General features: G+C 35.2%; 1 protein-coding gene, 2 long non-coding RNA genes and 1 other non-coding gene across 4 annotated transcripts; 1 reads left to right on the top strand and 3 right to left on the bottom strand.

Annotated features, from left to right (window-relative positions):
• Positions 1 to 16021: 16021 nt before the first annotated feature.
• LOC128556484 (uncharacterized) lies at positions 16022 to 30284 on the bottom strand. The gene is made up of 4 exons (XM_053541792.1): positions 30089 to 30284; positions 25762 to 25843; positions 24373 to 24512; positions 16022 to 19361 (listed from the first exon to the last, which is right to left on the bottom strand). The coding sequence occupies exons 1-4, from the start codon at positions 30147 to 30149 to the stop codon at positions 19192 to 19194; spliced, it is 453 nt and encodes a 150-aa protein (XP_053397767.1). The 5' UTR covers positions 30150 to 30284; the 3' UTR covers positions 16022 to 19191.
• A 6308-nt stretch (positions 30285 to 36592) lies between these two features.
• On the bottom strand, positions 36593 to 36665 carry Trnat-ugu (transfer RNA threonine (anticodon UGU)). The gene has a single exon. It is a non-coding gene; the product is annotated as a tRNA-Thr (tRNA).
• A 2391-nt stretch (positions 36666 to 39056) lies between these two features.
• On the top strand, positions 39057 to 40981 carry LOC128556486 (uncharacterized). The gene is made up of 3 exons (XR_008370708.1): positions 39057 to 39150; positions 39768 to 40020; positions 40440 to 40981. It is a non-coding gene; the product is annotated as an uncharacterized LOC128556486 (long non-coding RNA).
• A 127-nt stretch (positions 40982 to 41108) lies between these two features.
• LOC128556487 (uncharacterized) lies at positions 41109 to 42622 on the bottom strand. Its single transcript, XR_008370709.1, has 2 exons — positions 42542 to 42622; positions 41109 to 41981 (listed from the first exon to the last, which is right to left on the bottom strand). It is a non-coding gene; the product is annotated as an uncharacterized LOC128556487 (long non-coding RNA).
• Positions 42623 to 51811: the final 9189 nt, after the last annotated feature.

Below are 51811 nucleotides of genomic sequence, written 5' to 3'. Positions count from 1 at the left end.
GGAAGAGTGGAAGAAATGCAAGAAAGCATAAATTTCGCATTTTCTCCAACATTTCCGCGCGGAGATTTTGCGTAAATGTGGAAAATAAGCAGACTGTGCGGACTTTTCAACTTAGTCTATGTAGAGATGCGGAAAGTACGACTTAGAATTAACAAAAATTCAACGTTTGAGTACAATCATTTGGACTAAAAAAAGTGGAAACTCCACAGGTCGACAAAAACAAAAATTTGCAGGCTCGGTTTGATCGAGCCTGTTCTTGGACGGCTGTGGAAATGCATGCTACCGCCCACACCCTCTAGCTCTGGGTTGAGCAGAACATTTACACATGCTACAATTCTAATTCAATTTTCCTGCTTTTACTTTTAAACCTGACCTGTAAAACAGTTTTTTTACTTTATCTTTGAGATGCACATAATATCTGTATTCCTATTATTTTTAACAGCTGTTCCTGACAACGCGCCTGCTACTTATAACCGGTAGCGATTGATAAGCAGTATAACATAGACATAGACAAGTACAAAAATAATTTATAGACATTCGCAGATGTGTTATGGTTGGGCGAGGTCAAATGAATTTTGAATTGTTTAATAAAATCAGTAACTGCTCCAAAATAATTCCTATAGTATTTCGCGATTTTAAAATAAAGAGCCTATGCTGAAGCGAATGTAGGAAATACAGTGGGTGGGGTATAGTTTAGTCAAAATAATTCGACGTTCAGATTGTTTTTTATTTGTGACTGGAAATCAAAACAAGTATGATTCTTACATGCATTACAAAGATCTATATGCAAACTGTCTCATAAGACCGCAATAACTTGAGTTTTGATCGCAAACGCAGTCCGATTAGAAATTAAGTCAGTTGACAATGAATCTTTCCAGTGGCGCATAATTACGAAAAATAATCTACTTAAATATTGAAAAGACTAGTTAGCGGAAATCATGTAACTGTGTAGTGTGTGTATATATAAGTTTAGACACCGGCTTAAAGAGGTACATGACACAGCGCAACCGATGTGCGCAGGATATGTAGAGGTAAATAAAATCTGAAAAGTAGATCCCTCGGAAGCACCGAGAACAAGGCAAACAGTGAAAATTGCAGACTCGGTTTGATTGAGTCTGTTCATGAGCAGTAATGGAAAATGCAACACTGCCCACGCCCCCTAGCACCGGCTTAAGCAGTATTCAATCTTCAAATATAAATGAATTGAAAGCCGAATGAGGTCATGAATATGCAAATGAAGTATTAAGCAAATATGGACTGCCGTCGTGTGCGTGAACACACTGCACACACACAGGCACTATATCGATGAAACAAGGTATTAAGTCTTTTTTAATCCAGTTTGTGTCTATTGAATCGAATACGCAGATTACGTGGTAGGCGTACCGAGGTATTTCGAAAAAGTACCTCGTTATTTTTTGTACCTCTTTACGTGGGTGTGTAAACATATCTGCTACCTCGGTTTGTGACATGCACCAACCCGTACACACACACACACACACACACACACATACACACGCCCGTACACACACACACACACACACACACACACAAAAGCACATACGCATGCACACACACTTTACATCATGATAAGCATGCTTTTGACATGCTTTTACGAATGGACTATATTCAGAGAGCACGGTGTTCGCTATCATTCAATGTTTTTTTAAGTATTAAGTACTTCTTCCAGTAATGATGAGGCCTCTCATTTCCCCCTCAGCTTCTGTAAAGAAGTGGCGACTCAAAGTTACTGGCTCACACCAACTTAGGAAAAAAATTGCTTCCAAATGAACACGAACATTCAAGTTTACTAAGGCGTGTCGGTGTACTGGATTCAGAGTCACACTGACACAGTTAGGACATATAGTGACTTTTCTAGCCTTTGATGATGGAGCAGGAAGATCCCGAGTGACCCTCCGAGCATTGTTTAAGACATGGGCATATAACTGAATAGAACCACTGACCTGTTGTAAGTCAGCTGGATGGCTTCCTTATATGAAGAATTCTTCACCCAATCGAGTTTTCAAATATACCTTACAATTACAAAACAAAAGGTATAATACGGAATTTGTTCTGCCTGTTCATGTTCGCTTGTGATATACAAACAATATTTTCTATAGAATTTATATGGTTATATAATAAAAAATATTGCAAAATGGAAATAGTAAATCCAACGTTTAAAAGGAGGAAATAAAAACAGTATTTAACAAGAGACGGAAATATGTCTGTAATTAACAATGGAGGACATGCAATAAATATGAATAGCTAAAACAGATGCTATCATTATCCAAATATATCTTACGGTCATTATCGATCCAAATAAACCAAACACTTGAGATTTGAGATATTCATACGTCTATTATAGTTAAATCTGGCTGCGTTGAAGTACATGAGCGAATATTTGCGTTTTACGTTTTGCACTTTATTATTTGCAATATACTTACTAGATTTAGCTCATCCGAACCAAAGTTATTGTGCTGCCCTTGTGGCTGTCGTCTGCCGTCCGTGATTTTACACTTTACTGTTAACACTCTAGAGGTCACGATTTTGTCAATGTAAATGAAACTTCTTCAGAAAAAAAATGCAAATAGGCCAACTTAGTACATGCACAAGGGCACTAGGGCAACACCATTGAGGCCATTCTTTCTACCTGATCAACATAAAATAAATAAAAGAATATTTGTCTTGGTTTAGTTTGAAAGTGAATTATCTCTGGTCAAAAGGTAGGCCACTAAGTCAAATCATAAAGAAAATAATTGTTAACTCTCGAGCGGGCAAACTACATGCTCTATATAAAACTTGGCCAAATTGTTTGTATCTATGAGATTTACATTTAAGACACGCCACAGAATAACTGGTGTATGAAGTTGAGATAATTTTAGTTAAAAAGAACTATTCTGAAAAGATATAGACTGAATAAGTTGCAAATGAGATAAAACACAACTTTTGGGAAGACCTTACTTGTCCGTTAGTATTATAGCTGTAATATACTAGTATTATCAGCGTGATTTTCACGAAGTTCATGTGGGAGGAAAAAGAGATCACTAGGTTGTGTCTTTCACACTTCAAAAGGCCACAGTTTGAATGCGCATATTTATGTCAGCAAGGTCATGTTCGGACTGAGGTATCCGAGGTGAAAAGTTATGTCACTAACTTAAAGTTTAATAATAGAATAACATTTTTACAACTATTAGTGCCATATGTTATAAATGATCGTCTTGAAATATAATGTTTTTCTTCATGAAGAAAAAATAGGTCAAGTTCAGAACTGGGTTATCCGATGTCAAAAAGTTTGTATCTTGTCAAATAAACATTGACAGTTAACACTCTAGAAGCCAATTGTCCACCTTATCTTTTAAAACCTTGTTAGAATGTTTTCATTCTGAAAGCTAATTCGAAGAAGTAAAAATATGCTGACCTTGCCTTTCCTTGCACTTTTCTTCTAGAAAGTGGACCCGCCACACTACCTTTTTTGAAAAAAAAAAGTTGAAAACAACAGTACAACAGGGCAATCACAAAACAATATGTTTCAATTTGCATGCTCAAGTGCGTGCTTTTGTCACCCCGTAACTAATGTGGTTTAGGGTTGTCCTGTAATTCTATATGTGTTTTTTTTAACTTAACGGGTAATTTTTTGCCTTTTCTTAAAGATATTCCCTGTCATTTCAAATTTCCTACTTTTTCTATTAACAAATAGTATTTTTGTTAATAATGACGTGCAAAGAGTGTAACAGATACAACTTGATAATATGTAAATAATAAACCCAACTCAGTCTAAAATCGGTTAGTGTGTTTTAAAGAATTAAAAGGAATGAGAACTTTCTGTCGTTTCTAAAATGTAAGATTTTGTTATTCAATTCTTCCTCCCCCTCCAGCAAAAATAAGACATGGACTAATGCCTTAAACACAAATGTAAGGAATCTTCAGCAAGGGGTGTAAAAAGATTAATATACAATTAAGCTAGATGTGATTCAAAACCCAACAAAAGTCTTGTTGACGGTAATAAATAGTACCTCCTGTATCATTTTGAATACTGCTCACTGTAAATTTGGTTTCTAAATCTGGCGTTTATTTAATATTTATTCAAGAAAATATGATGTTGTGCTTTTCAATTCATGTCTTTTAATCTACTATTGTGTCAATATAGAATTCTCTTCTTTGTTTTTTTATTTTTTGTTGTTTTTTTTTCGAGACTGTTTGTTGTTGTTTTGTGCTACTGAGATTTTCAAGGCTTCCTTTCCTATACATACATTAAGTTGTTATTCGCTTTGCAGAACAATGCGTCATCCTTTGCGCCCAAACTGAACTCTTCCGCATGTCGTATTACCATTTCCGTCCTGGCGTGCAGAAACAAAATAGCGTGCGACCTAACAATTGGCGCCATGCATGCTCGAAGAAACAGTCTGTCATATTTAATCTACATTTTACCATAACATTCATATTAGAATCTAAATAGTTTATAGCAAAACGTTGTTTTAACACTGTTTATACTATCGGGCGGTTATACGTCGTTCGAAATAATTCACTCTTGCACTTTTAACAGGTATATGCAGAAGGGTTTTTTATATGCAAACACAACAATAATCTAACAGAGTATGATCCTTCTGTTCTTCCTTGCATTTTTATTGTTGTATTTCAATTTTGTAGTGAATTTTTAGTACGATTCTTCGTGGGTACGCAATTTATGCATGACGATATATGCATGGCGCATGCGCACTTCAACGGAAATTGTGTATTTGCTATCCGGTTTTAGAGAAACACTTCCTCACAATCATCATCGTAGTTATCCACATTCATTGGCGTTTCATCCTCGCTGGAAGAGCTGAGCTAACGTTCGACGCTTTCTACTGCGGATAAAAAATTATATATGTGCTGCGAGTACCGATTCAGCGCATTATTATATGTTTTGGAACAATAGCCGATGGGCAGTTTTTTGTGTGAATTCTCTGATCAGGCTGGTCGATCTCTCAACACTTTTCCTTGAACTATCCCCATTTATTACCAACATTGTAATGTTTATTTTGCATGTTTCATGCATTTGTGTTATACCTTGTCCTGTATTAGCCCACAAACAAAAATATATCTACTTTCGGTTTAACTCTACAGACAGTACTGTGGTCCTATTTTAAGACTACAAGTATAATCAGATTTTCCGATTTATTCCGACCAAAACACAACACCTTTATTCGATCTATAGCTTCCAAAAAATTTGTAAAATGTTTTTATTCTGGAACTGAATCCCTACTGCAACTGCAAAACATTGAAAAAAAAATGCAATAGCTGAGGAACTCTGTTCTCAGCCGGGTATAGGAAATCGAATCGCAAAATGTATCAACAATTATATTGGTAAGTGAAGTAGCAGTTATCGGATATTCCATATAGTGGGATGTCATCTGCATGATTGTCAATATCAGATGTCTCAGCTCATCCATCTTCAATGAAATTTTACCCTGGAAGTCAAAATATGGACTTTCTTCAATGAACGAGTGCAAAAACATTCACCATAATTTGCAGGTTTTGCATCCAAGGTCAACGCCCGCTACCGTTGTCCTTGGAGGTTTTGTACCCAAGGACAACGTCCACTACCGTTGTCCTCGGGGACGTAATGCAGTACCCGCCCGCTTAGCTCAGTAGGTAGAGCGTCGGTCTACGGATCGCGGGGTCGTGCGTTCGATCCTCGGGCTGGGCGTATGTTCTCCGTGACTATTTGATAAACGACATTGTGTCTGAAATCATTAGTCCTCCACCTCTGATCCATGTGGGGAAGTTGGCTGTTACTTTCGGAGAACAGGTTTGTACTGGTACAGAATCCAGGAACACTGGTTAGGTTAACTGTCCGCCGTTACATGACTGAAATACTGTTAAAAAACGGCGTTAAACCCAAAACAAACAAACAAAAACAAAACGTAATGCAGTATATAATGCGTTTGGTACAGTATATCGGTAAGACTTTGGTTATGCCAGCCTATCTGAAATAGCATTCAAGGATTTAGGGTATATAGCATCTCGCCTAGTATTTCATAAAGTGGCAACAACAGCTGGACAAAACACAAGATCCTTAAATTTCTGAGTTGCACCTACCACCAGGTTTGGAGGTGGACAAGCTTATGGCGGCTTTGAAGCTATGACATTTGCGGATAAATTCAGCAATTAGCCGAAGTCTCTCGCATATGACGGAATTTGTAGTTGGAAAGCTTTTAAATTTCAGCAAACATGCAGAATCTAAGCACTGGACGGCAAAAGAATGCAAAGACAATTTATGCTTGTGTTGGATTGGTAAAGACAGTGAGTTTTATGCCCTACTTCTCGAAACATATTCAGATGTAGAAGGTTCGGACTTAAAACAGTTTTAAAGTCGTTTGGTTATAAAGAGCTTCTAGAAACCGCATCTCTTTTACAAGAAAATGAAAGGTGAATCACTTGATGACTGGCACTGACATTTGCTCCCAAAGCGTTTCGGGATTTTACCGAAACTTTAGTGTATCAGCAAGCTATCCTATGATTTTATCATGGTTGCATAGATAAATATGCAGGGGAAAGTGTTGCAAACATGAAACCAAGTAAGATGGAAGAAGCAACTGACAGTGGTAAATAGGCAGTAAACACACGATTTGCTGTTTCTCAAAAATCTTGGGCGAAACACAAAAAAAAAATCTTTTAGCTAAGAAAACATTTTTGTGAGTTCACTACCTGTAAGCAAAACAGTGATGTCTAAAGTGGAAAGCCTTGAATCGGACATGTCCAACATTGCATCTAGACAGGACCTGATTATGAGTAAATCAGAATTTTTGATGAAGCAAAAGCCTGGAATTAGCACATTAACATCAAAGGTAGAAATTTTTGGATCGGAACTTTCCATTATTAAGGCTTGACAAGACCGGATTATAAGCAAATTAGGACATGTCCAACATTGCATCTAGACAGGACCTGATTATGAGTAAATCAGAATTTTTGATGAAGCAAAGGCCTGGAATTAACACATTAACATCAATGGTAGAAATTTTTGGATCGGAACTTTCCATTATTAAGGCTTGACAAGACCGGATTATAAGCAAATTAGAATGTTTTTATGAAACAGATGACTTTGAAAATCCCATTTTAAAATATTTGGAAGATCAAGGTTCGAAGAGGAGGAGAAGTTGATGATTTTCTCTTCTCAGACTTGGGTGCTGCTGTGTTGTTTGACTGAATACACCTAGACTAATGAATACTAGTCAATACACTAGATACTCCGAGATGAACGAATCTGAGTCTACTCAGAATGACATACAGAAGGTAACAGAAATGACAACAAAATATAGCATAATATAATACAACAGAAAACAGAAGAACAACTTCAAACTGATATTAAATTTATTCCCAACTACTTAAGTTTCGACTTTCAATGCCTTCATCAGATAGAATGGATAGAATGTTTACAATGAATCACGTTGATGACGTCATGCAGAGCGGCGTCAATATGCACAATGTAAAGGATCTATGAAAATACATTATGTTCTCCGTGACTATTTGATAAACGACAACGTGTCTGAAATTACTAGTCTTCCACCTCTGATTCAATTGAGGAAGTTGGCAGATACTTGCGGAGAACAGGTTTGTACTGGTACAGAATCCAGGAACACTGGTTAGGTTAACTGTCTGCCGTTACATGACTGAAATACTGTTGAAAAACGGTGTTGAACCCAAAACAAACAAACATTATTTCCAGAGAAAATGCAGATAGCAATCAGGATATTAAAAGTCTGGAAAACACTTTACATTTATGATGCTTATTACTGTATTTTATATGTCAAAAGAGTTGACTGATTATACATGAAAAAAAGTGTAAAATATGTAAAACAAATAAACTTAAAAAGTCTTAAATTAATTATTAATGTCAATTTATTCTATTGTACAATGTCTCCCAAGTGGACAAAAATACGGACCACTTTTAGGTCAAAGTCAGTCAAGTTCAAACAAAAATACCTGTAAATTCCATATTTTCTCTCTAATGCTCTAATATTACATATATAATGATTATGCTGTACAATGTATTTTGACACAGATGCCATAGATTATATCCTTAGCGTATATTCATTCATCAAATATTAATACTCCCAAAACAAAGTTTTAGAGGGGGTATATTAGAGTCATCATGTCTGTTGGTTGTTCTGTCTGTCGGTTGGTTGATCTGTCTGTCTGGAAGAAAGTGTACAGTATTGAGGAGCGAGCTTCATCCACATTTCTGCAGATATTGGGATGAAATGTAGTCATAATAAGATGTAGATGTGTGCACAACACAATTTGTTTTCGTGTCGGTCAAAGCATTGCAGAGTTGCGTGACCTTGGACTCGGCTGAACAGGATATTAATTATGTCAGTGATAGCGATGCTCTAATTTTAACTGGGGGGCTATTAAAATTTTGAAAAACATCATTGATCACACAAATTGATTCAATGTATTGTCCAAAATGGCAGACATAATTATGTTGTTTCGGTCATTTTTTAATTAATATAAAGTTTTATTTCAAATTACTGAACAACATTATTATACAGATTTAATAGTGCAGACAATCCCCTTATTCATCTTCTTTTTAGAACGTGTTTTCAGTTTAGTGAGAAGGTTCTTGCAGAATCAAAAAACACTATTTGTTCATGTATTAGTTCAGTATTTGTCCATATATTTGTCTAAATACAAAACCAGCAAACTTTCAAATGTGGTTGGGGGTTAAATTACTATTCTCCATATAGCAGACACAGACACTATATAACCTACAATGGAATACTTTTCCCACCGCAGTACCTAAAAACTCCCTTGTAAGGCTATATAAATTCAATCACCAGCTAATCTATGTAGATCATAATCTTCTCTCTCCCACCAGAAATTTGACCCTCTTTATTCCCCAGTCTCGAACCCAGTACCACATGAATTCATTTTTACTGGAGTAGCCTACCCTTCATGGTCAAATCTAGCTAAACCCTCAAGGCTTTCAAGCATGGGCGTAGATAGCACTTAAAATTATAATTGACACTGTTTTACTGACCCGCGCCTCCCAGTTATATTCGTTATCGAATGCTAGATGCTGGATTATAATGTAGATGGTTTCCCTAGGAGGGCAAAGAATGGCAACCACTGCCCGGCCTTTGTGTGCATCGTATGTTGTAAGGCTAAATGAGTCTGAACGCTTGGAGTCAGTGCAACTCTTGACACCAGCAGGTGTGGTGGTTTTAGTTCCATGTGCAATGTTTAGATCGAAATATATAACATATGGAACCAAAATCATTTTTCCTGTTAGGTGCCATATAACCTATAATGTGTTGGTGTGCCTTAAAGACCTAACAATCAAATTATTCTAGTACATGTTATGCTATAAAATATTAATGAATCTAAGTATAAAATATGATTCCCAGACCCTATGGAATTTAAAAAACAACCACTGTTACTAGCTATACAGGACAGTATTTTGTCTGGAAACATCCATCCACGCCCCTATAGGTTACTCATAACCCCATAATTCAGCCATCCCAGGCCCAACGAGGTACTCATCACTGCCAAGCACAGGTATACCAGGCCTTTAAGGGGTTCTCGCCATCTCGGAGTGAAGACATACCAGGTCCTATGAGCTACTCAATTCTTCCAATTACAGCCATTCCATGTCATCAGTGTAATGTACAGGCATTCGAGGCCCTACGGTGTATTCACCACCACCATGGACAGTAGTCAATCCAGACAGACATAAATGGGGACACATCACAATGAGAACAGGCATACTAGATCCTACTGGATACTAACTACCACAGAATACAGCAATCCATTAATGTCATATGCGATACTCTCTACCACTACAGCTATACCAGGCACTAAGGCGTTCTCACCATTTCTGGGTAAAACCATACTAGATCCTATGGGGCATTCATCACATCACCACCGACTACAGCCATCCAAGGCCCTATAGGGTAGACATCACTGCAAAGTACAAACATTCGAGGCTATGTGGGTACTTACTACCACAGAGTACAGCTACCCAATGGCCTATAAGGCACCCTCCACAACACAATACAGCCATCCGAGGCTCTCTGGAATACTCACTATTTCCCTAGTATTCCTAGTCTAATATGGGTAGGTAACACAAGTGTATACAACTGTTGATATGAGAATGTTTAAACCAAACATACACTATTTGGCATATATCATTGCGTGTTCTACTTATGTTTACGAAAGACCCGTGGTGACATTTCAACTTCATTATTTCACGATTTCTGCTTCATAATTTCACGATTTCCACTTCATGAATTCATGAATTCACGATTTCTGCTTCCTGAATCCACGATTTCCACTTCACGAATTCACGATTTCACGAAAAAACTTCACGATTTCCACTTCATGAATTCACGATTTCACGATTTCTGCTTCCTGAATTCACGATTTCCACTTCATGAATTCACGATTTCTGTTTCCTGAATCCACGATTTCCACTTCACGAATTCACGATTTCACGAAAAACTTCACGATTTCCACTTCACGAATTCACGATTTCACGAAAAACTTCACGATTTCCACTTCATGAATTCACGATTTCACGATTTCTGCTTCCTGAATTCACGATTTCCACTTCATGAATTCACGATTTCACGACTTCCACTTCACGAATTCTCGATTTCACAATTTCCACTGCATGAATTCACGATTTCACGATTTCCACTTCACGAATTCACGATTTCACAAAATCGTGAATTTATGAAGTGGAAATTGTGAAATCGTGAATTCATGAAGTGGAAATCGTGAAATCGTGAATTCATGAAGTGGAAATCGTGAATTCATGAAGTGGAAATCGTGAATTCAGGAAGCAGAAATCGTGAATTCATGAAGTGGAAATCGTGAAATCATGAAATCGTGAAGTTTTTTTCGTGAAATCGTGGATTCATGAAGTGGAAATCGTGAATTCAGGAAGCAGAAATCGTGAATTCATGAATTCATGAAGTGGAAATCAGGAAATCAAGAAATTGTGAAGTTTTTTCGTGAAATCGTGAATTCATGAAGTGGAAATCGTGAATTCATGAAGTGGAAATCGTGAATTCAGGAAGTAGAAATCGTGAATTCATGAAGTGGAAATCGTGAAATCAAGAAATCGTGAAATTATGAAATCGTGAAATCAAGAAATCGTGATGTTTTTTCGTGAAATCGTGATGATTTTTCGTGAAATCGTGAATTCATGAAGTGGAAATCGTGAAATCGTGAATTCATGAATTCGAAATCGTGAAATCAGGGAGCAGAAATCGTGAATTCGTGAATTCATGAAGTGGAAATCGTGAAATCATGAAGCAGAAATCGTGAAATAATGAAGTTGAAATGTCACCACGGGTCTTTCGTATATGTTGCCACATACTTATTACTCCACTTTAAGCAGTTGCAAATAAGGACTATTTGCATCAAAAAGTTGATGAAATCACATTTATGCAAAAATGTATCAACCATGTATTAATCAGCTTCCCTTTTAACCTTCTCTGTTTTTCAACTCCATTCACAACACTACAATGGGTGCGATACTACCGATCGAAATACAGAAGTCATATATCATCAGATGTTTGCCAATGGAAACATTATGCTTTCAAATAGGCAGAAGAAATACAACTTTGAATTTTACAGTTGGTTTCAGGTGGGTTTGGTACTGAAAAATGTCAGTAACAAAAAATTAAGGAACTTGTGACTCCGACATTCAGTCTGAATTTGAATGTCTATGTATTGCTATTCATCAAAAGAAATCATCTTCTTTGACAGAGAAATAACACTCATCTATCCAGTTCCTAAACATAAGTGGAAATTCAAATGCTAATGTGTTGTTGTACTATAACCTTGAAATTTGAATCGTCAGCATTGCACGTAAATGCTAAGTAAGAACTTCTAGATTTAAAGATTTGTATAACAATCTTGTTAAACAATTTGATATAAACTTTTTTATATATTCTAACAACATGAAATGGAAACAACAAAATTATGGCTACCTCATTGAAAAATGCGCTGTATCAATTTGTGAAATTATGATGTATTTCAAGCTTTTAATACCCCCAGTCGGCGATATTATTTTATTGAACGAATATACGCTGAGAATATATCCTATGACATATGGGGCAATATACAATGTACAGCATAATTATTATAATACGAACATTTGATACAAAATATGAAATTTAGAGGTATTTTTGTTTGAACTTAATTTACCCTGACCTTAAAGCGGTCAGTATTTTGTCCACTAAGGAGACATTGTATCATGATATATAGTTGACAGTGATATTTGTAATAACATTTACTTAAAAGAGTAGGAAACAATCAGTCATATTTGAATATCAAGAATTATTATGATCAGCGAAGCAGCAATTTACCAATGTCAAACTCATCTCGGCCATCATGCAAGTGCACAAAAACGGCTATTTTCTCTAAGTCATAATATTTTTAATTTAAAAAATAACTTATAATTACAGAATATGTGTTAGCCGACACTTCTATTACTTTCATAACCAGATGGAAATAAAACATCTGCTGTAATAAGAAATGTAGACAAAAAATATATTTTTTAGCTATTTGTTATATTTTGACCTTGAAATGACCTTGATCTTTACCTCAAACCTGTCTGTTTTATACTTCTATTTGATGTACATTATCAAATGAATGACATCCATGGAAATATTTGTCACTACACCCAGAAACAAAAAAAATCACATTTCAACATAAGATGTTAATAGTATTCATAAATCAGTTTGGAAGCATGAGTTATTGCCCCTGTTAAAAATATCTGTACCACTTTCAGATCTGGCAACCACATTTTCAAAGCCTGAATGTCTGTACTATTCAAAAATACCATTGAAAATTTTCTACTAATTCTGTAGTTTGCAGAAGATGTAAAAATTGTATATTAATTTATAGTCGAACAATATGATCAGCGAGCTCTATTACATTTTTCAAACTTGACCAACTTGAACCAAAGTATCATTTAAACTAATAGGTCTCTTGAACGCAACAATAGGCCTGAATTTAGAAAGGTACTGGGCACTCAGTCTGTTAGAAAGTTGTAATATATTCCAGTACTTATTCAAAACCTCCCCAATGTTAGAAAGAGATTGATTGTTTGTACATACAAAAGGAATTATGTTATTAGAACTTTCATCAGTTGTACTGCTAACTAATGCATCACCCATAGACATTGACTCTATTTTATCAAAACACTCACCAATTATTGACATGGGATAAAACGTCTGTAACACTTTGCTTGACTTAGCGGTATACTCCTATCACAAGACATAGGACGAGAAGAAGAAAATTCCGCATACTGGTGGCTATTAGTTTGTATTTCGTATGCTTTGTACAAATATTACCGCCATCATTCTTATATATCTTAACATCCAAGAATGTTACCATTTCCTTAGAAATGCTACTGGTAACATTTATGCTCGGATGATAACTATTTAAATTTTCTATGAAAGACTGAAGCTTATCAAAAGTGTTCTCATAAATCAAGAAAATATCATCAAAAAATCTAAACCATATGAGAGGTTTAGACTGACAAGTTTGTAAAAAATCTGATTCTGCTTGCCCATAAAAATTGAAGTTTTTGATAATTCATTTGGCACCTTTCAAGGCCCATCCCTTCCTAAACCATTCATTCAGAGAGTGTGTGTAATAAAGAACTGTCATGTAAGGTGAAGCAGATCGCTCTGTCGATTGAGCCCTTCACTACTAAATGTATCTGCTTTGTGCAAGACCAGTGTTAAAAGAAGGGTAAAATGCTATAATCCCCGTGAACATGTCGACATATAGGTTACAATGCTCTTACCTTAAGTTAAATCTGAGAATTCTGAGGCTCCTTAACATCAAACCAAAAAGTTGTTTTATCGGTTCTATTTAGTAATGTAAGAGTAATCACGGATTTTTGTCATTTTGGGACGACTAAAGTTTGCAACTCGATACAAATCGAGTGGTGATATTTAAGACTTTGTTCTTTGGTGTCAAATAATAATGGAGACTTAGAAGTCACACAAGGCGCATTATTTCAGGATGTAACCAAATAACAGGATAACTTTAGATACATCTGACAATGAAAAAATTTTTTAACTAAAAAGACTTTTCTTGCAAAAATAGCTCTAGCTCAGGTATGACTTAGCACAATTAGTAATAGGTTGCTTCCAGATAATCCACGTGATATTCATTTCAGTTGCATGCTCGGACTCGAGTGAGTGTGGTGGGTTTTACGGCAAGTCGACACAAAATGGTCGTATATCGATCAACGAGTATTATATGAACATCAATGATTAGCAAGAAGCAGCCTGAACTATCTTCAGACGGAATTATTTTCTTTTAGGATGGGGGATGTGGTGATTGTATGAATACGATAGTTCATGAGTACGCAATACATGCATGACGTATGCGCACTACAACGGAAATTTGTACTTGACATCCAGTTCTGAAAGAATCAGTCTACTTTCATAATCCACATAGTGGTTATCCGAATTCGGCGGCGTTTCACAGTACAGCTGCACTCCTTGGTTGAAGGACTGAGTTAGCTTTCGGCGCTCTCTACCGCGGATAAACACTATACTGTGCATTCATCATGCTCAATTCTGATTAGTGGAGTTAAAAGTTTCTTAAAAGTATTGAATAGAAATACATACTGAAGGCACATAACTTTGTTCATCATTGTTTTGTATATTTATAATTTGTGTCTTTCAGTTCCTCTTGTCAATAAATAATACAGCTAGAAAGGGAGACAAGTTATTTCTTAAATCAAAAACACAATTATATAAAAAAGTAGAAAGATAACTTTATCATTATTCAGGGCAGAGTTATGAAGTCTTTAATTTTTCTTATAGACTAGCATGGTATATCATATTAAATTCGCTTCAGATGATTAACGTAATTCCTTTAGATATCATCAAAAATGTGGCAAAACTGAGATCAACTACAGAGGGAAACAATTTGGTATAAAAAGCTGCCATTGTTATGGTTATCGTTATGTCAATTTCCTTTCCTCTACAAACAGGATTGTGTAAAGTTCCTATGAAATACTATTTTTATCAGAGCCATTTAAGGAAAATAATTATCTTGCCAGTACCTTAAAAGTCAAAAAGTGGAAACGATTTTGTCAATTATGACATGAACTTGTGTTACGATTCTTACAACCTGTTTTACCGCCTCGGTAGTCTAGTGGTAGAATGTCCACTTCGAGTGCGAGATGCCGTGGGTTCGATCCACGGCCGCGTCATACCAAAGACGTAAAAATGGTACTAGTACCTTCCTCGCTTGGCGCTTAGCATTAAGAGGATAGTGCTAGGACTGGTCAGATCGGTGTCAGTATGATGTGACTGGGTGGTTTATCATATCACGAGTCTACGGCGTGATATTCCAGTGAGGCAGCACTATAAAGTTGGGCACTTTGCTCACTTCAAGTAGACACCGTCGTTTATATGACTGAAAAAATGTTGAAAAAGACGTTAAACCCGAACACACACATACAACCTGTTTTAATCTTCGTTGCAATAAGTTCATTGGTTTCAGAGATTTTTTTAAGGAGATCATCAATTTTGCTACATTATTATTGCTACAATGTAAACTAACGAAATAATACTGAAAATATGAATGTTAATCACTTTAAGACAAGAAAATTGACTACTGTCACGACCAGGAAACTTAAAGTTTGAAATACCATGATTTTATATTAATGAATGATCTCCAATTATTTGAAACTGATACAATATCTGACTTTACATTTTAACATTATTTGTATTGGATTGTACTGAGTATTTGTACGATTTATCTTAGTCTGAGGGAGAGGAGAGGAATGACTATTATAAAAGATAAAACACACTGATTGTCCCTTCAGAATAATTTTCGTGCGATTTCTAAAATCTGGAAATAATAAAACAACACATTTATAGGTGTATATATTACCTTATTGAATTATTAGAATTATACGTATTAAATGATTATGTTCACCTTCATGATAGCTCTTCAAGATGTCCTGTCCTTTTAAGTAATTTAGATAAAGAAAAAACCCTGATGCTTTTATATTTAATGTTTCAAACAAAACGCTGCGTTAATAAATAGATTCAAGTATACATGTAGCAGACGCAACTTGACCCCGACCTTTGTATTATAATACATTATGAATAATGAGACACAACCTATTTTTGAAAAGGTGCGTACGTAAAACGATGTACACAAACTCATTCCATATAAATATAACGGCCACCCTAAGCATCCCTTATTTCTACAATGAAATAAACGATACGAATAATCAGCCTAAGGTCAACCATCGCGGTCAAGTTACGACTACTATATAAGATCATATAACAAGTTAAACACAATTTAAAAATACAAGTATCACATTAAGTAAGATACGGTTTGTAATATATATAAAATTTATGCAAACATTTCCTAAAACTAACATGTGGCTTACATTCTCATAGTAATGCATAACATAAATAAAAACCATAAATAAATATTTTTAATAAAAGTGATGATAAAAATTGACAATTTGCTAGTTATTTCAAGTTTGGTTCGACCTGCTTCTTAAATATTCTCTGATTCTGTTGATCTTATAGCAAAGATAATTCATGCAAGTAGTTTGAAAAGCACTTATTTCCAATGGGGTTCTCGACTCGTTCAAATTCATTACGGTACCGATTAAATTATATGTTGTAAAATAAAAAGAAAAACAAAGAAAATCAAACAATGAAAAACTAACACGCGAATGAAGAATAAACAAAATAAACAAAAAAGAAGTACGAAAGAGTGTGTATTTATAGTAAGTACCTCAGTAATAACAACTGGATGTTTTCGCTTTCCTCTAGTGAATACTGTGATGTACCTTCTTTAAAAGAACGTGCTTTTAAAGCAGATGTAAACCTTGATTTACTTCTTATAATTTTTTGGCTGCTTTGTAGAGCATTCCAACCTGAAATTGGCTGATAGAAGAATGTCTTTGACTCAGAGGAAAACATTTTAGGACCTACAATTTTTTTTATTGAATCTTATTTTCGAATGTATCTCAGACACTTTAGTAAAGTTTTGTCTCAAATAGTTTGGACATTTATCGTGAAAAATGCTGAATGCATGATTCAGACGGAGTTGCATCGGTCTTTCACATACTTATTGAGTATTGAGTTTTTCTAAAAAATCATAATTAATACTGGTTCTAGTAGGTAAGTATAAAACCAATCTAGTTATTCAGTTTTGTGAAGCTTGTAGTTTTTAGATATAATAATAAAACTGTCTTCATTATATTTTGATCTAAAATGTAGTGCTAACTCATTAGCCTTTGCCTTGGCTGAAAATGTTGCGTTATTTAGCAAACGTAATTTTGTTCGATGACTGACTGCAGCACAACCTACCTATAAAACGTATTTTGAATCGTCATTATAAATCAGGTATGTTTGGTTTTCAATATAATATTCAAGTCAGTGTAGCAGATTTGGTACATGTCTTTAATAAACTGTGTACGTTTAACATCTACCTATTAAAATAATCAAACATATTATAGAATACCCATCGTCGTCCGGGATATTTACATTACTACACATTTACAAAAGATATAATAGATTGCAATATCCTCATAAAAATTCTAAATGTTCTATTTTGCACACATAATAACTAACAAAAGCCATTGATATTGCTGAATACGGATTTTTTCATCTGCCAAAATAATTTTAATAATTTAAACACTTTGATCCGATGGTAGCAGCAAACGTTTTCAAAATTAACTAAAGGCCAATTAAGAAACCTTTCAATAGATTTTTATTTCATAAAAACAACGTATTGCATTAAAGAACTTGTTTCTGTTGACATACGACACCTCTAACGTGTCACTGGTATTTGTGTATGCATTTTTGTACTTGATAGTGTTACACTTAATGGTCTTTATAAAAGTTGTCTCAATTATTCACAGTGCTTGTTGCCGTACGTGATTGAACATATTGTGTCAATAATGGTTTAAGTGTAGGTATAATTGAAATACCGTATATCAGATAGGAAGCTTTTTCGTAAAAAAACAAAATTTGAAAGTAGTGCTTCTCAGAAACAGCAGTATAGATAAAGCTACATTGATTCCGTATAAAACTGTGGGTGCTAATATTTTTTACATATTAACATACATTATAAAGATTTAAGGATTATTTGGTTGGGCGTGTAGTCATGTTGAAGGTTTCAATGAATGTAATCAATATACGAGGTCTATTAAAATAACGTAGACTTCTGCTGTCAAAAGCCACATATAGTGTATAGTGCAATGTGAAACATATCATTGTCATTCGCAGTCTTTGTGTAGTTTTAGTTGTTGATTCTTGGTCATAAAATATTATAAATTATGGCCTTACTGTTTTTAGACACACCGCACATTTGTTGTCCAGTATTTTTACGGTTGGACGCTATGCTGTCCTATTTGATTGTGAATGACGGGACAGGTGAAGGACTACGTGATGTTCACTGGGACATTGGGATATCAAGGAGTTATAGAATGAGAGATACGCTTAATTAACTAGTTAACCGGTTTAAACTCTCTAGCGTTGTTTTTGATTATGTTTATAAAGTTGCGTTATTTTTAGCGTAGATGAAATTATTACTGTGGTTATTTCAAACAAAATAGAATTAGATAAAACAAGATTTACAGATCAGTTCAAGAAATTTTAAAAACCCTATTAACTACAAGTGTATATAATAAGAGTCATGTGTGCATTACTTACGGAAATACAAGTATTTAATGATTTCAAAAAGTAAAAATATATCAGTTTATATATACTTTCAAAACTGTTTATGAAGAGCAAATTTTATACGATTTATATGTCTAAAGTTTAACTAGGGTGTGTTTCAGGTGCAGCACAAACTAGAGAGCCACTTCTGTATGGCAAAGTAAGGGTAAAAACACGATACTGAGACTTTTCTTATTATTTCAGTAACAGTTTATATGCCGTTGATATTCAACTGTATCTATCTGATAATAAAAAGCTAGATTATATGCGAAGTGCTTAAAAATAATGGTAAAAAGTACATAGTATAAGTTGGCAGTTACTTGCGGAGAACAGGTTTGTACTGGTACAGAATCCAGGAACACTGGTTAGGTTAACTGCCCGCCGTTATATGACTGAAATACTGTTGAAAAACGGCGTTAAACCCAAAACAAACAAACAAACAAACGTTTCACAATTTGCGCACAAACACTTCTTTTTTGCACTAATAATTTGGCAGCGGCGGTGGATATGCTGGGTTGTTTGTTTCTGCTTTGTTACTGCCATCATATTGCTGTTGACCGTATGGTTGATGTCCATACATAGGTTGCCCATACATCGGTTGACCGTATCCCGGTTGATCTTGTGGCTGTCCAGTTGCGATCATCGCAACACCTAAGTTTATAGAATAACATTACAAAGAAACTTGACTTTTTCAGGTGTGGTAATTTCAGAAGCAGTTTGAACAACGTCCGTTCACTCATGCCATTATATAGTACCAAGAATTATTTTCAATGACATACCTAAAGTTTAAATTTTAATCTCGTTCTTGTTTTTACGTAACATTTTAAAACTAAATCCTGTCAGACGAACGAGATAGTAAAATATAATCGGAATTTTTTTAAAGAAATTAAAATATAAACCCGATTTCCCCTCTGTGCTTCCTTACACTTTATCTAATTATTTAAATATACTAGTATGGCTAAAACTATGTGATGAATGGGGGCATACAGCATCACTTTTTTGACATAATGACGTAATACATGTCGAGTTTATTAATAGAAAAGATGGCATGTCAATTTTATGAACAGAAAAGATGACAAGTCGTGTTTATGAATAGATAAGATGAAATGTCGGGTTTATGAATAGAAAAGATAACATGCCGGGTTTATGAATAAAAATCAGAACATGTATAAGGTAGTCATAATACAATATTCATTGTCTACTCTGTTTCGTTTCATAAGAAGAGAAAACACTCTTGTACCAGTTTCAACCTATTTCTGTGGAGAATAAATACTTTTAACTCAGTTTCCAAAGAGGAGGAATGTTATGTTTACTCATTTTCTAGGGAGAAGAAACGAATCCCTGATTCACTCATTTAACCTCATCCCAGGGAGGAGGAACCTCTAATCTACTCGTTTTTACTAATGTTCTAGGGAGGAATCCCTAATTTAGTCATTTTACATTTTACCTCCTCCCATTGAGGAGGAACCTCTATTTTACTCATTTTAACTTATTTGCAAAAGAAGCAAAAGAAGAGGAATCCCTGATTCACTCATTTTAACTAGTTTTGACCACATTGGTCATTATTTCAGAGGACCGTATGTATAATTGTGTGAAGCCGCTATACAAACAAATACACGCGCTTAAAAATTCTAAACAAGGCTGTCATTCAATACTGTTAAACCGCAAATTTGGTTTTATTTAGGAATTAGCGGCTAGACAAAGTGTTCAAGTTTTCGTTCATAAAGTTGACAATGTTTGTTTTGACCATTTCTTTTCCATTTAAAAATGAACATTGCACAACATACTCACTTTTCATAAATTCGACATGCCCTTATTTCTATTCATAAAGTCGACATGTCCTGATTTCTATTCATTAACTCGAAAAAGTTGTTTTTGTCAATTTTTTCTTTTGTTGAAATTGTCATAAAATCGAGATGTCCTGATTTCTATTCATAAGATTGACATGTCATCTATTCTATTCATAAACTAGACATTTAATTTTTTCCGGTTCCGGTCAAGAGGGTGGTCAGACATTTTAGACAGTGGTGAAATTTTACTAAAATATTCAAAATACTGGATTAAAATGAGTGTTCAAATTGGATTTAAACATTCCCTCTGGTGACATTTCATATAATAAAGACAGTATGGTAAGCGTTTTGCCGGACATGTCTACACAAAATTCATTTGAAGCATTGGAACGTATCAAAAAATGGCGATGATGTCTTCTCCAGTGGCCCTGGGCGTGACGGCGATTCAGAATGGTAAAAGGTTGGAAATTCTAAAAAGCGTAATAGAATAAGCTCTGGTGGTAGGAGTGGCCAAAACGATTTTGAAAATTATGATAAACTTTCGGTCTAAAATAAACTTTCTGAACTGTATTCTGAAATGCATGAAATCAGTCATAAAGTTGATAAATGTCTAGAGTTGCAAAATCAAGTACATTATCTACACAAACAAGTTTCGTGTCACGAGCAGCGAATGGCCTTGCTTGAATATAAATCCATAGATATGAAGGCCCGCAACAGGAGAAATAACCTTATATTCGGGGGGATTTCTAAGCATCGAGGTCTCCGGCAGCACGTGGATCATCAAGGCGGCCAGAATCGCGCTCACCCCAACGACGAGGTCCGAGGAACCGTGCGTCAGTACGTACTAGTGCCAGTGATAGTAATAGGAATCCACCGTTTAAGCGTCCATGGGACAATAAGACAAATGTGAACTCAAGTAAAAGCCATGGAAATATATCCCCAAAAATATTATTCAAATAGCTCTAGACCAGTATGGGACAACTCTTTAAAAGAGAATTTTGTAAATAACATTGATAGAAATCACTTACAACAATGGTAAAGCGTCAGGTCCAGTGGATAGTATTACTAATGAATACGTAAAAAGTTCACAAGATCTTTTCATTCCAGTTTATATGAAATTATTTAATTGCGTCTTAGATTCAGGTTTTATACTAAGTTCGAGGTTAGAAGGCACTAATATTCCATTTTTTTTTAAAAATAAGGGTGGCTCTAAACTTCCAAGTAACTATAGGCTAATAACAATTTTAAGCTGCTTAGGAAAACTCTTTACTTATGTTCTGAATCAAAGGTTAAAATTTTACCTAGAACAAAATTATATTTTGGATGAAAACCAGGCTGGCTTCCGAAGGGGTTACTCCACGTCAGACCATCTGTTTGCCTTAAGTACCAAAATCGAAATTCTTAGGAAGAAAAAACAAATTTTTTTGTGCCTTTGTGGATTTTTCGCAGGCCTTTGCTAAGGTCTGGAGGGTTGGCTTGTGGCATAAGCTACTCCAGAACTCTGTAAATGGCAAGTATTTTAGAGTCGTCAATAAAATGTATATGAATATCAAATCATGTGTGGCTCATAATGGTACTGTCTCGGCACCATTTATTTCTCAAATTGGCGTTCGGCAAGGAGAAAAATTATCTCCTGTACTGTTCTCTATTTATTTGAATGATTTGCAATCATATTTAATGAATAACTGTTGGGAGTAGAATTACAGGACTCACAAGATTGTACACTATGACTTAAGCTGCTGGTTTTACTTTACGCATATGACACCCACGGACTTACAAAAATGCTTAGATTGCTTCAATACATACTGTAATACTTGGCACTTACAAGTTAACTTAAACAAAACAAAGGTTGTAGTCTTTGGAGCACGTCAGCTTAGAAATTTTAACTTTAAGCTAGGTAATAATGATATAGAGATAACAGATAACTATCATTATCTAGGAGTAACTTTTTCAAGCAGTGGTTCTTTCTTAAAAGCCAGAAAACACATCGTCGCACAGGCTAATAAAGCAATGTATTTATTATTCACAAAGTGTAATAATTCAGATCTACCTATCGATTTAGTTATAAAGTTGTTTGATCACACAGTTCTCCCTATACTTACTTATGGATCGGAAATATTTGGTTATGAAAATTTAGATCTTTTTGAAAAAGTACATAACGAGTTTCTGCAAAAAAATCACGAAGGCGCGAAAATCAACCCCCTTGTACATGCTGATGGGCGAACTCGGGAGATATCCTATTTCCGTAATAGTTAAAACGCGTATGATTTCGTTTTAAAATCGTTTAATCACTGGAAAAGTTTCGAAATTATCTTTTCAATTGTATCAATATATGATAAAAGAACCAAACAGAGATTTTAAATGGGTATCTCATGTAAAAAGCATCTTAAACTCAGTCGGTAGACCAGACCTATGGCAGAATCAGGAAAGCATAATCAGTAAATCAATCCATAAACAAGTAAAACAAACGCTGATTGATCAATACACACAGACCTTGTTTGCACAGCTTCGCGAATCTAATAAAGGTAGAACGTATAATAGATTTAAAGACACCTATACTTTCGAGAATTACTTTAAGATATCAGATAACAACGATTCTCTAATCTTGTTCAAATACAGAACGGCCAACTTCAAACTCCCGGTTGAACGTCTTCGTTACGAAGCGATTCTAGACGAAGCAAGTCGGTTCTGAGTCACATTACTTGCTTCAATGCGATTTTTTCTCTCTTCAAAGAGAACAATTTTTAACTTTAAATAATTATGGAAAAATTCAATTAATTGTATATCACTTATACCACTACAAATGTGTAAATTCTGAAAAAATCATCTTACTTTGTATAGCACTAATACCAGTATATATGTACTTGAAATTTATGTCGCTAGACAATCACAGCGGGAACTTGACCTTGTTAACTCGGAAGATATTTGTTCTTTCTTCCTTTCCATAATTATATTTATTATAAAGAAAGTTTCTTTTTCTACCCAGATTTTGCAAGTAATAACAACTTTCTAGTGCTAGGATTTGGTCCTATTTTCAGCCTGTGTACAATTATGAAACCTACTTGATGATAAATAAATTTTATACACTCTACATCAATGAAACTATTTTAAAAAATGTGTGTGTACTACGATATTTTATGAATGGAGCGTATTTATTTTGTGTAAGCGCCGCTTATACAATGTTTATATAGCGTCTTATTTTCAGAATGACTATTGCTAACTTAATAAAGGAACTATTCTCGAGTTATAAGGTCAAAATCAAAGAGCGTAGCTGAGACTCACTCTCTGTAATAGCTGTCTCTCCCCCTTGTACCATATACAGTCAGTACATAGTAATCAACGCTCCGGTTTGTTATAGTACACAGTATATATGTAGCAATAACATTTTTCTTTTTAGTCACTCTCTTGTAGTGGAAAATTTAAATCCTGAACTTGCAAATGTTTCTTTGTTATACCCCATATTGTATTCTGCGTGATACCTGGGTAAAAATAAAGATATGTTCTGTTCTGATATTGTCTATTTATAAACTTGACATGTCATCACTTCGATTTATAAACTCGGCTTGTATTACGTCATTATGTCAACAAAGTGATACTGTATCCCCTCCCCCACCATTCAACAACTATGACAAGAAGCGTAAATCTGGTAAGGCGTGTCGTCAACATTGGAGCAGTCATGAAAATTTAAATGCAAATGGCGCTTTTCTACATAGTCGGACTTATTCCATTTAAGGTTGTTTACCAAACCTTTGCAAATAAACCTTAACTGCGTCATCCTAATTAAGAATGACTTATTACATATTAATTGACTTCGACTGTGTTTTGAATCTATTGCCCTACTGGAAAAATAAGAGTGACAAATGTTCAAATACCAGGTTGCTGTGCTGGCTGGGCGGTTTGGCCAGGTTGCTGACGATGCTTCCTTACACAGCATATCACAGAAACACAACAGCTGATCAAAGCGATACATCCGATCACTATACCAACGATTGCACCAGTAAATGTGTCAGAGCTAAAATATGAACAAAGAAAGAAATATAAAGATCATTGTGGGTTGTGGGTTATTACTATATACGTTAAGGGTTACCGGATCCGAACTGAACAAGTTACAGCGTTTTCTTTTAAGATCTACAGAAGCTGATTTAGCTATGAAATGATTGATACTAATTTAGCTTTTGGTTGAGAGCAAACCGATACGAGATACGGAAGAAAATTTGCCAAAAAGCAAATCTTGCAAATTAAATAATACTTATATAGTCACCCTCATGTGATAGGGATTTTTATCAACGTTGTTATCATTAGTCTTTACAGTGTACAAAAAAATCTAAAAACTAATTTAGTTGATGAACTGAATTATGTCCATACGGCATAGCTGCTTTCGATATGAGATGTATACACAAAAGTTGGAATAGAAATTTTACCATAGATATAAGCCTATTGTATATTTAGCTTAACTGTTGTGGCCGAATGTCATTTTGTATTTTGCGACAGTGATTTAAATCTTACACTCAACTCATATAATCGTATAATTGTGAATGTTTGTGCCAAGTTGTATGAATAATAATCAATGCAGACAAAAGTTATAGACGTAAAATGTTTGACTTCTAATAAAGGTCCTGCGCACTACACAGTGTCTTGTTCTGTTAAACGTTTGTGACTTGAGTATCCATCCATTCATGCAGAAAATATAGACCAGACACGAAAATGTGTTGTTTTTTTTTTTCACTTCACTTTTAATTTTCACTTTAACCTTTCAGGTTGGAGAATGTGTCTTAAACGGGACATATTGTATTGTTATGGTGCATTTTTAGCCAAGGTATTTAAATATTCATGCATGCATCATAAGTAACATAGAGGACAAGAAAAATATCTAAAATCTTTGACCATAGATCTAAATGTGACCTCGACCTTTAAGTTTCGAACATCTTGTTATATGGTGAATGTTTGAATATCAATGCCTGCATGAAAAAGTTACAGCGTTGACAAAAAAATGACCTAAAAGCTTTGACTTCTCAGTTTGACCTATACCACACACACACACCCACACACACCACACACCCACACACACACACACACACGGAAAAAAAGGTAACACTGTAATCTTAACCCCCATTTCTAGTGGCGGAGGCATAAAAATCCAAAAAGCATATACAAATTATCGTTTTTTACCGACCGATCAATATAACATTATAAAATTATAGCGGCTCTTTCCTGTCTATCGATATTGGGAATCAAGTTTTCTTCAAATCTAAACTATTTACCAACATTGGGTATTATTGTCACAACAATGGTATCCGTCTTCACAGTAGTAAGAGCCATAGCAATAGTCCACTCCATGTACATCTGCAAAACAGATATAGTTAACATGTAAAGTGCCTTATCAATTTAAACATAATGTGTTTGTTTGATTTGTTAGGTTTAAGTCATACCGACATAATTTATGCAATGCGATGAAAAGCGGCGTGTGGTTAAAATAATGTGCTTGTGCTAAACAAGAACTAAAGATAGCGGGTCTTAGGTAATAGAGCCTGTATATCACAGAAACTGCCAAAAGAGGAAAATAAAATACAGGCACCATATCCAAGGGGTGATTAGACAATACCCAAAGCTATGCTATGAGAAATGGAGTTTTTAAATCAACCAGGTCGAAATGTTTAAGGTGGACAACTAAACAGTGCCACTAACAGAACGTAAATGTTGTGCTGAACAATCTGAAAAGATCGAAATGAAACAGTTCTGACTGAATGTACGGGGAGAACTTTTACGGCCGCCACGCGACATAACAAACTCTGCTGTGACAGTAAAATAGAAATCAAAGTACAGAAAGGCTGAATATGTAATTATCAACGCCTTTATAAACATCTGTTTTTATTAAAATGATAGTGGACTAATCGCGAAGGTGAAGGACACTATAAGCCGTGAGTTCATCAGGCATTCTAAGCCTGACTCTGTGGACACTGCTTCAACGGTGCCTATGTCGGCATCACCTTTTGATCCTAAGTATAAACGGCTCGGATTTCTGACACGTGAACAACGCAAGGCAACTCATGAAATGTTCGAAAGTAAAATCGACGAAATGTCGTTACGACTCTCGCGTGAAAGTGACAGTGAACCAACACCAAAACGGCGCAAACTTGATTTTCTGTGTATTGAATCACCAGGGAAAGACGATAGTAGTGACGAAATTATGTGCTATCTGTCGGAAAAAATATATAAGGACATTGATACTCTAGAGTGATGGAGAAATAATGAACAAAGATTTCCTTTGATTGCTCTCATTCCAAAAAAGGTTCTAGGTTTGCCCGCAACATCAGGTCCGTCGGAACGAATATCCGATAAATAAGTTGAGAAACAGACTGTCCAGTGACCTCGTGGATAACATTATTTTTCTGAACAAAAAAAAAAGAACAAAGTGTCTAAGGACATTATATCTGTGTAAGTGCAAACTCTCGGCCTTGTGTGAACATTATAGACTCTCAGTTACGACTGAATTTGATTAAATGACATTGTAATTGGGAAAATTTAAAAAAACATATATCCAATCAATTTAAAAACCTCGTTGCTAAAGACAATCTATTGATATTTGAATTCTGCATTGTTGTTATGACTTTAGTTGCTAGTTTGCAGCGTGAAAAAAAGTTTTTATTCACCATATCTATTATGCTCTTTGTGTAATAAACGAAACAAACTTTCTACGTCGTTACATTACTGTGTTTTTTAAATTAAAGAAACAAATCCGTCTTTTCATGAGTTTGCAATTATATTAAGCCTATTCTGAACCCAGCCTTATCTATAATATAATTACATATAACTGAAAAACACGATTCGTATCTTTCCATTTTGCATAATAAAACTAAACCGAAAGAAGAAAAAGAGTTACCTTTCTTCCATTTCAAAATGACGACCGCTAATATATTGCAAGTACGACTGGTAATAGAAAAACATCATAAGCCCTTATATAAATACGTTTAGGCATCAGAAAAAAGAGGTTATGTGCGGGAGCGAATATCCGGATATTTGTTCAAATGGTTGACCGAATATTCGGATACCAGTTTTGGCATTCGTTGACATCCCTAGTTTTTAATTTCATTTTTTTCCTTTAAAAGAAATCCTGATTATAAAATGGTTGAAACAGATAAGTTTAAACAAATCCATGATAAAACTGCTATACATAACGGAACTATTTGAATTGCGAATGAAATAATATTGTGTTGACAATATCAGCAGTTGCTGATCTTTTTATAAAAGATTTTATGTTCGCCAGCTTTAAAATGGAAGCTCAACAGTTCACCAAACAGGACTAAAACGTTTATTTGAGCCTGTTCGTTAGCGTTAGTGGAAACACATGCTGCCGTCCACACACTCTAGCACCGGGTTGAGCATAACTTAATATTTATACAGGTTACAAGAACCAAAAATAATTTAGTTCATGTTTGATGTTTTGGTACCTATTCCGCTAAAGAAACACGAACAATAGGATATAGGAGAACTCAACAATTGTTTGGTTTTTAAGAAAAAAACCCTGCATGCCACCCAAACCGCCCCACAAATTACTTGTGAGAAGTTCGTATATAGCGGATATGTCTTATATTCACCTTACGTTCTTGGCACTGAATGGTGCGTTCTGCACATCATCTCATTATGGCCAGTGTAAACTACATTTGAATCACGCTAAGCTAAAACATGCAAGTTTAAGCGATTAGTTTTACTGCTCCAAACTTGATAAAATCGTGAGTTAATAATTTAGGAAACAGTTCACTGTGTTCAACTGGAGCCTCATTGTTTTTCGTAACATAATGCTATAAAATAAAAGCATAATTCATTTTTCAGAAGTTTACTGCTTTCTTTTTTTAAATGGAGTACGTGAAAACAATATTGTTTTGTTTAACCAAAAATAAATGAGAGCAATATTTATGCCTTTGGTTTAAACATATTTTATTTGTTTTAATATACAATAACTGTAATAAGGGAATTTGACACAAAGCTAATTGGCTTACGTTGTTCTTTCCCTTTTTCGCCTCTGAAAGGAAATCGCTTCAATATTTGTTTTTATGTTTTTTCTTCGACATTAAATGCTTTTAAGGTAGTAGAGGTGTAATAGCAATGTTTACAAAATAGCATTTGCTTGGTATATTCTTAAAGATGACCGTGTTTCGCACTGCTTTTTAGGCAGTAGAAAACAACATAGTTCCTTTTCAAAATTTTTGATTTTTGTATTTTGGTACAGAAATAAACGCACCCTTGGTGCAAAAAGTAACGCCCCAAGGGGCGCTTAAAATAAAGGTAAAATTTCTTGTTTAACGTGGGTAGCCGTCGAAAGTCTCCATCTGGAATGTATAATTTCCAGATTTTATTTCCAGTCAAGCCGACGACAGGCGTCATATTTACTTCCCCGGCATCCAGTCTAGACCAATACTGCTGAAAACAGCACCTATTAAAGTAAATCACCCAGCACTGAACACTAGTCAGGATATCAGCCACAACCGGGAATCGAACCGCTGGCGTTGTAGTCCAACATGCTAACCACTGCGCCATTGACTTCCTGATTGACGGGGGAGGGGGATACGAAATGTCAATAAGGTAGAATGGCTTCGCTATATTTTTGTTCGCTTGAAAGTGTCAGGTATAAAGGGACTAACTTATTTCGGCGAAAAAATAATTTATCTAAAAATTCCATAAAAGGTGAGTACTCTGAAAGTGACTAGTGTTACAAACTTATTGACATAATATTTTTGCAAGATATACAGTTTATTAGTAACCAGAACCTCCCACTTGTAGACGACTTGAATACATTATTTGATAAACTTTGTAAACCTACGTACTGGGTGACAAACGGTATGAAAAAAGCGATATGTTAGATAACATACCGCCTGACATAAAGACATCGTTTCATTGTCTGTTGCAAGTACCGTAGTTACAAAGCTGAGAGAAAATGACATTATAAAAAGATTTGAAACTTATTACCTAATACACAGTGAATTAAATGCAAGTAACAGATAACAGAACAAAACATAACGAAAAACTGTCTTTTGACCTGTGTTTGAGAACCCCTTTCAAAATGCATATCAACTGCACACACATGATTACAATCTTCAATTGAATTATTTTTCACAAAGAAACTAATTGTCTGAAGATTTTGTAAGACATCACGAAAGATTTGTTTGTTTGTTTGTTTTGGGTTTAACGCCGTTTTTCAACAGTATTTCAGTCATGTAACGGCGGGCAGTTAACCTAACCAGTGTTCCTGGATTCTGTACCAGTACAAACCTGTTCTCCGCAAGTAACTGCCAACTTCCCCACATGAATCAGAGGTGGAGGACTAATGATTTCAGACACAATGTCGTTTATCAAACAGTCACGGAGAACATACGCCCCGCCCGAGGATCGAACTCACGACCCCGCGATCCGTAGACCGACGCTCTACCTACTGAGCTAAGCAGGCGGGCTACATCACGAAAGAATTATTAAAAACATTGATTCGCTTATTTAATTGTTATAATGTAATGAAAAAAACAATTATGTTACACTTTAGCTTGGTAATATCAAGCTTCAGTTAAAATTCTTTAACTCAAAACAAAGTAAATTTACCAGAACTGAAGATTGATATCACAATCACGCAGTATAATATTACTTGTACTGTAGCATCCATTATTCAATTTTGACTTCACTAATGAAATACTAGTATGCCTTTAACAACTTTAAAAAGATTTTGCATTTCGATTTAATGCACTGAGCTGCCGAATATCTTTTGAAAATTATTAAAAGGATATGGAGATTGTTCTTTCGTTAAACACCTAGTCTTTACTTCGATCAGTTTGTATGTAATCAGATGCTTATGCTTTGTTTTGTATTGTCTTTATAGCTGGTATTTTTCGGCTTTGTATCAATGGTTTACAATGAACACATTCAGATACTTGATATTTAATAGTTATATAAGATATTAAAGCTTTGACTTGTTCAATGTGTTTGTATTATGTGATTTTAACTGTATTGCAGTTATGTAACGGTGGCATGTCAGCTGGATTCTCAAACAGTACTGATTTGGTTTTGAAAATACCTGACAACTTCCAAACATGTATCAGAGATGAAAGAGAAATGACTTTCTAGATGCATTGTCCTGTCCATCTGTCACGAAACATATTTGCCTCACGCTGGTGATCGAACTCAAGGCCTCTTGATTTATAGTATAATAAAAAAATATATATCTTTAAAAAATATGGTCGGTGCAGTGTAGTTAGAAAATAAGTTATGTTTCAATCTGTTTGCCCTTGAAAACCTTGACCTTGACTGAAACAGCTGATGTTAACAACTACATTCTTACTCAAATCAACCAAACTTTTGTTTCGGCCAAATCCTTCAGATCTACTCCAAAAAGGTTGTATTGCGGGGTGAAAATCATTTGAAATGGTTCCTTTCTACAGCTGAATATCAACGAGAAAGAAATCTTTCATGAAAATTGCTTTAGTATATTACACATAAGTGAAAGGAACACCAGAAACCCTTCTCTACCCGGTAGACTCAAAATCGATTGTTCCTGAAAACCACACCTGTTAATGTAACATGCAGTATGTACCTGTAATATGACTGTACACAGCTCTTTCTATAAATTTAAAAAAATTAGTATTTAAATTACTTTTTACATTTATTAGACATACTTATAATAATTATATTAGCATACCAATATACTTGCTAAATATGGCGCCCTAAATATACTGACGGGCACATACCATTAAAGCTTTTGTCCTTTCAATCAGTGTTGTGTTACAGTTTCCTTCTGACATGGGTTAAACCCTTGGTAGGATAATGGCTCTAGCCTGCAAAGGCACCAGAAAATAGGAAGAGTCAAATAAATGGCTGCAACACAAAAATGGCGTGTGTCACTGCGAAATGTATATTTCAAAGTGCACATGCGTGTTGTTGACGTCAGGTAAGGTAAATAAAAGACAAAAATATCATTGTCATGTAACTAGTAAGTAACAGGTTAGTGCGTAAGCAACTGGTTAGTGATGGATGGATGGATGGATGTTTAATATATATAAATTGTAAAATATGGTATGTGTTGTCTGTGAAAGGTGTAACGTGAATGGATGTAGTGTTGAATAGTGTATAATGTATGTGTTTATGTGACTATGTATATATATATATATGACAAACAAAACAAAACAGAAGTGACCACGGAGGACAATACAGGACATCACGATACTATAAATACATAAATAAATAAGTAAGGGAACCGACCCTGCGACATCCTCCTCCCCACAGGACTTACTAAATAAAACCCAGCAGAGTATACTGTATGAACTTCACTGGCTACCAATCAAAGCCAGAAAAACATTCAAAATGCTCACCTACATGTATAATTGTTCAGTTGGAAACTCTCCAGAATATCTTTCTGAACTTCTCGTAAAACAAACACAGACAAGGAACTTGCGTTCTTCAAATTCCGTTACTGGGTGTTTCGTTGTTCCTTTCACAAGCGCAAAACGTTCAGCGACAGAAGTTTGGGTACTGTTGGACCTAAACTCTGGAATGAATTGCCTCTCGAAATAAGAAACTCAGACACAATAGATGTTTTCAAAAAGAAGTTGAAAACTCATTATTTTGGAAATTACTATGCACTCTTTTAGAAACTGTGACTGTATATTTTTAAGAGATTGAAGTAACGTGAACTGGATGATTTTATTGTGTAAATACATTCGAATTCTTACCTTGATAACAAACAGCTGTCTTACCGTATCTTAATGTTCTAATATTTTATTAATCTTATCTGATGTCTGATCTTTTTTAAATGCTTACTAAATAGTTTATTCACAATGATATTTATGCTCATTTATGTTATATGTCATTAAATATCTTAATTTTTTTTTGTCGTATTTTTATGTATTTGTAAAACGCCATTGAATATGTTCTCCGTAAAAATAGGCGTTTAATCAAATAAAACAGTTTCAGTTTTCAGTTTATACATACAAAACAAATACAGCATAAACTGTTAAGTAATTATACCATAAAGTTCAAAATGCTGCGTAGAAAAATACAAAACTACGCCTACGAACTAATCATAGCTCTACTATAACCTACCCTGCTAATCAAACGTCGGTATTACTTAATATGAAAATAAAAGCAACAGTGCTTTATATAGCTATGCTTAGAAACAAAACAATTACAGTTTTGCTATATGAAAGATTAGCTGTTAGGCATAAAAGTATAATAGATAATGTCACGCGAAAAAACGTTATCTATTATAAATGTTCAGGGAATAGATGTTGTTACACATCAAAACAAAAGTATCAAAATATGTAAACTTGTAAATAAAACAATACACACATCTGAGAAAATCCACTGTCTTTTATCGCATAGCCACTGGTCAGTTCGCATCTCTTCTTGGGAAAAACGGTTGTGCCATTGGATTCAAAGTTGATCTGTTGCATCGTGCTGGAATTACATACTTCTCTGTATTGGATGCTGTACTCGGTTTTGCACCATGATTGGGGATATCTACAACAGAAACATGTGAGTTATCAATCTGAGATACAGTAGGATCAACTACTTTATCATCTGCAACTACAGAAGGACTACTATCTGAGAGAGAAACAAAACGATCCGAAGCTTCTAGCGCAGATCCGGGCTTCTGGATAGGAACTGCCATAAAAGGCAACAGAAGGTTCTGGTGAGGGAGCCTAGGAACACCTCTGTCATGTTCCCGCTTGACACGATAAATTGGAACATCAGTGTTAGGCTGGTCCACTAAAATATAGACATCCTTTTCCCGTTTATCGGCAAGCTTCTGCTTACATCGCACTCTGACATTCCTAACCAGAACCCGATCGTTAGGCTCCAACTTAACTTTCCTAACCCGGAGGTCATACCGCTTCTTGTGGCGTTGGCTTTGTTTCCTGGCTTCCCTACTTACAATCTTGTAAGCGAAACTGATTCGTTTTCTGAGGTTAGAAACATAACTAAATTTCTCCTAATTAGAGGGAAGGGATCCTTGTCAGGCTCAATGCCGAGAAAGGCGTCTATTGCTTATCGGGGATGTCTCCCAAACATTAGGAAATGGGGAGTAAATCCAGTTGTATCGTGCCTGGTTGAATTGTAAGCATGCACCATTGAAGGAACATGAGACTTCTAGTCTCGGATGATAGGGAGTTTTCCTATATTTGTCAATATGAGCCAACTTACATAGCTCCTTGATTACGGCACTTTCAAAATTCCTGCTTTGATCACTATGTAATCGACTAGGAAAGCCGTAGTGACATACAAAATTCTAAAAAAGGAGCTTGGCAGTGGTTTGCGCAGTCTGATTGCGTGCTGGTAGAACTTGAGCGAAGCGTGTAAAATGGTCGGTTATTACAAGAATGTTTTCATAACCACCAGTAGACATTTCTAAGGACAAAAAAATCCATACATACAAGCTCCATAGGGTATGAAAAATCAACTGGTTCAAGTCTAGCTGCAGTTCGATCTGGTGTCTTCCTGTGTATACTGTAAACCTAGAATTGTTTTCGCGCTTTTTAAATTAGCGCCTTTCGCGGGTAGTATATTTCCATGAAATTAAAAAGCCTCGAAAAACTCTGATCTAACAAAGATTTTAGCTTCAGCTTAAATAGATGGCTATAAAATGGTTCTGTGCTTACACATATCTCGATATTAATAATTCATATTCTAGTACCATAATTGTATTACATGAGTGCACAAATCCATATTATTTCAATTGATTGACACGTTACTTATTTATGAAGCAACAGCATTTTCAATATCGATCCGTCAGGCAAATAGGGGATATAAACAAAAGCATATGCATCTATCGAACGACATATACATGTAATTTACAGTCGACAGCCAATATGATATATTCTGCTAAGTATGGATTAATCGCCTATTTAAATGGCAAACAAATGACAGTGTAATAAAAGCAATTTACTGACTGTCCATAATTGGGGGTGTGAATATCCGTTGATATGGATGAAAAGGGTTAGGGTGCATTTTTAAAACAGTATAAAACTGAACGTTTTAAAATGCAATTATGCAGTGATACTTACCTTATTATACTAGATATGTTCACTTGCGACGTAATTTTCACCGGATTCGCGATGGATATGATTCCGCGAAGGTTTGTATCCGCGAAAATGTCCTCGTTTTGAAAAACGCGAAATATAGTATCCGCGAACATTTCTAGATTTACAGTACATCGTGGACAGTTTCGAACCCTGTGCCCGATAAACTGCTCGATCTGTGGCCAGAAGAATCTAGACTTGATCAGTGAAGTAGTACGATCTCTTCCCTGATGTCCGGCTTCGTCATGGAGAGCTGTAAATACCATATTGTGATAAACTGAAGGTAAGGCTAGTTGGGCGACTGGCGAGCCATGCATTGACGATTTGCGATACAAAATCCCATCCTTTAGGTACAAGGAATTCCATTCAAGGAGATATTTCCTAACCGGTTCTGACTCGCGTGTTCGCTGTCGGTCAGTTAATCTATGGCCTGCCTCCACCAAAGAAATAACTGACGAATAACTGGATCACTGGCCTGTTCATCTTTCCAGTTAATAGAAGATGCTCCTGTTCCTATAGGTATCTCATCCCTAGAGTTGCTGTCAACAACTTGAGGAAACATTGCTACACATTCTACAGCAGCAGTATCACTGACAGAATGAGCTTGTAAGAGAGCTTTGATCATATCAGTCGAAAGAAACTTCTACTGTTGAGGATGCAGTCTAGAAAGGGCATCAGCATCGGAGTCTACCTTTCCGGACTTGTATTGAAGTTTCAAATCATAGGTGGAGTGTGCTGCTAGCCAACGATGACAAAGAGCATCCAATTTGGCAGTAGTTAATGCGTAAGTGAGCGGATTGTTATCTGTCCGGACAATTGTGTGATTTTCATAAAGATAATCATGGAACTTGGTACATACAGCCCACTTCAAAGCCAAAAATTTGTGAGCTGGATAATAACGCTCACTGTTGCGAAGTCCACGGCTAGCATAAGATATTACACGTTCTTGGCCGTTCTGCTGTTGAAGTAAAACTGCTCCCAAACCACTATACCTGGCGTCAATGTGGAGTATAAATGGCTTTGAGTAATCGGCATAAGCCAAAACAGGCGAAGAGATTAGTTTCTCCTTTAAAGTGTCAAAAGACTCCTGTTGCTGCGGTCCCAAAGCCCAGGAAGTTTCTTTTGTCTTTGACTTCTTAGCCTTTTTTGTTAGTCTGACGGCCTACTAGTAAATCGTTCAAAGGCTTAGCAATGCTTGAAAATTCCTTAATAAACCGACGATAGTGTCCGGCTAAGCCTAAGACTTTACGGACATCATCTGGGTTGGTAGGCCACATCTTCACATCTTTGACTTTGTCCGGATCAGTTTCTACACCCCGGTCACTAACAATGTGTCCTATATACTGGACTCTAGTCTGAAAGAAGTCACACTTAGAACCCTTCAGTTTGAGATTGGCCTGTTCTAATCGTTGAAAAACAGATTCGAGATGTAAGAAATGAGAGTCCAATGAATCAGAAAAAAATGAGGATATCGTCCAGATATATAAGGCACTCCTTAAGATGAAGTTCACCCATGCAACGCTCCATGAGTCGTTGGAATGTAGCAGGGGCGTTGGTAAGACCAAACGCCATCCTGTTACATTCAAAGAATCCAAGTGACCCACATGAAAAATCAGTCTTTGGCGTGTCTGATTCTTTCATGGCGACTTGCCAATAACCTGAAAGAAGGTCAAATTTACTAAAATACTTGGAACTAACGAGGCAATCTATCGTCTCATCAATGCGAGGAAGTGAAGACGCATCCTGTACCGTGTGTCCATTCAAGCGGCGAAATTCGATACAGAAGCGGAGAAAATTGTCCTTCTTGCGAACAAGAACGATATTTGAAGAGAAAGGACTATGGAACTCCCGTATCGCACCAGTATCAAGCATCTCTTTCAGGTGTTCACGCACCTCTTCATACATCACAGGTGGTATCCTCCTATAAGGATCCTTGAAAGGAGTAGGATAAGTTAACTTGATCTCATGCTCGACATGAGTTGTGCAACCAAGGTCAGTTGTTTCACTTGAAAAAATGTCACAGGATGAGAAAAATGTGCAGTCAGTCCGGGGCTCGAACCCGGGACCTCTCACTTACAAGGCGAGTGCTCTACCGACTAAGCTAACCGGCTGCCTGACACATCCTCTCCCCTAATGTTACCAAGTCCTTACCGTGACATAAACCTCCACACTGGCCACCATTGTTACAGTTTCCTTCTGACATGGGTTAAACCTTTGATAGGATAATGGCTCTAGCCTGCAAAGGCACCAAAAAATAGGAAGGGTCAGATAAATGACTGTAACACAAAATGGCGTGTGCTACTGCGAAATGTATATTTCAAAGTGCACATGCGTGTTGGTGACGTCAGGTTAGGTAAATAAAAGACAACAATATCATTGTCATGTAACTAGTAAGTAACAGGTTAGTGCGTAAGCAAACTGGTTAGTGATGAATAATGTAAAATATGGTATGTGTTGTCTGTGAAAGGAATACATAAAGCAATCTGATTTTTAACTTAGTCACATGACATAGTAGGTCGTGAATACAAGCACCAAAAAACGTTTTACGTAAAATTTATACAAGGTTAGCTTTTTGTAGAAGGTAGTCAGCGGCATGTTTGTTATGCTCAACATACTGAGACGGGAAGATCTGGTTTACCATTGCGCAATTACACAAAATAGAAACAAATTTCATTTAGAAAGCGTCTCTTTGGGTTTATATTTTGCAAAAGCGATTTTATTGCGTCTTTTTTTAATCGGCTAGTTATTCAAAAATAAACTTTTTCTGCCTTTGAAATAAAGTAGATCTCGTTTTGTTTCGCCTACTCTTACTGGCCAAGGATTTTATTTAGTTTAAATATGTTATATTTTTATAGGGTTATTTCTGTAATTCCAGTTTAAATCTAGTCAGATTGTTTTCTTTGATAAGATCACGTTTTCTACAGGATGTTGAAAACATATGCGTAATTTCTAAAAAGCAAATTTCATTGGAGCATTTTCAGAGGGAGTTGTTTTTCAGAACAGATTATGTTTCTTATCATAAAATAATATCTCGATATTCTTTTATTTATGGTAAGGAGACATGTTACTTACTGGCTATATATAATTTTCAATAGTTGAAATTCTCTTCAGATATACTTGTTTATATGAAATTAAAAAGTGAACAAGTATAATGTAACATAATTACAGAAAAATATTTGTTCAAATTACGTTCTGTATTGATATCCTTACGGTATGAGTTTTGGCGCACATAAGGGCTAAATGTATAATCAAATTTCCATTGCAGACATTTAAGTGAGTCCTGTGCTTATGTTTCATGTAAAAATTCGAAATTAATGAACACTAGTGTATTTCTTTCCTGATTACATGGACCCAACTTTAAAGTATTTTAATACAGAGGTATGTGAAATGGCGCACCCTGAATTTAACTTAAATACAGTAAAGTGACATGACCATGAATGTATTGGTGAATTAGGAAAATTAGAGTAGAAATATAACTGATCAAGCTGTCAATATAAAATCATAGCATTACACACACATTGACATTAATCTCAAAAAATTAATCAACAAATAATCTGAAAGAATTTATAGTGTTTTATATCACTTAATTTTTTAGGAACACAAATGCATAAATGATTTGAAACTTGTCATTTGAGGAACACAACTAATTTGAAAAACTTCAGAAATATTCATTTCAAAATTGAAGATAAACTCTAATAGAATATCCAGTCACAAATACATATTTTTTCGATTTGGTAAAAACGAGAAACCATTTTTCAATATTATTTTCAAGGTCACTTCAAGGTCACTGCATGTAATGAATATGACATAAAAGATATGTACATGTCTACTTTTGCTGAAAACAGTTTGTTTCAGTCCGTTTTTTAAAAGTTTCGAAGTACATACAAACTGGCTTAAAAGGTAATAAGAAAAAACTGCAAAATTAGGATACCTATGCACATTTCTTAGGTTTTCATTATTTTACACATTTATTTATCAACCTTTCATAATTTACTAGCAAGACACATTCCTTTGAACAGATGATGAAGAATTCAGGTCTGAATGTGCAGTCAATATGACACCAATTAGCAGTCATAAATGGTGCGCCAAAACATATAACGCATCATTTATGATGTCAGGAGTTCACCGAAATCATGTAGAAATTGGAAAGGACTTTCGGAAACATATATATATTATAGGACGCATTCAGTAACATTATTGTTAAAAGATGCATACAATTCATTATGTCTTCATCAGAAAATAAAATAGTCAAGTCGGCAGTCTGTAAACAAGTCATTTTGTTTTTGTTTTGGGTTTTACGCCGTTTTTCAACAGTACTAGTATTTCATTTATGTAACCTAACCAGTGTTCCTGGATTCTGTACCAGTACTGGAGGACGAATGCTGTCTTTTATCAAATCGTCACGGAGAATATACGTCCCGCCCGGGAATCAAACTTACGACCCCGCGATCCGTAGATCTGCGCTCCCCCTATTTAGCTAAGTGGGTAAAAAAGTCAACGACGAAGGATTCGAAACAGGGGTGGTATAGTACGTCATCAACAGGTGCGCGCAACACTTCCCGATGCGGCTTTTTTGTGTCAAAACATCTCGATTCGGTGAGTAAACTTGCGATTATTACATTGATAACTAATAGATTCGGAAATGACATATAGTCGAAAGTACCCGCACATGCGTCTAGTTTATCATTTACGTTTGCATTTTTCAAGAAAGCCTTCCGTTTAAGAGAACATTCGTGCACAATGCACTTCATGGAAACACTTCCCTATTCACCACACCATATTATGTCGCATAACAAGAGTTTACATGCATTTCTGATAAATCCAAGCATTGACGGGTGTTCTTTTATGGTAAACAGATGTCAGTGATACCTTGATTACTCACTGGAATCTAAACTTTCCGAAAAATCAGTAAACTAAAATTTCGCCTTCCCGATTCACCAGCTGAATTGATGTCCTTCCCGGCTCACCAATTTCCAGCATGACTAACATCGGGCTGGTGCTCATGTAAATGTGATCACACTTGCCTGGAAGTTCTATTAATTCGAATAACTAATTGTTAGAGTGCTTGCACTAGATGGTCTGTAAACTTCATTTAAGCATTTGAAGATAATATTGAAAGAACGAGGCATATCTTGAACATATGTTGTATACTATAAACATGCATATGTATGATATAATTATGTTCTATCATGTCCTTATATTTGTTATTTTAGGTACATGAAAGATGAAAAAGGAAACAAAACTTCTAGTCTGCATCAATGGAATTGTCAATATATGTTAAAAAGGATTGCTGAGTGATCGGCATGCAAGACATTATTGACATATTATATTTTCCAAAAGCTGTACGACATAATATTTGAGAAGTGGAGAACATCCTCTAACGGAATTACCCCAGACAAGGATTTCAACGCTCAACTAGGTCTCCGTACCAAACTTTGTCACGACTATGTCGGTTGCTGTTTGAAGGTATGGATATAAATAACTGATTTAATTTCAATAATGTTACAGTAGATAAACCTTAATAAGGGGTATAGTTAGATAGGCACTTCGACACATGATAATATAAATAGAAAGTATTTTGGAAACCATTAGTTAACTTGTTACTCTAATTATTTTTTCATGATAACTATTTATGGCGTGTCATCGAAAATAGTCGAGTATGATGGCTTTGATTCCGAACTTGAGTTCAAGGCAAGACTCGATGAGACAAATAAGAATATGCATTGATAATATGCTAAGTAAAGCAAAATTATGTAGTTAAATTATTATCATGTGCTGATTTTTAAAGTAGCAACCTTTTAATATATTTTTAAAGGTATAAAGTCGCACCAATGCAGTTTAGTTTTTAATGATATGCTACTATTTAGTTTTGTTTAACGTTTCAGGGCCACGTGATCATCACAATTGCTCGGGAAAAAAATGAGAAATTGCTGTATCGCGCCAACGAAATGTTCTTATTAAGGAGTTTTAGATGTGCGCAGGGAAAGACCAAGAGTGACTACAACCGAATTATAATTACCACTTAGTAGAATGGGACATTGAATCTACACTAGAAAGCGGTTGAGGATTTAACATTTTACTAATGTTCAGATTTTGCTTGCAAATCTTAGTGCACCCAATTACATGTTAAAACTCGAAGTGAGCTTGAACAGTGGTAGAACAATTTTACTTGCAATGTAAATTACTTTGCTTTTCTTAAACTGTTTAGTTGTTGAAAATGTTGTTGTATAAAAGAGTATTTAAAATAGGAAATTTTACTGATTTTTTATTTAAACCCTTACACAGTGGAAGCCGTTGTGACATAAACATACGCACATACACTTTCAAGACATAGCAACATCTTCCTTTTATCAGCTAATGTTATATATTTACACAAATCAACAAAGTAGATTTATTACTTGATTGTAGCAATTCTAAATTTTATACACACTTATAATTACGAGTATAATGAAAACGTTTCTTTAACTTTGGACGTAATTCTTTATAACTCAGCATTAAAAAAAATGAAATTCACCTTAATTTTCTTTAAGATCGCATATATGACAAATTCTGTCCACATTGTATGCTTTATTTTTTTGTTCGATCAAGAAGCAGTGTACATCTCTATGTCACATATTCTCAACAACTGGAAATATTCAGACACGACAGAAAGACGCGAAGTGAAGATGCACTGCCTAAACTTCAAAATCAACAAAAATCAGAATATAATAACTCTTGAAACCATTAAACTGGAAAATGTTGAGGTTTTGCGCAACTACACTAATTATAACTCAGAAATTTCATTAGAAACACACAAAACTTGATAAAGTGACAATGTAGTATAATCTGTGAACGTTTATTGACCGAAACATAGAGATAACAAGAATATTTACATTGTTGTGTTTTACCCGTTATGCGCATTAGTGTCAACTACATTTCATACAAAGTTTAATACTGCTGTTGCCTTTCATCAAATCTGTCAAATGTTATTTAGAAGAAAGGAGAGACACTGACAAGACTCTGTGACACAGACAGACAAAACAAAACATGTTTCAATAAAAAATCACAATTGTTTGAAGTCACGCAAAATCACATTAAACTCCGTCTACAAAAGCTGTTCATGGCTAAATATTGTACGGTAGTGGTCACACGTAACAGTGAGCTGTTTCAAACGGTGTCTGCACATATTGCCAGTGAGTGAACCTCAAACAACGACTACTTTTGTGGTCTTCATTTCTGACTTTTTCACAAACATCCTCAACAAGCGGGTATTGTTCTTTCTACAATTCTGATTTTTTTGACGTGTCATTTTATTCCCGAGAAATGCATGAATTACTATATGCAGTTTATGTTCATCTGTCTACGGATATCATACTGCTGAACCCCAAGTGTTTAGCTTCATAATTTAATTCTGATAAACAGAATATCTCAGGTGTTTCTGTTGTGATCTGAAAAAGAAAGAGTAAATCTGTCATAATATAGCCCTTGAAAGTAAATTAAACACTGTTTTTACTTTTTACTGACATAAACGTTCATTGCTAAATACTAGTTTTGTTGGTATGACAACCGAAGTACCATGCGTCAAAATAAATTGAAAGGCTACATATAATTAAGTCAAACACGATGCCACACGGGCGGTGAGCCGGGAAGTGCATCGTTTTACCTGGTGAACCGGGAAGGCGAAATTTTATATTACTGATTTCTTTGAAACTATAGATTCCAATAATTAATTAAGGTATCACTGACCTCTGTTTGCCATAAAAGAACACCCGTCAAGGCATTTAGTCATTAGAAATGCATGAAAACTCTTTTTATGCGATATAATATGGTGTGGTGAATGGGGAAGTGTTGCCATGAAGTGCATTGTGCTCGAATGTTCACTTAAACGTAAGACTTTCTTGAAAAATGCAAACGTCAGTGATAAACTAGAGACACATGCGGGTACTTTAGACTATATGTCATTTCCAAATCTATTTGTTACCAATGAAATAATCGCAAGTTTACTCACCGAATCGAGGTGTTTTGACATAAAAAAGCCGCATCGGGAAGTGTTGCGCGCACCTGTTGATGACGTACTATACCACCCCTGCGAAAGTCGCAAAGAAAAAAATCTTTCGGCAGGTCAAAACGACACTAGTTCTCAGCTTGCCAAAGCAATCTCAATTACATTATAATTGCTCGCACAGAAAGTAAAGTAAAACTGTCTCAATGGAGTTTGATGGCTTTGGTCTTTCTCGTTTTTTAAACCAAAATCCTATCATAATACCGTCCCGTCGAGACGAGCTTGAATAAATTATGTTATATTTGCTGCCATGAAATAACTTTTTATATGGAAACTAATTTGAAGGACCTACATATACTAAAAATAAAGAACAATTTATAAACCAGGTTTTGTGAAAAATATCTTTTGTACCATTTAAATGTATAGCAAAATCCACAATTTGAGACTGTTGTACTAAAGAAAAATGGACAACAGACCGAGAAACACGGAAAGTATGTTAGTGCACATGATCATAATATTGTCTTCTATCTAAAACAATCATTCTCGTGTACTAGTTGTCCCTTTGGTATCAATTGAATGCATTGGTCATTGACTGACAATTAAGTAAAGTTTTAACAGACACGTTAGTTATTTAATGGATGTTTTTTCTGGTATGTATTTTTTGTGTGTGTGGGAGGGGGGGGGGGGGTGTTACGCCGTTTTCTGTACCAGTACAAACCTGTTCTGCGCAAGTAACTGACAACTTCCCCACATGAATCAGAGTGGGGGACGAATGATTTCAGACACAATGTTTTTTATGAAATCGGCACGGAGAACATACGCCTCGCCCGGAGATCGAACTCACGGCCCCGCGATCCGTAGATCTGTGCTCTCCCTACTGAGCTAAGTTTGCTTTTATAATTCTTCTGATAACTATTATGACTTAACCATTCTGTAAGTATCGAAATTGAAAATTATTATATATAACCCGAATATTACACATATAACAAGAATTCCAGTAGAACCATATTCCTATATCAGCAGAATAGAATTATATACACGGTGGGAAAACGGACACCGGATATCGCCAAGAAAGTTATACATGTAACTCTGTTCAAGCTTATTTTGGTACACGGTAAGTATTTCATCATTTTTATTTTGTATTTTATGATGATATATTCATCAAATGTCAGAAAGTAACAAATAGTTTGATCCTAGGAAATATACGGCTATAAATGTTCCTCTCTTCTTTATAATGGCACAATTCTCGCTAAAAGTTGTACGATCACTCATAAATGTTCAGTAGGGTGGTAGGTTTTCAAAAATGTAACAACAAATATTAAATAAGAATATAAACTGAATCGAACGATTTGCTTGTAATTACACAGTCCGAACTTGTGGGAATTATCAATACGATATGCTTTGTTGTAACGGAGATATCCATACTTTTTGATGGCCTAGAGGTGTACTGGGCATAGACGAAGCAAATACATTGCTGCACAGTGGATAGCTATAAAGGTGGAGTGCGACCTTTAAATTTTTTAGATAGATCTATGAAAAATTAACGGAAGAAAATTGAGGATATTTCTGATTTATTCCAGTTTTTCGTTTGGCCCTTTTTTAAGCCACATTTGTATGGTGCGCTGTTTAACTTGGCCACTAACGGCGTCATTTCTTGGCGTCAGACTTACACAAAGCGTAACGTAGAGTTAAGCTGGAAAATTGCCCGTTTTTCGAGTATAACATTTTTTGGGGTCTAGGAATTTTTCTTTAAATTTCAATCATAAATGCGCCAATATAATAACTTGCGTTTGATTAACAAAAATTGTATGCACCGAATTCGTTCTTTTTTTCAGTACCACCGATTTTTTTCCCCACCCCGAGCTGAAATGCGATGTTATTTGGTGGTATTTTTAAAGTTACGTTACAGTTTCGGATGATTTCGGAAAAAATGTACTATGGAACCAATTTTCGAAATTTTATCGTAAAATTATACGTTCAATGAAAGCATATACTGAAATATAAAAACATCACATATACAGTAAATCGAATTATAATAGAAAAATGAAATAAACGCGATGTTATTTGGTGGTATTTTTAAAGTCATGCTGATAGTTTCGGACGTTTTCGGAAAATTTGTACTATGGAGTTTATTGTCGACATGATTTCGTTAAGTTATACGTTTATTGTTAGCATATACTGAAATATAAGAAAATAACATAAAGGCCTCTAATTCGAATTATAATAGAAAAATCAAATCCCGGCTACTTATGAGCTGTGAACGTTCGTGTTTTGTTTACTTAGTTAGCGTTCGAATTCAATGTGTGATTATGATTGAATTACTCCTGTCAGAAAGCGCATCATATGAAGAAAAAAAAATTCAACTTTATAAGAATTCGATTAAATCTTGGGTTCTACGGTGTTCCGTTAGGACCAGCGCCTACTCCCTGTAAATGGGAAGCACGAAGGTACGACGGTACGATGGAAATGTGTGACAGTACGACGGCAAAACACGAAAGTGCGATGGTGTCAGTCTGTTAAACTACTGTTCGGAATCAACTGTCGTACTTCACCATCGTAGTGTAGCAGTCCGCGATTCACCATCGTAGTATTAGACATTTACGAATTAAGTCTACGTGGACTGTGAACACCTAAGACAATCGATTTTTCAAGGGGACCGTCTCAACATGATAATTTTAATTTATGTGTGGTTGGAAAACATTCCAATAATGATGGTAAGGTCTGACTTATTATGTTACCGCACAGGATAAGATTTGGATTTGTCTGTCCGTCTGTCTGTTCGCCAGAGAGGTGTTTTGTTACGCATATCGCAATAAGTATTTGACCTAGCGTCATATCACTTTCCCGAAAGGTTCTTCAATATTATAAGTTGCGCATCTGCGACAAAATTGAAAAGATGAGCTTATCTGTTCGCAATGTATCCGTATTCCATCGTCGTCGTCGTCCGAAATGAAAATAAATCTTAACTGGGTTAGCTGGGATCAAAATGTAGGTCAGCAGGTAAAACATTGTGAAAACTGTAGAAAACGTAATATCTTGCGTCTCCATTCCTTTTTTGTTATTATACGCCCGAAGGAACGTATTTTGGTGTTCGTCTGACCGTCTGTCTGTCTGTGTGTCCGTCTTAGGGGTCAAAGGTCATATAACTTTGTTTCGAGTGCGATGTGTAACTCTTAAACTGCTTCAAGGATTTAAAAAAACTTGGCACAAATGTTCACCACATTGAGACGACGTGCAACGCACATAGCTAGCTTCAAGGTAAAGGTCACACTTAGAGGATAAAGGTCACATGACTTTGTTTTGTGTTTATGTTGCTTTGCATTGCGGTGCTCTTGTTTTTATTTGGCAGATTCTTTTTTATTTGTTCACTTACAATATTTTTTATTGAATTACTTCCCTTTTATGTTACTAGAAATAGGTTATTTTGTAACTTTTTTATTATTAGCCGTAGGTAAAAGCCGAGACCACTTTTCTTTGGTACAACATGGATGGTACCTGCAAAGTTAAGGTGTTTTTTGACACATCTGTACCTGTTAATAATTTTAGTGGACTAAGAGTTTTTCGGGGAATTTCTTTCCTTTGTTGTCATTTTCCTTAGGACTTCAGCAGTAAAGTTCTTGAAATTTTGCTCCCATCCTCTGATATTTGAATTTATCAAAACCTTTTGGGGCCTCCGTGGCCGAGTGGTTAAGGTTGCTGACTTCAAATCACTTGCCCCTCATCTATGTGGGTTCGAGTCTCACTCGGGGCGTTGAATTCTTCATGTGAGGAAGCCATCCAGCTGGCTTACGGAAGGTCGGTGGTTCTACCCAGGTGCCCGCTCGTGATGAAATAATGCACGGAGGGGCACCTGGGGTCTTCCTCCACCATTAAAGCTGGAAAGTCGCCATATGACCTATCATGTGTCGGTGCGACGTTAATAAAAAAAATATATATCAAAAACTTTTACCAAAAATTCTAAGTTACAAAGGGACATAACTCTGTCAAAATTCAAATCACAGTTATGAGGATTGTTTTTCCTGGTGTAGACTTCGATAGTAAATAACTATTTTAAGTTTAAAGTCAATAGCTTTGATAGTAACAGAGACATTTGACTTTATCAAAAACTTTAACCAAACATTCTAATTTAAAAGGGGGGCATTATTCTGTCAAAATTCAAATCAGAGATATAGGGATTGTTTCTCCCGGTGTAGACTTTGATAGTAAATAAGTATTTTAAGTTTCAGGTCAATAGCTTTGGTAGTAACAAATATATTTGACTTTATCATGAACTTTAACAAAAAATTCTAAGTTAAAAAGGGGCATAATTCTGTCAAAATTCAAGTCAGAGTTATAGGGATTATTTCTCCTGGTGTAGACGTTTATAGTTAATAAGTATTTTAAGTTTCAAGTCAATAGCTTTGATAGTAACAGAGATATTTGACTTTATCAAAAATTTTAAGCAAAATTTCTAAGTTAAAAAGGGGCATAATTCTATCAAAATTCAAATCAGAGTAACGCAGATTGTTTCTCCCGGTGTAGACTTCGATAGTAAATAATTATTTTAAGTTTCAAGTCAATAGCTTTGATAGTAACAGAGATATTTGACTTTATCAAAAACTTTAACCATAAATTCTAAGTTAAAAGGGGCATAATTCTATTAAAATTCAATCAGAGTTATGTGGATTATTTTTCCTGGTGTAGACTTCGATAGTAGATAACTATTATAAGTTTCAAGTCAGTAGCTTTGATAGTAACAGAGATATTTGACTTTATCAAAAACTATAACCAAAAATGCTAAATTAGATAGGGGCATAATTCTGTAAAAATTAAATCAGAGTTATGGGGATTGTTCTTCCTTGTGTAGACTTTGATAGTGAATAAGTATTTTAAGTTTCAAGTCAATAGCTCTGACAGTTACAGAGATATTTGACTTTATCAAAAATTTTAACCAACGGAGACGCCGACGCCGACGCCGGAGCGAATGCAATAGGCACATCCAAATTTTATATCACCTACCGCATAGTGATGATATAATAACTCAAACCCTATTGCCGTTATAAACTCTTTTTCATATCGCGCATAATATAATTAGTCTATGTTGAGACGGTCCCCTTGAAAAATCTATCGCCTTAGGTGTCCACAGTCCACGTAGACTTAATCCGTAAATGTCTATTACCATCTTACTGTTGCGGTTTACCATATCGTACTGTCGTGTTTCGCCAACACACTGTTGCAAGTGTATTTTTTATGATGTTAACCTGACAATAAATATTTTTAACGTTCCATGGCTTGCAATAAAAGCTGATTAAAAACATTTTTTTTACAAAACAATTAATAACAATTACATGTATTATTACTAATTTTCTAGCAGAGAGGTTAATTTTGAATACAATATTGTTTAGAAATAACACTTGATCGGGTGGTATTCGTTTAAATTACACCCTACCCTTATTTTTCAAACCTCATTAAAACAATAGACCAACGGAGACTATTCTTGAACAGTACAATGCAAATAAGGCATATAAACAGAAAAAAGAGGGTGAGGCGCGACAATGCGATAGCAAAGCTCGACAGTTCGATGGTGAAACTGCGATGGAGAAGCGTGATAGAGCAATGGCGGTGCGTGACAGTAGGATTGTGACACTACGATGGAGAAGCATGACAGAATGATGCACTTCAAACAGTGCATATGCATCTTCGACATCACAGTGGGCATGATATGTCTCCTGCAAGAACTCGAGTACAACAAAGTCGGTACTGTTTAATAATTTTATCTTTTAAGTTTTCTTTCTAATATGTAATGGAAGAAACGTTATATCAAGTCAGCAATCGAGCTCGAATTACAAACAGAAAATCAGTGATGAAAAATATAGAGTATTTCTTTAAACTAAAACGAATAAGTAAACAAACTCCGTTAACAGTAAAAATTCAACTTGTGGGTATTCATACATGTAGCAACAATCCGACATCTAAGGCGCACAGTTATGATATTTTACATCGATATCGTCCATTGATGTAAGGTCTCGTTGTCCTTTAGAAAATTTTGAAACGGTAACACGCATGAGTCCATTATAACACATATTCACATCAAATACTAATATTGAAGATAATACATAAAGAAATTAATGATGAGTTTTTGAAAGACTAAAATCACGTATCGAAATCGAATGCTAATAAAGTTTATTGTAATTGAAGTTAAAACCAAACGTTCGGAGCTCAAAACTAGCCGGGAATACTTTTTTCTACTATTATTCAATTAACTGTATATGTGTTATTTCTTATATTTCAGATATACTTTCAATAAACATATATTTTTTTCGATAGAATGTCGACAACATGTTCCATAGTACAAGTTTTCCGAAATCGTCCGAAACTTTAGCGTAACTTTAAAAATACCACCAAATAACGTCGCATTTCAGCCTGGGTTGGGTGGGGGGGGGGGGGGGGGGGGGGGGCGGACAAATCGGTGGTACTGAAAAAAAACGAATTCGGTGACATACATTTTCTTGATAATCAAACGCAAGTAAATATATTTGCGCATTTATGATTGAAATTGAAACAAAATTCTTCGACCCAAAAAAATGTTATTCTCGAAAAACGAACAATTTGCCACCTAAACTCTTAAGGTGGATTCAGTGGACTGAGGATGGTTACAATGTATTTTGAATATCGAGGGAGAGGGGGAGAGCGAAACTGTTCCAGGTACTTCTTTATCTGTATTTACTAAGAACGCTTTCGCTCTGATCCCTCGATATCTCGTCTGTCTTTTCATTCGCTTGTCCATCTGTTGGTTCTTCCAGAGTAGTTGGTCAAATTTAGTTGATATCGCATACACAGATACTTGGGGTTCTTATAGTCCAAGTTACTTTCCTTAGTTTCTAAACTGAAATTTGCAATTCAATGTAAATAAAGAATCGTTTACAAATTTTTCTTTAACACAAAAATAAGTATAACTTATTATTATTTTATTTCTCACCAATAAAAGTATGGTTAAACAATATTGAATTCGCATAGAATGAGTTAGGCAGCTTAACCTTTCACAAGCATCAACTTTCAAATATAGTTACCATAACCTGGCGCTATTTTTATTTTCTATATCAGAGATCCAAAACAGTATACAAACATCTCTGAACCTAATTTTAAGCTGATTTAGATAACCGGAAATAAATCACTGTAAATATGTTTCCACCATATGTTAATTGTTTGCTAAGGTGCGCTTACCTGTTTGACTGGTAAATAAAGTATTAGTTCTTAGGTCACTAATATTTGCGAATCCGAAGTTTGAAGTGTTTGGTATCTAGTAGCGCTTTGGTGATACATTTTGACATATTTTTAAATATTGTCCTACACTGACTATACTTGTTAGATTTTGAAAGCTATGCAAATGGAATGATTTTAAAGAAAGAAAACCTGAGTGAGATGTTTCATAGGGTCTAGAGCCGCTCACTAAGCCTTTCCGAACCAAAAGTGTCTGTGATCGCATATGTATACATGATCAGTCTTTAAAATTGTCTTTGATATTTGAGGCTTGTTGATTGAAAAAAATGCGATTAAGCCCATCCGTCTTTACTTTCGACATGATTAAATAAATCTTTGAAGAATTTTTAGCTTGTCGAGTGAAATGCGGTCTTCCAAGTTTAAGAAACACAAAACATCTGATCGTTACAAGTTATGTGGTGTTTACTATTATGATATTTCTTTGTAAATCACATCGATACGTTTTTGCATCTGTACAGCATTGTTATTATCAAAATAAAGTAATTTGGTAGATAATTGAAGAATTATCGAATAATTGATAACGAAGATGACATAAACGTTGTTGCCCTTGTCCTAACCGCCTCTGGCAAAAGTTTTCCCCACTACATCATAAAAGTTAGCAGTGAAACATTTCAAGTGTACATCTAATACTTAAATTTGCTGCTTTCTGTATTCTGTTTTGAAGTTTAAGTGATTGTAATTAGTAATTTTATTTATCTTTAGTCAAGTTTACTCGATACACCGCAAGAGTAAACATAACTCATATTAATATGAATAAATAGATAAAGTAAAATTAAATAAATAGAAATACTCTTTTTCAGAACTAATCTTAATATATTATGTACACTGGAAAAGTTTCCAGAAATGCTATTTTTAATATTTGTACGAATAATGCTGTATGTTTTAATATTTGTACAAACAAATAATGATGTTGATTTATGTGTTGTATAGTCTCAAATAATTCTGATAGACTGGCTGTATACATGTATATTTGTTTATAATGTATATGGATGAGACTGGAATAAATATAAATAAAAACTAAAAGTTTCCACTGTCCTCCAAACGAAATACCGGAAATCTATATATGTTTAAAGAAAGAACAAGGTATCAACCATGGGAATACGAACAAACCTACAGATGGCAAAAAACTCTGCTGTAGCTAGATTTAGAATAAAATATAAAAAAGTGGAAAACCACAATATAAGCGAAAATAGTGCAGGCTCGGTTTCATTGAGCCTGTTCGTGGACGGTAGTGGAAATGCATGCTACCGTGAACGTGAACGGTTATTTACTAGACTGGGGATGAGATTTCAATAAGTTTTTAAACAGGATGTCTTTTATCTGCAATAAAAATAATCTGTTTTTACTAAAGTCTTCACGTAGCAAATTATTTCTACACACCATCTAGACTCTAGTGACTGGCGTACGTACAAGAAATATTTCATAAGACTGGGGTAAGTGAAAAGATTCGAAATAGACATTCATTGTACATTAATAGTGTAACCATCAGTCAGAATATTGGATCTGGGTCCTTTTCTCACATGTTGTTGTCAACAAAAAATAGTGTGACAGCTGCTTGTGAAATCGTACGATTCAGATTTTTTATTTAGTCAAAATATTTCGTATAAATTACAATATTGAAATGATTCAATAGCATACGCTTTATAACCTTTAGACTGCTAAATTTCTATAACGAATTTGTCCATCTTTCAATTTGGACAGTACCATTAACTGCTAAAAGGGGTGCCTACCAAAACGATTATGACTGAATGGCGAACAGTGTAGACCATGATCAGACTGCACGGATGTGCAGGTTGGTCTTGTTCTGCACTGGTCACCAAAGAAGTATCACTTGCCGCCAGCAGGATAAGGGATTAAAAGCAAATGAAAATAAATCAACACTTAATGAAAGATTATATGCTATGCACATTAAATATGATATAGTACGTTCAAAGATACTAGTAGAATACACTGTTGTCTAATTCTCTCAGGCATTCCTTGCCCTTTCAGTCCTGTTTTCTTGTTTCATACAATTCT

Source organism: Mercenaria mercenaria, chromosome 4 (genome assembly GCF_021730395.1).
Source record: "Mercenaria mercenaria strain notata chromosome 4, MADL_Memer_1, whole genome shotgun sequence".
NCBI lineage: Eukaryota > Metazoa > Mollusca > Bivalvia > Venerida > Veneridae > Mercenaria > Mercenaria mercenaria.
Note: the sequence above shows the minus strand (reverse complement) of the source record. Positions and strands in the feature narration are given on the sequence as shown.

What these genes read in the sequence shown, in the direction of transcription:
- LOC128556484 (XM_053541792.1), bottom strand. Translation starts at nt 30,149, where the DNA reads ATGGATGCTACAGTACAAGTAATATTATACTGCGTGATTGTGATATCA. An exon ending in GATATCAATCTTCAGTTCTG is followed by an intron (nt 25,844 to 30,088) that starts GTAAATTTACTT and finishes TCTGTTTTGCAG; the next exon opens with ATGTACATGGAGTGGACTAT. An exon ending in CCAGCCAGCACAGCAACCTG is followed by an intron (nt 19,362 to 24,372) that starts GTATTTGAACAT and finishes CTATAAACTTAG; the next exon opens with GTGTTGCGATGATCGCAACT.